This window comes from Anabrus simplex, chromosome 5, assembly GCF_040414725.1.
Source record: "Anabrus simplex isolate iqAnaSimp1 chromosome 5, ASM4041472v1, whole genome shotgun sequence".
Taxonomy (NCBI): Eukaryota; Metazoa; Arthropoda; class Insecta; order Orthoptera; family Tettigoniidae; genus Anabrus; species Anabrus simplex.
The window spans coordinates 181,058,213-181,130,301 of NC_090269.1; positions in this window are offsets into that span (position 1 = coordinate 181,058,213).

Below are 72,089 nucleotides of genomic sequence, written 5' to 3' on the forward strand. Positions count from 1 at the left end.
CGTCAAGTACACTTTATAATCTCCTATCTCTTCCTCATTATCTCCCCTTACCCGAATATCACTTACTCCTAGCTCATCCAGATGCATCCTCTTTGCTGACTCAGCCAGTTCTACCTTTTTTCTTCCATAAGCCCCATTAATATTGATAGCTTCCCATTGAATTCCATTTCGTTCGCCAAGTTGTTTCCAAGGAGTACGGGTGCTCATTCGTTTGTACTAATTGGCGTCGTATATTTTTATATACGTACTTGGCTTCCCGCAGCCGTGACAGGTTCTGGACCTTCGAAACGTTCTCCACTCTACTTTGGTGTTTGGCCGCAGCACGTGACCTTGAGTGTGCCGCGCTGGTCACCGGGAGCTGGCGGCTTTCTACTACAGATCTGTTCGTCTGCGAATTCAAGCCTTTTTGATCTTCGCATGTTGATTGGTAGTGTTGTGACTTTGTGCAGGACAGAATGTGGTGTCGTGTCTAACAGAGTGTGAAACTGACCTCCAACATTCATAAACATTTTACATGTTTTTTATGGCTGATGATGACCTAGACTAAGGTCGAAACCGGTCCCATTTAAATAGAAATGTGATTGCTACGTTTCTTTCTTTTGAGTATTGAATAGGTTGAACCTCCTTTCCAGTTATTTAATTTTTAACATCAATAATTTCAATACAGAACAATGAAATTTTTATCTTTAAATGTCAAATGGGAGTGGGACTCCATTACTCCCATAGGTCCGAGGCTTGCTTAAAGTGTTCTGAGCTCGGTAAATTCATGAAGCAGGATGCTGCCCTACTTGCACATAGTCCAAGTGAGGATCTCTCCTCTAACGGGTTATGGACCACCGGTGAATTGTATAGTCCTAGGCGCCTGAGCACAAGGAGGGCCACGACTCAGAATATGTCCGAGATACCCACTCCCATTCCATAGCAACTGGTATCCCGACTCTCAGGACCACTTACTAGGCCACTCAGCCGTTGCCCATGGTTCACGAACTAGGACGTGACTACAGTAACCCACAAACATGAACCATAATAAAATTTAAAAAAAAAAAATTATAAACAAAATCAAATTTAAAACTGCTACTAACCTAACCCCTGAAAGACCTAAAAAAAATAATTTTGCTGCCTTCATCTTCAGTAATCCGGCTCTTTACCAAATCACCAACCCAATCAAGAAACAGGACATCAGCAACGCATTCAAAACCCGCAATACAAACAGAAATATATTCTGCACATGTAGAATACATCCACGGTATCCCCTGCCTGTCGTAAGGGGCGACCAAGGGCGGACTGAATTAGAACCATGAAACTAATTTTGAATCGTACCATCACGCAGGGAACACCATAGGCTGCCTGTACTTGCGAGTAGTACCACTAAATTCGGTACGAAATAGGTTTGTGATTAGTAGCAGTAAAAGCCTGACCTGGTGGATTCCAGTACCCGTACGTCGTACCCATGTGTGCAACACCGCGGGTCTGGGCGTAGCCTGTGAGTTGTACCATTATATGAGCAGCACCGTGGGTCTGCGTTGCCTGTGATTAGTACCCACTATGTGAGGAACACCACGTGAATACCGGCGCCCGTGTTTAGTACACCTAGGTGGGGAACCTCGGTTTGCGTTGGCTATGAGTTGCGCCATTGTGTGAGACACACCATAGGTCTGCGTTACTTGTAAGTAGTACCATCTTTTGTGGAACACCGTGAGTCTTCGCTACTTCTGATTAATACCCCAACATGACACATACCATGGTTCTATTTTACTCGCGACATGTACCATTCTGTGGGGCCTTAAACGTGGATTTTGCACCCCCTTTAGACACCAAGCATCATTGTGCTTTATAAATGGTTCCTTGGTCGGTAATAATGTTATTTTCGATACGTTTTGAGTCTGATCCACTGGTTTTCTTTTGTGTTTTGTTGAGTTCCTGTCCATCCATTCCTTCTTCATGACATATTTTTATTTTGGTCAGTGGATGCCTTTGAAATTTTTGTTCTTTCATTTCGTACCATTAGGGGCTGATGACCTCGATGTTAAGCCCCTTAAAACAACAAGCATCATCATCATCAGTAAATTCAACACACGACAGATACTCTAATTCAGGAATTTATAGACTCAAATGCACCCAATGTGAATTTTCTTATGTCGGGCAAACTGGACGCAGCTTTCATACAAGATATTTAGAGCTTTACAACGCATCTAAGCACAACAAACACTTCGCTATGAGTATCCATATGAAAGAAACGGGACATAACTTCACCACCATAGACCAGGACCTTCAAATCTTAAAGATCATCAACAAAGGTAGCCTAATGACTGAATTTGAAAGCACCTACATCCTTTTAGACCAACACTTCAATGAAAATAAAAAACTAAATGACACCGTAGAAACAAAGAGCCCAGTCACAGTACAAATTCCTAACTTATTGTCATCTCTAAACATAAACAATAACAATTTTTTTTAAATCTTCAACTATAAATCCAACAATAACCCAACTCACTCCCTGCCAACAATGACACACCCTTACAAAACGAGAAGCAGAAAAAGCAACTGTTCAGACCACCTCACACAAGCAACATAACAGGACCTCCTCGTAACGTCTAAAGGGTAAGTTTCAAGAACATTAAATCTACTAAATAATAAACCATCCTAATATAGCACTCACACACCTTTTTGTTTTATTCCACAGACTTTAATGCACCCACCAGCTACACACTACATCCAAAAACCAGTGAACTGCTCTTCAATCCACACTGAATAACTTCAAAAAGCTCCAACAAAACAACATACAAAAGTTTATATGGTTATGTAATCATCCGTTATCTAACAAAACTTGATCAAACTCTCTAACAGATTTCTTGCCATCCACTTCAAGGCTTCTAGAAGTGAGGTTGACTACAAAATATTTAGACCTTCAAAAAAAAAAAAAAAAAAAAAAAAAAACATATAAGCTGAACGTGTTTAATGTCCTACAAATATAAAAAGAAATATTAAAATGCTATGACTTCAATAGACTACAATACCGTATCAATATCAGCATTATCTCCATTCGACAGGACATGAGTAAGACATCCCATTGAAACTTCAAGACAAGATCGACCAGTTTAGTTCCAAAACGTAACATAAGTTTGTATACATTAGTGTAAATTGTGTAAAAAATAGTTTTTAAGAATAGTTCTAGCACAGGTTAATCTCCAATAAGTTGTAAAAATGTACAGATGGTTTAAACCCATGTATCATGCCGTTCTCATTACTAACTCATGAATGTTGACAGTTAATATTATCTCCATTAAATGTGAACAAGATTTGGACGTCACATTAGTACTTTAAAACATGGATGGCTTGATCACTCCATTGCAATTGTTACGTAAATAATATTTACTATGATTAATCCTAATATAGCATCCACACAGAGCTCTGACTTGGAGATAGAATTCATGGCTTATGATGCCTGCAATGGCAGGTGAAACATGTACCATACTCAAACTTAATGTAATGACATTGTTATAGTCATAAAGACTTAACTAGTATTGAATAGGTGGTTTCAATAAATTAATTGTTTAACATTAATATTCCAACAATTTGTCAGGAAAATTAGTATATGAGGGGTCTAGAAGCAAAACTGGCTATGTCCACCCAATTTTACAGGAGGGACTGATTTATTAGAACTAACTAGAGGAGATACATGTATGATTATTTTACAGAATATAACCCTTCTACTCTTAAACATTTTAAAATGCAGCATAACCTAATGTACACGATAAACTTGGAGCACGGACGTTATCCGAATTGGAGATTGACAGGTTTGCAACTAACAGGTGGAGATTTCCACTTCTTCATCCAACATTCATAGGAGATTGCCATAACTGCAAGTGAAATAACAGAAAATCATGATCAAATAAGAATTCAGTGTATATTTACTGTGTTTAAAGAAATAAATAGAACATCTAAACCATCAAATCATCTGTTTCTATAAAAACTTCCTCTCCCTTTAATGACTTCTTCCTCATTCTTTGCCATATCATACCCCAATGTTTTGAGCAAATTTGTGTAAAACTGGAGGCTGTCCAACATTTTTCACTGATTGCCATAATGTTTAGTCAACAAATTGTCAATGTCTCACAATTTCAAAGCATTCACTTTAACACCCCTTTCAATTACAGTGGGATTAATCATTCTTACATTTTTGCCAGTTCACTTTTAGTCACCCCTACATCACTTCGATAATGAGGCTCTCACTCACACTAGCACATTGTTCATTGGATTTGTTTTAGCTCTTGTTAGAACAAAATGCATGGTAACATTAAATTTCAATCAGTCACATGACATCTAGCTCACTTGTGATTGGCCAACATGGAGACTGCCATCCATGAAACTCAAAGCTACATGGAGATTGCTGATTTTGTAACTAACCGCAATGTTTAACGATATATTTGAGGAAGATTTTTTCGGTTACGCAACTCGATAATTTTGTCATAGATGCCATTTACTTCGCAGAATGCTATCCCTACTTTAATTCATTTCTGCCAAAAAGTGGAGATTGCCAGTTTTGGTTCTAGAGCCCTCAATATTACTTCAAATTATATAGATATGTCAAAAAATATCTCTCGCCTAGAAACTTCTGGTTTAGAATTATATGGGAGTATGGGAATAGTAACCTCCCGATGGTATCACCACCTTGACGAAGGCAAAATACATTTTGCCGGGTGTTTTGGAGGCTTGCGTGTTCAAATGATCCTTAGAGCTATGCCGGTGGGAGCATATGCTCCTGGTAGGGCCACCCAAGCCGGACAGGTCTAAGGTGATGATCCAGACTAAGAGTGATACCCTGGTCCTCCAGGTTGGGGGTTGGTACGTCGGGCTAACAACTCCACTACCACAAAACTACATATTGTTCAGAAACCAAATCAAGATAACCGGACGGTCCCAAACTTACGACGACTAAAGCGCGCTAAAATGGCAACGATATGGATATATTGGAACATGGAATGTGAGAAGTATCTTTCAGGCCAGGGCTAGTAGAAAATTGGAGGAGGAATTACTTAAATATCAGATAGATGTGGCAGCATTACAGGAGATAAGATGGAAGACAATCGAGCTGACAGATCTACAGCACTACATTTTGTTCAATAGTGGGGAGGAAGAAAATAGAATAGGAACAGGGTTTATGGTCAAGAAATCGGTCAGTCATAATGTGATTGAATATGAAGCAATAAGCCCCAGACTATGCCGGTTAAGACTGAGAGGGAGATTTGCCAACATATCACTAATTAGTGTCCATGCACCAACAGAGGATGCCGATGAGGAAGAGAAAGAACATTTCTATGAAAAAATGGAGCAAGTATATGACAAGTTGCCCAAGTATGATGTTAAAGTTGTCCTAGGGGATTATAATGCCAAAGTAGGCAAAGAGAAAAAAAACCACCCAGTGGCAGGATATCATAGCAAACACCAAGAATCAAATGAAAACGGGTGGAAATTGATTGACTTCGCCTTTAGCAAGGAGCTGGTGATTAAGAGCACATGTTTTCCCCATAAGGAGATCCATAAAGAGACATGGATATCACCGGATGGTCTGACAAAGAACCAGATAGACCATGTGCTGATAGATGCGCGACATGCCTCCAATATAATGGATGTGAGAAGCATGCGTGGTGCAGACAGTGATTCAGATCACATACTGGTGAGGATCAAGTTCCGAGAAAGACTGGCAATTAAACCCAGGGACAGAGCTGAGCAGAGCAAGATAATGTAGAACTGTTAAGGGATGAGAAGAAGGAGGAAGAGTATAGAGACCGGCTGCAAAGAAAGCTACAGATGGGCAGAAACGGAGATGTGGACATCAACACAATGTGGGAGGAAACCAAGCTAGCAATAAATACAACGGCACAGGAAGTACTTGGAGAGAGATGGAAACAGAGTAGAAATAAATGGTATGATGAAGAAGTGGATAAGGTTCTGGAAGAGAGAAATCTTGCCCGACAAAGAATGCTACAGAGACCCACTCGAAATAATATTGTAGTTTTTAAAGAGAAACGGAGAATAGCAAAGACATTGATAAGGAACAAGAAAAGAATAGAAGAAAAGGAGAGAGTGGATGAAATGCAGAAGAATTTTGAAAATAAACAAGGCAGAAAATTCTTCCATGGGGTTGGACAAGTAAAGAAGGGATATCAACCCAGAGTGAATATGCTTAAGGATGAGACTGATAGACTCATTGTTGGGAAAGAACGAATTCTGGAAAAATGGGCAAAACATTTTGAAACATTACTTTCTGTCAGACCAATAAATGAAGAAAAAGAAGGATCAGACCATATGGAAACTTCAGAGAGAGATGAGGAGGGTGAATATGGAGATGAGTGTGAGGAGGAAGAGATGGATGAGGGGAATGGAGATGAGGATGCAGACGATATGGGATCACCATCGATTGAAGAAATAAGAGATATTATAAAACAATTGAAGAGCAGTAAAGCCCCAGGGAATGACCTCATAACAGCAGAAATGGTAAAACATGGAGGAGAAGTGTTGGTGAAGAAAATACACGAGATAATAAAAAAGGTATGGGAAACAGGTACAAAGCCGGAGGACTGGACACTAGCAAATATATGTCCTATACATAAGAAGGGGTCACGCATGCAATGCAAGAATTATCGAGGTATATCCTTACTGAGTATAGTATACAAAATCCTCTCTACAGCCATAACAAAGAGAGTTAGTAGTAGAGCGGAAAGTATAGGGGAGTACCAAGCTGGTTTCAGACCTGGAAGATCGACGATGGACCATATTTTCACCATGAGAATGACTCTGGAAAAGACATATGAATACAACGTTCGACTAGAGCATCTTTTTATAGATTTTAAACAAGCCTATGACAAAGTTAAGAGATCGACATTGTGGGAAACAATGAAGGAGTTTAAATTCGCACAGAAGTTAATAAAATCGACTAAGATGACCGTGGAGAACAGCAGAAGTCAGGTAAAAGTGCAGGGAAGTCTGTCAAGATCTTTCAGAACCGAAGAAGGCCTAAGGCAGGGAGACCCCTTATCACCAGTGTTATTTAATCTAGTGTTGGAGAAAGCTGTAAGATCAGTAACTACTAATCCGGGTGGTAATATTTACAATAGACTGATCCAAATTTTGGCTTATGCAGATGATGTGGTGATATCTGCTAGAAGTAACGAGGCATTTACGACTGCCTTGAGGGAGCTGAAAGATGCGGCTAGGTCCTTGGGCTTGGAGATAAGTGAGGCTAAATCTAAATATATGGTAACAGAGAGAAATGGAAGGAACACTGAAAAACTCCAAGTGGATGGTTACACCTTTGAAGCAGTAGATAGCTTCACATATCTTGGCTCAGTAATCACATCAGAAAATAAAGTTGAGACAGATATTGTAAATCGAATTAAGGCTGCCAACAGATCCTTCAGGGCACTGAATCCCCTTCTGAGAAGTAAAAACTTAAGCAGGAAATTAAAACTGACTCTCTACAAAACAATAATTAAACCAGTGCTTATGTATGGGAGTGAGGCATGGGTATTGACTGAGGCCACAGAGAGGAGATTAAATGTGTGGGAAAGGAAAGTACTGAGGAAGATATTTGGACCGGTGAAGGAGGGAGATTTATGGAGAATCAGAACAAAAGAAGAAATAAGATTATTGTATAAGGAGCCGGACTTGGTGACATCAATCAAAATGAAACGAATTGGATGGCTGGGGCATGTACAACGGATGGAGGAGGGAAGACTTCCAAGGAAAGCACTGACAGGACACCCTGGGGGCAGGAGAAGGAGAGGTCGGCCCCGGATGAGATGGCTGGAGGATGTGGAGACTGATCTGAGGACCGTTGAAGTCAGGAGATGGCGTAGGCGTGCTGAAGACCGGGACGACTGGAGAGCTGTGGTCAAGGAGGCCAAGGTCCTTGAAGGACCGTAGAGCCATGGAGTAAGTAAGTAAGTAAGTATGGGAATAGTAAAGGACATGGTATCCAAAGTAGAACAGGCTGGAGGTAGTGTGTCAGTTGCAGTGAAGAACAAACTCTGAAGGATACGCAACAATGTACATAATAATAATTAGTGCCATGTTAGAGGGTAGTGAATCTGGTTTAGACGAAGATGACCTGCAGCTAAGCAGCAGTGAACTATGTTTAAATACGCTCCTGTGATGTTGTGACATAGAAAGGAGCTTCACCCAGTACAAAAAAATACTGAGTGACCTTTGAAGGAGATTTCTCTCCAACAGCCTGAGAATGCACATGGTCGTGATGTGCAATGCTGGCAGAGAAGAAGATTAAGAGGTACCACGTACAATATCAACTCAATAAACTTCCTGTTACATAGTGTCTTCTAATTTGCTAACAGATACCATAAAGCATGCTAATACTTTGTTTGTTTCTTTTTTTTTTAAGGAAAACCGAGCGAGAACTGCACCTCATGGCTTTGATACTAAATTAATGTTGAAAGTTTTAGCGCACTATAGCGCTCTGTCAATTTGTATGATTAAATGTGTCTGGTATATTTTCGCTGAACATGTTTTCTAACTTAAGTTCTTTGTTTAATATTAATAATACTCGAATACTTGCTATATTACATGTTATAATTCTTATGTTAGGTCCGTATTGAAATGTACGTAAATACAAAGTATGTTACAAGTGTTTATTTATATATCCATCTATTCAATACAAAGAGATCTTTTTAGAAATTAAATATTATTATAAAATGTTAAGGGACATGTTTCGCCCATATTAAGGGCATCATCAGCCTCAAATTCAAACCTGTATGGTGAAAAATCAGGATCCTGATTGCTCTTACAAGCCATAAAAAGAGGATATCATTATAGGTGTCAGTCTAAACATACAAAATATTAGAATGTCCTTGGCTAAAATTGCAGTATCAAGCTGCTTGTCATAAGTTCACATGAATATACTTTCCGGAGCGTTGAAAAACTTGTTGGGGTAGGGCAGTAAACAGCTCAGTCTTTATAATGAAACAGAAATGTGCCTCCTTGAAGATGATAAGAAAAAGCAAAGCTGATACACTGTTACAGATGTCAATATCGTATGTTGTGATAAGACAACAGATCTCTTAAATGGCTGTTCAGCTGCCTATAGTCTATTTAACTGGCTGAAGGAGTGAAAGTCGAATGTGTTATGATAAGATAACAGTCTTCCTTACGTAATTGTGGGAGCAAGGAAAAAGCATTCGGTTGTCTATAGATGTATTTATCTTATTTGAAGGACGAAAGTCGAAGGTTTATCGACGTTGATAGAGCTCTTTGGTGTGAAGTCTGTAACAAGAGGAGAGTGAATGCTTAGTGTACCGGGCGGTACACCTCCACGCCGCTAATTTAAAATGTGCGCCAATTGAAACTCCTCTGCTGGAGGAAGTCTGAACTTTATTGATGGTATTAATTTTCAAGTTTCTCAGAAGATGTCACTACCTGGAAATTTTAGAGTTTTTGAACTGTGTCATTTTCGACGTATTTTTGTTTCGCTTGTAGAAAGAAGTGTGAACTTTCTCTTCTAGAGGACACTACTGAAGATCAACAATAGTGCACCCTAGTGCGGAGTGAAAGAATTATTTTTTTTGGAGAAGTTCTTATTTCAAAAGTTTGTTTCTTGTTAAATTTCCTTCTGTTATTGTTTAAGTTGGCTGTATACCCCTCCTTTTCCCCTTGTTTTATATTTATCCAATCCCGTATTTCTTTTAGTAATTTCTGACCAATAGGATGTATCTTCCCCCAACTTGAATATGTTGCTGTATCCTACCCAATAAAGAGTTTGTGGGAGGGTGTTTTCATTCCCCTAACGCCTCGAACCTTCCGCGAGAGAATATAAACTGCTGATTTTAGGGTCTCCGGGCCACTTCTGTTCCATCTTTCAGTGTGTAAAGTACATAGCAGGGGGCGGGAAGCGCCTCTTTCTCCGGCAGCGGTCATCAACCAGGTAATGGCCAATTAATAACTTCTTTCTTTGCTAGCTCAGCAGTTTAACTCTCGGGGCGGGTCCGAAGTTTTTCCATTATGTACCCTTCCTTAAAAATGTAAAGAAACTGGTATCTATTCTATCTTTTAAACTACGTATTGGGATAGAGAGTGCTTAACCCTCTCGAGCTCCCACTCATATTGTTTTGAGGTGAACTTATTTTCTGAACCTATTCTTCCTTAATATTATGTAAATTTGTTTCTTTTCTAAAGTCACCTCCGTAGTATGGGATTAGCCCTTGCATCTGTGGCCTAGAGCCAAATTAGGTTTTGAAACAAATACATTAGGAGTGCAGATCGCCTCCTCTCAAATTGTTTCTTTAGAGGTCATTGTAATTACCCTTTTTCATTTAATTGACCTCAGTAGGTTGGGTATGTTACCCCTGTGTCTATGTCCTGAGAGGACAACTTGAAGGTGGAGTTTGGTGTGGCCTTTGAGAGGCTTAAAGTTGAGAGCGAGTGGCTCTTTTTCAAAAATTGAGTGTTGTATGCCTCGTGCAGGCTTTTCAGTGTAATTTGGAGCAAATGCTCCTGAACATGAATGGGGTTTTCTGCCCCTCTGGTAAAACTTATTTTGAAGTAAGGTTGGGCTGATTGCCCACGAATTGTGAAATAAGGGCGCTGAGCCCAAATCCAGTAATTATTGTACCTACATTTTGTTGACTTGCTACTCTGTACCTGCAATGTTTGTTATTTCTTCATTTTAAAAAGAAAATATAACCTTGTTAAATTTTACATTAACTTTGATTCCGTAGTTTGGGACCTGTTCACGCCCGCACCTTCTTTCACCTCTACCTACCGCTAAAACACGGTAACAAGTGGTAGCAGAGCGTGGTTGAATGGGTCTCATTTTAGCCCCTTTTGACGGCTAAACATTGCTTTGATTACAACTTTAACTATTTTCTCAGTTGCTGGAATTTTTTGATTTTTTCAAAATTGTTCTGTCATCATGCCCGGCCCTCGCGATGTTCTCCATCTTAACTATTTGCGCAAAGAGGAGTTAATCTATGAATTAACTATTAGAAATGTGCAATCTGGAGGCACGGTTGCAGTAGACACAAATAAGCTTAGAGAGTCCCTTGATTTGCCCATTTCCATCCCCACCTTGGGAGAGAAAGAAGTTGACGACTCTCTTTCCACGATCGTCGAGAATATTACTGGGCTAGCTTCTGTAGTTAGTTTTTTTGATGAAAATGATCCTTCTCCTAATCAAATTAAGCGTGTGCAAGCCAGGCTATATCATTTCTCAAATAGAGTTAATGATCTGTTGTCTCTAAAGCTGAATGATGTTCAGAAGAAGGAAGCTAGTACGCTGCTTGCAAATATTTCTGAATTATCTAGCAAGGTCACTCAATTGTTAACTGGGGAAGTTCCTCCCAAAAGCGATCTACCCACCACAGTGAATGTAGGTAGCGAGGAAGAGCCTCCTAAGGGAGAAGTAAATAGGAAAACCATCGCTGCTCAAACAACCTCTGCCCCATTGGACGAGTCTGAACGCCGTGCATCGTTGAATAATATACGTTCGGAATTAACTTCCTTGCCATTGAAACCTTTACCTACTATGTCACCTGGGCTTAGCAGCTTGCCTCATCCATTGGCAATGTTGCTCAGAGGTATCTCTAAGTTTTCCGTTAATACCACCAGTGACGTAATTTCATTTTTAAGATTTTTAGTCGAATTTCAGGATCATGCCCTTGTTTTTTCTCTTTCCCCATGTCAGATTTTGCAAATCATCTATCCCTATGCAATTGGTATTCTCTCCGACAAAATAGTAAGAGCCATAGCTGAACAGTCATCTATTGAAGATTTTCATGCACACTTGCTTGCAAATTTTATTCCCGCCCGCGCGAGGTCATCTCTGATTCAGAAGTACTATTACCGTGTACAACGCTTGGATGAAAACTTGGCTGATTTCATACAGGACACTAAGTTTTATACTAGGGTGTTTGCTCTTCACTTCCCTGAGGATTAGATTGTACAAGCCATTGTGGAAGGTATCTCACCACCCTATAGGTCATATCTGTGTTTCGCGGCGTGCCCGCAAACTTTCTCTGAACTTCAAGCGTTGGCCGTCTCAGCGGAAGGAGTGAGATACGCCGATTCCTTGCGTGTCGCGAAAGAACCCCCGCCTTCTTTTAGTAATACTCGGCCTCCACCTCGCCAATCAGTCACACCTTGTAAATGTTATGCTTGCGGGTCGCCTGACCATCTTCGCAATAAGTGTCCACTGATCAAGTCTAGTAGGGCAAATAATGGAGCTGGTTCATCACAAGGCTGTTTTAAATGTGGGGCTTTCTCACATATCGCCAAGAATTGCCCAAACTCAAATAGCACCCCCTCCTGCTCAACTTCTGGTGCAAATTCCACCAATGCCAATAATAAAATGTGACTAGCGGCTTCGGCTGCGTCGACTAATCCCTCTTCCCGAGGCTCAGCCCTGGTAAAAAGGTCGTGAATTCAGGGAACGATCAGTCTTCAAATTCATCTTTTGAATGCCCTAAAGAATGCCTTAGGATTGCGGCGGATACCCCCGCACCTGTTCCTTTTCTTAAGATTGAGTTAAATAATGAACCTGTAACAGCTCTCTTAGATTCAGGCAGTGTTTGTTCGATTATTTCGGCTGAATGGTTTTCTAAATTGAAATCTGTTTGTAAACTACCTGACTATGTCTCATCTCCTGTTCAATATGTTTCAGCTAATTCATCTCCCTTAGAAATTCTAGGTTCTTTACATGTCAAAATTCGTATTTTTAAATTTACATGGAAAATTAAATTGTTTGTGGCCAAGCACTTGTCTTGCCCCATTATATTGGGAGCTGACTTCATTTCCTACACTGGTCTTGTGCTCGATCTCCAGAGCAGGTCGTGCACATTCAAATTTGCGTCCAATTGTAAAATTCCCTTGTTAAAGTGTAATTCTGTATCATGTTCATCTATTTCGCCTACCCAGGATGAGATGTTGTTAGACCTTAGACATCTACCTGAGGAGCAGGCTGATAGTATTCGTAAGTTGTGTCAGTCGTTTCCAGAGGTGTTCTCTGATACACTTGGTGTTACTGACCTTATTGAATACAAAATTGAGGTCACGGATTCGATTCCTGTCCGTTTTCCACCTTATAGGCTATCTCCACCTAAAATGAAGGCACTGAAAGAAATCATCGATCAGATGTTGAAGGACGGTATTATTAGGCCCTCTAAGTCGGCGTATTCTTCGCCTATTTTTCTAGTCCCGAAACCCCAAGGGGGCTTCAGGCCTGTCATTGATTATAGGGCTCTCAATCGGAAGGTGGTGTTGCAATCCGTGCCCCTCCCTGACCTTCATTCTTGTTTTTCATGGTTTCGTAAGGCCAAGTTCTTTACTATCTTGGACTTGAATCAGGCCTATAATCAAATTCCCCTTGCCGAAGAGTCTAAACATCTTACAGCGTTTGCCACGGACTGGAACTTATACGAATACAACCGCGTGCCTTTCGGGCTCCCCACGGGAGCAGCTGTACTCACTAGGCTCCTAGATAGGGTCTTCTCCGACATCAAATTTGAGTACTTATATCACTACTTGGATGATGTCGTCGTATTTTCAGAGACTTTTGAAGAACATCTAGATCATCTGCGAGAAGTTCTCGATCGCCTTCGTAAGGCTGGGTTAACTGTCAAGTTGTCCAAGGTTGCCTTTGCTAAGCCCTCTATGTCATTTCTAGGGCATATTGTGTCACCTGATGGTGTAGCAGTCGATCATTCTAGAACACAGGCCATCCGTGATTTTAAACCTCCCAAGGACATTAAAGGTATCGCCAGGTTCATTGGTATGGTGAATTTCTTCAGGAAGTTTATTTCTAACTTCGCTAATAGAGCGGCGCCCTTAAACCTTCTTCGTAGGAAAGGCATCAAATTCGAGTGGGGACCTTCTCAACAAGCCGCTTTTGAAGATCTTAAATTAGCTCTCTGTAATGCCCCTGTACTTGCTATGCCTGATTTCTCGAAGAAATTCATCGTCCAAACCGACGTGTCGTCGTCAGCAGTAGCTGCAGTCCTTCTTCAAGAGACTGAACTAGGGAGGCGACCCATCGCCTATGCATCTAGGACTCTATCGGCTCAAGAAGCCAAATATTCTATCTATGAGCTCGAAGGGTTGGCAGTCTTATTTGCCTTAGAGAAGTTCCGTCTCTATCTGGAACATGTCAAATTCGACCTGGAGACAGATAATCAAGCTTTAAGCTGGGTCTTAGGTAGGCCGCGTCGTACTGGTCGTATAGCCCGTTGGGCCATCCGTATTTCTGCCTTCCAATTCGATGTCAGGCATATCAGAGGTACTGAAAATGTTGTTGCTGATGGACTCAGCCGTATGTTTTCCAACGACGTCGAGACCCATGAACCGGTCGACAGTTCATCACCTCCCGAGTCCATACTATCTGATGTTAATGCCATCTTAACTGATGCTCCCATGCTCTTTAGGGATATCGAGAAATACCAACGTGAAGATCCGACGCTGGCTCCGATAATAGAAACCCTTTCTTCTGGGGAACATGTTGTCCCTTATGTTCTGAGGAATGGTGTTTTATGTTGCCCATCGAGGCATGATAAGATGATGAAAGTTGTCGTTCCAGCTGTTCTTGTACCTATGATCTTCAAGTATTATCATGAGACCCCATTAGGAGGGCATCTTGGTATCTTTAAAACTCGTGAAAAGATTCGTGAGATGTTCATCTGGAAAGGTATGGACGGTGAAATCCGTGAACTAGTGAAGGCTTGCAAATCCTGTTTGCTTAGTAAACCAACCATGTCCACCAAGGTAGGCCATTTGTCTTCTCATCAAGCGTCGCGCCCCATGGAACGCCTGTATATTGATTATGTAGGACCCTTCCCCCAGTCAAAGGGAAATGCCAACAAGTTCATCTTTGTATGCGTAGATGGCTTTACAAGATTTTCCTGGTTATTTCCGACTAAGCTGGCTACCGCTCAGTCCACCATTACTTGCCTAAATTCTATTTTTGCTTCTTTCGGTCCATGCCAATATATTGTATCTGATAATGCTAAGGCTTTTACATCTAATCTATTTCGTAAGTTCTGCTTTGACCTGTCTATCTCTCATGTGACAACTTCTGCTTATTACCCTCAACCATCTCTGGCTGAACGGGTTAACCGTAATCTCAGGTCCGCGCTGATTGCCTATCACCATGGAGATCATTCCAGGTGGAACACGTCCCTGCATTGGTTAGCTTTTGCCTTGAATTCGGCGGTTCATGAATCACATAAATTTACTCCTGCCTCTTTGATGTTCAAGTTTGTTCCCAACATGCCGCTCTCTAACCTCTGGTCTCTGAGTGACATTCTACCCGAGACAATAGATCCGAACAACATTAAAGATCTTTGGAAGAAGGCTAAAGCCAATCTTAAAGTGTCTCATGAAAAGGTTAGGGAAAGGTATGATCGTGGACGGAGACCCACCCCTTTGAAGGTAGGTGACCAAGTAATGGTCAAGAATTTTGTTCCCGCGGGCAAGCTTGCCCCCAGATTTCATGGGCCTTGTATCATTCTCGATTTTCTTACGCCAGTTACGTTGTTATTAAGTAATCCAGCCACCGAGAGGATATTTAGGGTTCACCTGTCACAGGTGAAACCAGTGTAAATTTTGTGTCAACTTGCTTCATATAATTTGAAAGGAATATGAAGGTTATATTTTTTTTTTGAGTTTCACTTTTAAGGCTTTCTGCCCCTTCTATAATATTTTGTTTCATATGTAAGTATTTTTGTAAACCCTCCCCGCACCGTTAAACTGCCATTCTGTCCTTACCACGGCCATTACCATGCTCCCGTCTCCTGCTATACACATTGTGGCTTGCTTATATTAAATGCCATGGATATCTGCACGCCGCTGGCTCCTCAACCTCTCCACAAAGCCTGTGCCCTCAAAAAAGATGATGGTCCAACAATTCTGCCGCCTAGTTTTAATGTTTCAGTGCCCCGCAGCCGCGTGGCGCCGTGCCGCGACTGGGCTAGAGGAAGGGCCCCCTCGACCCCAGCGAGGACGACATGTGCACGGCGAGCCGGAGCTCTCCTCCCGGCCAAGGCTGATGTGCGGCGCACGACCTGCTACTTGCCTGCAGCCTGTATATGTTCACCGCGGGCGCGGCGTGCTTCAACACCACTGCTCCCCTCATAGTGCGGGCGAGCGGTATCTCAGGGTACTTGAGGGGTCCGAGCGGCCTCCTTTGGACGCAAGCTGCAACGGCCGGTCTGGCCATCCAACTTAATCAACATCAACTACATGGACAGTTACTATAAGCAATGACTACACTTGGGAATTCAACAACAAAATCTGGTGGACTTAGAAGAAAATTTTTCCTCGACTTTAAAACTAAAGTTTATTCTGAATTCACCTTCTACAAACATTAAAACAGTACTTCCGCTGTTACTACAAATTTTTTGAAACTGAATCAAACCAAATTCAGAAAATCTTATAAATTCTTCGGCAATTAATCTCCATATCTACATCAAAACTTGGACCTTGTTTGCAAACAAATTTCATGTGTCACCCCTGGAGGAACTTTTGGGGGGGGAGGTCTGTACCGGGCGGTACACCTCCACGCCGCTAATTTAAAATGTGCGCCAATTGAAACTCCTCTGCTGGAGGAAGTCTGAACTTTATTGATGGTATTAATTTTCAAGTTTCTCAGAAGATGTCACTACCTGGAAATTTTAGAGTTTTTGAACTGTGTCATTTTCGACGTATTTTTGTTTCGCTTGTAGAAAGAAGTGTGAACTTTCTCTTCTAGAGGACACTACTGAAGATCAACAATAGTGCACCCTAGTGCGGAGTGAAAGAATTATTTTTTTTGGAGAAGTTCTTATTTCAAAAGTTTGTTTCTTGTTAAATTTCCTTCTGTTATTGTTTAAGTTGGCTGTATACCCCTCCTTTTCCCCTTGTTTTATATTTATCCAATCCCGTATTTCTTTTAGTAATTTCTGACCAATAGGATGTATCTTCCCCCAACTTGAATATGTTGCTGTATCCTACCCAATAAAGAGTTTGTGGGAGGGTGTTTTCATTCCCCTAACGCCTCGAACCTTCCGCGAGAGAATATAAACTGCTGATTTTAGGGTCTCCGGGCCACTTCTGTTCCATCTTTCAGTGTGTAAAGTACATAGCAGGGGGCGGGAAGCGCCTCTTTCTCCGGCAGCGGTCATCAACCAGGTAATGGCCAATTAATAACTTCTTTCTTTGCTAGCTCAGCAGTTTAACTCTCGGGGCGGGTCCGAAGTTTTTCCATTATGTACCCTTCCTTAAAAATGTAAAGAAACTGGTATCTATTCTATCTTTTAAACTACGTATTGGGATAGAGAGTGCTTAACCCTCTCGAGCTCCCACTCATATTGTTTTGAGGTGAACTTATTTTCTGAACCTATTCTTCCTTAATATTATGTAAATTTGTTTCTTTTCTAAAGTCACCTCCGTAGTATGGGATTAGCCCTTGCATCTGTGGCCTAGAGCCAAATTAGGTTTTGAAACAAATACATTAGGAGTGCAGATCGCCTCCTCTCAAATTGTTTCTTTAGAGGTCATTGTAATTACCCTTTTTCATTTAATTGACCTCAGTAGGTTGGGTATGTTACCCCTGTGTCTATGTCCTGAGAGGACAACTTGAAGGTGGAGTTTGGTGTGGCCTTTGAGAGGCTTAAAGTTGAGAGCGAGTGGCTCTTTTTCAAAAATTGAGTGTTGTATGCCTCGTGCAGGCTTTTCAGTGTAATTTGGAGCAAATGCTCCTGAACATGAATGGGGTTTTCTGCCCCTCTGGTAAAACTTATTTTGAAGTAAGGTTGGGCTGATTGCCCACGAATTGTGAAATAAGGGCGCTGAGCCCAAATCCAGTAATTATTGTACCTACATTTTGTTGACTTGCTACTCTGTACCTGCAATGTTTGTTATTTCTTCATTTTAAAAAGAAAATATAACCTTGTTAAATTTTACATTAACTTTGATTCCGTAGTTTGGGACCTGTTCATGCCCGCACCTTCTTTCACCTCTACCTACCGCTAAAACACGGTAACACTTAGGAAGGTATTTTTGAAGAGAATGTGTGTTTAAAGAAAGGTAAAACATGGAAAATGTATAAAAACACTTACCCTTTCGTCTGTGAAGATCTAAATCAGTTATGGAAAGGTTAGTTGAAGAAAAATAACGTTATGTGTAGGTTCATTTATTTCTTTGACTGTTAATGCAGTTGCTATGGTAGCGTTGAATGACTAACACTTGTACTTCTGGTATTGTATCGATGTGAGATTGGCGGAGGAGGGTGTGGTTGAGGGGAGGGGGTAAGCGGAGCGTTAAGTTTATGTGTTGTTGGTTGCGAGAGATTTACATGGTCGGACAGGGAGGGAGTCGTGTTGGGTTGCGGGAGAATTGTGGGGGCGGGCATGAAGGGAGTCAAGTTAGTTAAAGTAGTGGAGGTTCTAGAAGATGTTAACTTAAGATTTTTAAGAATGTAGTTATGTTTTGAATTTAGAGTTTGCAATAATTTGGGTAAACTTTCATATAATGGATTCTTGACTTCAATTAAATCATTGAGGTTTAGATTTTTGTTGTAGTGTTGGTCCAAAAATATATAGATGGTTTCAAGTTCATTCATCAACTTTCCTTTGTCTACTCTTTTAATAATTGTGAGGTCTCTTTCTATTGTTGTGAAGTGATGTCCTGTTTCTTTCATATGGGAGCTCATTGCTGAAAATTTATTGTGCTTAATGGCATTATAGTGTTCTAAGTACCTAGTTTGAAAACTCCGGCCTGTTTGACCAATATAAGACGCGTTGCATTGCGTGCATGTGAGCCTGTATATGCCTGATCCTGAGTAAATGTTTTTGCTTGAACTGACTGTGTTGTGATTAAAAAATAATTTTTGGTTACTGTTTGTTGTTCTAAAAGCTATACTGGTATTTTTGTTTTTTATTGGGTTCAAGATCTGGTGAACGTTTGGATTGTTGTAGGTGAAGGTAATGAATTTAGATTTTTTAGGGTTTGTCAGGGATGAGGTTTGTTGTTAATTTGAATTTGACCTTATTTATTAAATGGTTAATCATTTCAGGTTTATATCCATTGATTTTTGCTAAATCCTTTATATAATTTAGTTCTGTTTGAAGGTTCTTGGGTGTTAGAGGGATTTTTAAAGCTCTGTAAATTAAACTGTGAAATGTGGCCAATTTATGGGAGTTAGGATGTAAAGAAGTATTTTTGATTGTTAATGGGGTGTGAGTAGGTTTTCTGTAAATTTTAAAATCGAAGTTGCCATTCTTAAATTGTTGATCTGCTACTTGGTACCTATTACACCTTCGTTATTTGTTGTCATTTGTTGATTTTGGAAAAGAAAATATAACCTTTTTTAAAGTTTTAAATTAACTTTAATTCTGTAGTTGAGACCTATTCCCGCCCGCACCTTCTTTCACCTCTAACTACCACGGATAACTCCGTAACAAGTGGTAGCAGAGCGTGGTTGAATGGGTCTCAATTTAGCCCCTTTTGATGGCTAAACATTGTTTTCGATTCGAACTCGAACAATTTTCTAAGTTGCTGGAATTTTTTTTTATTTTTCTAAAATTTTTCTGTCATCATGTCCGGCCCTCGCGACGTCCTCCATCCCGGGTATTTGCGCAAGGAAGAATTGATCTATGAATTAACGATTAGGAGTGTTCAATCTGGAGGCACAGTTGCGATTTGCCTATTACCATCCCGACTTTGGGAGAAAAAGAGATCGATGACGCTCTCTCCACGATCACTGATAATGCTACTGAGCTAGCATCTGTAGTTAGTTTTTTTGAAGTAAGTGATCCATCCCCTAATCAACTCAAAAGAGTACAGGCCAGATTGTACCACTTTTATAATAGGGTATGTGATCTATTGTCCCTGAAGTTAAATGACCTTCAGGGTAAGGAAGCTAGTGCTGTTGCCAAAAACTTGTCTAAAATGTCTAGTAAAGTTAGCCATTTGTTATCTAGATCTGCTATTCCAAAAACCGACCAGCCTATGGTAGTAAATATCGTAGGTGGGGAGGATTCCTCTAAAGAGGAAGGAGGTAGTACTGCAGAGGCTACCCAACGAACATCTGCCTCATTAGAAACTGAGTCCGATCGTCGCACGTCCATTCCACACTTCGTGTTAAATAATGCACCTTCTGAATCTGCTTCTCCGCCACTTAGGCCCCTTCCTACTACGTCCCCGGGTTTCAGCAGTTTGCCCCATCCTTTAGCAATGTTGCTTAGAGGTATTTCTAAGTTTTCCGTTAACTCTACCAGTGACGTAATTTCATTCTTAAGGTTCTTAGTTGAGTTTCAGGATCATGCCCTGGTTTTTTCTCTTTCTCCATGTCAAATTTTGCAGATCATTTATCCCTATGCAATTGGTGTTCTCTCCGACAAGATAGTTAGGGCAATTGCTGAACAGTCATCCATAGAAGACTTCCATGCCCATCTGTTGGCAAATTTCATCCCCGCTCGAGCTAGGTCATCACTCATTCAAAAGTACTACAACTGATTACAACAGCTGGATGAAAATTTGGCAGACTTCATCCAAGACATTAAGTTCTACACCAGGGTGTTTGCTCTTCATTTTCCAGAAGATCAAATTGTTCATGCTATTGTGGAAGGAATATCACCATCCTATAGGTCATATTTGTGTTTTGTGGCGCGCCCGCAAACATTTTCTGAGCTTGAAGCATTGGCCGTATCAGCCGAAGGGGTTAGATATGCTGATACATTACGTGTCGCGAGGGAGCCACCTCCGTCATCAAGTACCTTTTGGTCTACTCCTCGCCGAACCGTCACAATCCGTAAATGTTATGCTTGCGGGTCGCCTGACCATCTTCGCAATAAATGTCCATTGATCAAATCTAGTAGGACAAATAATGGAGCAGGTTCATCCCAAGGCTGCTTTAAATGCGGCGCGTTTTCACATATTGCCAAGAACTGCCCTAATGCTAGCAGCACTCCCTCCTGCTCAACTTCGGGTGCAACTTCCACCAACAATCAAAAATGACTAGTGGCTCCGGCTGAGTCGGTAGATTCATCCTTTCAAGGCTCAGCACAAATTAAATCTGACGAAAATGCAGGAAAAAGTCAGAACAATTTTACATTACCATTTGAATGTCCCAGAGAATGTCTTAGGATTGTGGCGGATTCACCCGTACCGGTTCCCTTCCTCAAAATTGAATTAAATAATGAACCTCTAACAGCTCTGTTAGATCCTGGTAGTGTGTGTTCCATTATTTCGGATGAATGGTATTCGAAATTGAAATCTGTTTATAAACTTCCTGACTATTGCTCATCTTCGGTTCAATATGTTTCGGCTAATTCTTCTCCATTAAAAATTTTAGGTTCCTTAAATGCCAAAATTCGAATTTCTAAATTTACTTGGAAGGTTAAACTATTGGTGGCAAAGCACTTGTCTTGCCCCATTATATTGGGAGCAGACTTCATGTCATATACTGGTCTAGTGCTCGACCTTCAGAGCAAGTCGTGCACTTTCAAATTTGACAGTAATTCCAAAATCCCTTTGCTAAAATGTAGTTCAGTGTCATGTTCATCTATTTCACCTACCCAGGATGAGATGTTGTTAGATCTTAGACATCGACTTGAGGAGCAGGCTGATAGTATTCGTAAGCTGTGTCAGTCATTTCCAGAGGTTTTCTCAGATACTCTTGGTGTTACTGACCTTATTGAATACAAGATTGAGGTTAGGGATTCCATCCCCGTTAGATTTCCACCTTATAGGCTATCTCCGCCTAAAAGGCTCTGAAGGAGATCATTGATCAGACGCTAAAAGATGGTGTTATTCACCCCTTTAAGTCGGCATATTCTTCGCCTATTTTTCTAGTCCCGAAACCCCAAGGTGGCTTCAGGCCTGTGATTGATTACAGGGCTCTCAATCGGAAGGTGATGTTACAATCTGTGCCCCTTCCCGATCTTCATTCTTGTTTTTCATGGTTTCGTAAAGCTAAGTTCTTCACCATATTAGACCTCAATCAGTCTTATAACCAGATACCGCTAGCAGAGGAATCCAAACACCTGACAGCTTTTGCCACAGATTGGAACTTGTACGAATACAACCGCGTGCCTTTTGGGCTCCCCAAGGGAGCAGCTGTACTCACTAGACTGCTAGATAGGGTCTTCTCTGACATCATGTTTGAGTACTTGTACCACTATCTTGATGATGTCATCGTATTTTCGGAGACCTTCGAAGAACAATTAGATCATCTGAGAGAAGTTCTCAATCGCCTTCGTAAGGCTGGGTTAACTGTGAAGTTGTCCAAGGTCGCCTTCGCTAAGCCTTCCATGTCTTTCCTAGGGCATATTGTGTCGCCCGATGGTGTTGCAGTCGATCACTCTAGAACACAGGCCATCCATGATTTCAAGCCTCCCAAGGACATCAAAGGTATTGCTAGGTTCATTGGTATGGTGAATTTCTTCAGGGAATTTATTCCTAATTTCGATAATAGAGCGGCGCCCTTGAACTTACTTCGTAGGAAAGGCATCAAATTTGAGTGGGGACCTTCTCAACGAGCCGCTTTTGAAGATCTTAAATTAGCTCTGTGTAATGCCCCTGTTCTTGCCATGCCCGATTTCTCGAAGAAATTCATCGTCCAAACCGATGCGTCGTGGCCGGCAGTGGCTGCGGTCCTTCTTCAAGAGACTGAACTAGGGAGGCGACCCATCCCCTATGCATCTAGGACTCTTTCAGCTCAGGAAGCCAAGTATTCCATCTATGAACTTGAGGGTTTGGCTGTCTTGTTTGCGCTAGAAAAGTTCCGCCTTTATCTGGAACATGTCAAGTTCGACTTGGAGACTGATAACCAAGCCTTAAGTTGGGTCTTAGGTAGGCCGCGTCGTACTGGTCGTATAGCCCGGTGTGCCATCCGAATTTCTGCCTTCCAATTTGACGTTAGGCATATCAGAGGTACTGAAAATGTTGTGGCAGACGGACTAAGCCGCATGTTTTCCTATGATGTAGAGACCCATGAACTGGTCGATAGTTCCTCACCTCCCAAGTCCATACGACCTTGAGGTTAATGCCATCTTAACAGATGCTCCTATGTTGTTTAGGGATCTTGAGAAATATCAACGTGAAGATCCGACGCTGGCCCCTATCATGGAAACCCTTTCTTCTGGGGAACATGTTGTCCCTTATGTGCTGAGGAATGGTGTTTTATGTTGCCCGTCGAGGCATGATAATAAGATGAAGGTAGTGGTTCCAGCTGTTCTTGTGCCCATGATCTTCAGGTACTATCATGAGACCCCATTAGGGGGGCATTTAGGTATCTTCAAAACTAGAGAAAAGATCCTGGAGATGTTCATTTGGAAAGGTATGGACGGTGAAATTCATGAACTAGTTAAAGCTTGTAAATCTTGTTGGCTTAGTAAACCCACCATGTCCATTAAGCAAGGGCTTTTGTCTTCTCATCAAGCGTCGCGCCCCATGGAATGTCTTTACATCGACTACGTAGGACCCTTCCCCCAGTCAAAGGGGAATGCCAACAAGTTCATCCTTGTGTGTGTAGATGGCTTCACTAGATTTTCTTGGTTATTTCCAACTAAGCTGGCTACCGCTCAGTCCACTATTACTTGTTTAAATTCTATTTTTGCTTCTTTTGGTCCGTGTCAATATATTGTGTCCGATAATGCTAAAGCTTTCACATCCAATCTCTTTCGTAAATTTTGTTTTGATTTGTCCATCTCTCATGTGACGACTTCTGCTTATTATCCTCAACCATCTTTAGCTGAACGGGTCAATCGTAATCTGAGGTCGGCTCTTATTGCCTATCATCACGACGATCATTCTAGGTGGGACACATCCCTGCATTGGTTAGCTTTCGCCTTGAATTCGGCGGTTCATGAATCTCATAAATTTACTCCAGCTTCTTTGATGTTCAAGTTTGTTCCCAACACGCCGCTCTCTAACCTTTGGTCTCTTAGTGATATTCTACCCGAGACAATAGATCCTGATAACATTAATGATCTTTGGAAGAAGGCTAAGGCCAATCTTAAAGTGTCTGATGAAAAGGTTAGGGAAAGATATGATCGTGGACAGAGACCCACCCATTTGAAGGTAGGCGACCAGGTTATGGTCAAGAATTTTGTTCCGCGGGCAAGCTTGCCCCCAGATTTCATGGGCCATGCGTCATTTTAGGTTTCCTTACCCCGGTGACGTTGTTACTAAGCAATCCAGCCACTGAGAGGATGTTTAGGGTTCACCTGTCGCAGGTGAAACCTGTGTAATTTCCATGCTAACTTGGTCCTTATAATTTTGTAAGAATCCTGAAGGTTATATTTTTAATTTCATTTTAAGGCCTTCTGCCCCTTATTGTTTTACATTTGGTTGAATCTGCCTTGTATAAATTGTGTGAAACCTTCCCTCAGGTTACTCTGCTGTCCTCTCCGTAAGGCCATTACCAAGCTCCCGTCTCCTGCTAAACCACACCAGTGGCTAATTACAATGAAATAAAAACTTCCACGCCGCTGGCCCCTCAGCCTCACCACAAAGACTGTACCCTAAAACCATTATGGTCCAACAAAATTCTGCCACCGAGATCTTAATGTTTCAGTGCCCCCGCAGCCGTGCGGCGCCGTACCACCACTGAGGTGGGGTACGGGCCCGCTCCACTCCAGTGAGGTCAACCAGTGTACGGCGAGTCGGAGTCCTCCTTCCGGCCAAGGCTGATGTGCGGCGCACCACCTGCAAACTGCCCGCGGACTGTAAACAATCGTCGCGTGTGCGGCGTGCTTCACCACCATTACCCTTCTCATAGTAGCGGGAGAGGTGTATCTCAGAGTACTTGAGGGGTCCGAGCGGCCTCCTCTGAACACAAGCAGCGGCGGCTGGTCTGGCCGTCAAACTTAATCAACAGCTAAAGTTCTTCTTCAGCTACATGGACACCTTATTGCTACAATTAATAATTTTTTGCTTCAAATCAACCTTTGGTGGACTTAAAAAAGTTTTTTTTTTTCTTTCAAGAATTAAAGTGTTTTTTGAATTCAACTCCTACAAACATTGAGACCTTTCATCAAAATCTACTACAAAAGTTTAAAAACTGGACTTATTCTAGTAGCACCCACCAATATCAAATCTACTAAGAGATCTCTGACTACTGAAAAATTTGTATTTTCTCTGCTAAATTTCTCTTCATCCAATCTGCAAAAGACTTGGACTTTGTTTTAAAACAAATATTTTTGTTTTCTTCGGTGTCACCCCTTGGAAGGACTTTTGGGGGGGAAGGCCTGTACCGGGCGGTACACCTCCACGCCGTTAGTTCAAATATTGTGCCAATTTAAACTCCTCTACAGGAGAAGTTTGGAACCTTGAAAACTGAACTAATTCTACTATTTCTTAAAAGATGTCTCTATGGTAAATGGTGTGATTTTGAAATTTTCTGAACTGTGTCTATTCCGACATGTTTTTGTTTACTATCTAGCAAGAAGTGTGGACGTCCTCTTCTAGATGTCACTGCCTAAGAACTATAATTATGCACCCTAGTCCGAAGTGAAGGAACTGTTTTTTGAAGAAATTTGGTATTCATAAGTTTGTTCTTTGTTAAATTTCTTTCATTCATATTTTGGGTTGGCAGTATAACCCTTCTCTTTCCGCCAGTTTTGAATTTAACCAATCAGTAATTTCTGTAAATAATTTTTCTCCAATCATAGCTTTCTTCCTCAGGTTTCCTTGTGTAATTCCTAGTCTACCAATAAAGTTGAAGGGGTGTGTCTATTCATTCTTGAAAGGTCTCGAATTTTCCATGAGGGTATAAAAACTGCTGATTTTCTTGTCTCCGGGCCACTTCATCGACATCTTGCTTAGTGTGTGATTATGTTGTAGGGGGCGGGAAGCGCCACTTTCTTCGGGCAGCAGTTCATCAACAAGGTAATGGCCTGTTAACATCTTTATTTCTTGCTAGCTCAGCAGTTTTAACCCGCGGGGGAAGGTTCGAATCCTTTTTAATGTAAACCTTACTATATTCATGTAAATTAACCGCAATTTGGGATAGAGAGTGCTTAACCCTCTCGAGCTACCACTCATGTTGTTTTGAGGTGACTACTTTTTCATACCCGATTTTCTTCTCTTCTTAGTGTAATAAATTATTCTTCTACGAGTCCCCTCCCTAGTATGGGATTAGCCCCTGTATAACTGGCCGAGTGCCACCTAGGTTTTAAGAAGTTTCATGTAGGAGTGCTAGCTACGCCTCCAGTCAATTTGGTTTTTTGGGCCGTTTAATTAACCCAGACTTTGTTTTCTTCATGTGAAGGCCCTGTAGGTTGGGTACAAGATACCCCTGTTTCACTGTATGTGTGCCTTAAGGGCAGTTAGGAATGAAGTTTGTTGTAGCCTTTGATAAGCTTGTAAAATTGAGAGCGGGTCTGCTCTTTTCCTCTTAGCATTGTAATTAGGAGCAAGTGCTCCTCGTACTTAGGGGTTTTTGCCCTTCAGCTATGGTGGTTGTGAGCTGAGAGCTCAGGAATTAAACTTGGGGCTCGAAGCCCAAATCTTGTAACGACTGTAATCTGTAAATTCTTAAATTGTTGATCTGCTACTTGGTACCTGTTACACCTTTGTTATTTGTTGTCATTTGTTGATTTTGGAAAAGAAAATATAACCTTTGTTAAAGTTTTAAATTGACTTTAATTCTGTAGTTGAGACCTATTCCCGCCCGCACCTTCTTTCACCTCTAACTACCACGGATAACTCCGTAACAGTAAGTATGGAAGTAAGTAATTCATCTTTATACGTGTCCGACTCGTTGGCTGAATGGTCAGTGTACTGGCCTTCGGTTCAGAGAGTCCCGGGTTCGATTCCCGGCCGGGTCGGGGATTTTAACCTTAATTGGTTAATTCCAATGGCACGGGGGCTGGGTGTATGTGTTGTCTTCATCATCATTTCATCCTCATCACGACGCGCAGGTCGCCTACGGGAGTCAAATAGAAAGACCTGCACCTGGCGAGCCGAACCCGTCCTGGGATATCCCGGCACTAAAAGCCATACGACATTTCATTTCATTTCATCTTTATGCATGGAGAAGTTAGGGCTCAAGGCCCTACTTAACCACAACATTTAAAATAATTAACAGACATTTTTTTTTAATACAACAAATCATTTTGAAAATAATAGTACTAATATCAAATATGGAGATAGTAATAAAAGAAATAATTATGGAATGTACAACATGACAATATAAATGAACATGATAATTATACCGGGAGGTACACCTCAACCCCGCACGTTTAAAAGAAGTGCCTTAAGGAACTCTATCTATCGAACAAAATGTGGAACAGCTAATACATAAAAAATGGGACATTAAACAGAAGATGTCACTACTGAATAACTGAGAAGTTTGTTATTTTAAAGTTTCCTAAACTGACTGGATTTCTTTGTTTTGGTGTACATCAAGAAGACTGAACCTTTTTTCCATAGATGTCTCTACAAAAACTGAGGTGCAAACTCTGGTGCAAGATGGAAGAATGAGTGATTTAAAGAAGTTTTGTTTTTATATGTTTTCTCAACTAGATTAACTTTCATTTATTTTAATATTTCAAGGTTTGCAACACTTCCTTCTCATCCCACCAGCTTTTGAGTCGGACCAATCAGAAATTTTCTGTATTTATTTTATTTGGCCAATAAAAATGAGAGGGTGTGTCTGGATTTAGTGCAGAGCCTTCTCAAACCCTATCCTCGGCTATATAAGCTGCGGCTTTTTCAACCTCTCTTGTCTTATTGATCGTTGGATTTCTGAGTGTGTGTGTTAAGACCGGGGGCGGGGTGCCCCATTCTTCGGCAGGCAGAACATCAGCCCAGGTAATGGCCACAAGTTTTCTATCTCTGTAGCTATCTCCGCAAACTTACCTGAGGGGAAAGTTCTGATCTTTAACTATGTAACCACCTTTTTAAAAAAATGTAAACTATCTTCCTGCTAATGTAAAATTTCATAAAGACTTAAATTGTAAATCGGGGATAGAGAGTGCGTTGCCCTCTCGAGTTCCCCTTTAATCTACCTTGAGGTGACTACGATTTTGTAACTGTTTCCATTCCTGTAAAATAATAATTAACCTCCCTTCTAGTCACCTAAGTAGCTTGGGATTAGCCTCTGCATCATCGGGCCGCGAGCCCAAGTAGGGTTTTATACTTGATTTTCTTGGAGCGCAAGTGTACGCCTCCATACACTTTGAGTTTGGGTCAGTAATTTAACCTGTTCTTCTTTTCTATGAAGGCCCAGTAGTTTGGGTAATATATACCCTGTGTACAAAAATTGTAAATTGTTGGTTGGGCCTAGAGAGGCCAGAAGTGTAAGGTTTTTGTGTAATGTTGCCTTGAGTAGGCTGTAAGAAATTGGGAGCACAGCCTCCTAGGTTGAAGTGGGAGAGCATGTAAGCTCTTTTTTGAGATTGCTTGTAACATTGAGGGGTGCCTCTGGAAGGCTGTAAATTGTAACGGTGCTCTGTCTGGGGAGATTTATCTCCTTGTCTATCTAAACACTACATTTGCAGTGTTGTAAACTTGTAATTTGGAGCTTGAAGCTCAGAAATTGTACCTGTAACCTTGTTATTTCACTAAGTGAAAAATTTCGTTAAGTGTAAGATTTGAAAAGAAATATAACCTTTATTTTAAAGTTTTAATTTAATTTTTGATATCGTGAAGTAAAGTAAACTCGTGTCCTCATCCCGAGGTGGTGCAGCTCTTTTCAGGTACACCGCCATTGGAGGTGAGCTGCATGTACCATTTCAACCACATACCAGCCCTCCTGCCATTCTTAAATTTCTGGCAGTACCGGGAATCGAACCCGGGCCCCCGAGGACGGCAGCTAATAACACTAACCGTTACGCTACGGGGGCGGACTTCGATATCGTAGATAGACCCATTCAAGCCCACACCTTCTTTCACCTCTCTTTGTTCCACGGAAACTCTGTAACAATAATAATTATAAAACTAACACTAGTAATAATAAAAGAAGGAAACACAGAAAAAACCTATAACTAGCAAATACAATGTACAATAGGGCACGACAGTATTATTTAAAATAATTGGGAGTAAATGTCTACTTTTTAACAAGTTAAGGTTTCTTTTGGCACCAAATATAATAGTCTGAGTTTTGTTAGGATTTATTAACAAGCTGTTATTTTTGGCATAGTCATCCAGTCGTCGTAAGTCAAAATTTACTCTGTCAATGACTACATCTATGTCTTGTAGATATGAGTGATAATAAATCTGAAGATCATCTGCATAGATTTGGTACTTACTATATTTCATTGCGTCCCCTATGTTGTTCACACTAACAACAAATAAAAGTGGGCCCAAAACCGACCCCTGTGGAACACCTATTGACTTGTTATGCCATACTGAGTACATTGTTCCCACTGATACGCATTGCCGACGGTGAGTGAGGTAGGTGCTAAAAAATTTAAGATATGTCCCATTAAAGTTGAGACTGTGGAGTTTCAGCAGTAGTAACCCAGGGCTAACTGTATCAAAGGCACTGCTTAGGTCTAGTAGTGTTGCTACAGTCGCATATCATCGGTCTATTGCATGTCTGATATCGTCCGTAACTCGCAGTATTGCTGTCACGGTACTATGCCGGATTGAAAAGGGTCAAGGAGGGAATTCTGGGTCAGGTACACAGTGATTTGTACATGAATCAGATGTTCAAGTGCTTTTGCGAGGGGTGGTAGGATAGACACAGGGTGGTAATCTGATGGAGAATTCAAGGTAGTGTATTTTGGGATTGGCCTTATTAGTGCGTCTTTCCAAACGTTAGGGAATACTCCATTGGTCAGGCAGTAGTTGAATATGTGAGTAAGTATTGGCAGTACAGCCCCAATGATATTTTTAATTAATAGAGATACCGTCATTACCTGTCACATCGGAAGTGATAGAGTACAGAACACATTTAATATAATTTGTGCTAAGGATGCAGAAAGAGAACTGGTCACCCTCGGAACGGCATGCAGAGTTTGTGGGATTAGCTGGTAATGGAACTGGTCTGTTTAGGCTGAGAAAAGTACGTTATCATATAACATATCTAGAGGTATGGTGGGAATGTGCTCTTCTACGTCTTTGCCTATGCCCAAAGATTGTAGCTTCTTCCAGGTTTGGTTTAAATTATTATTACCTGCTAACTGTTGAAAGTAGTGGCATTTACTGTTTTTAATTAGTTGTTTAACTTTGTTTCTCAGTTTCCTGTATTGCTCAAAGTCATCTTTGTCACGTGTTCATCTGAATTGTCTGTACCAACGGTCATGACTGGCCATAGCAGATCTTATCTTGGTCGTCAGGCAGAGAGAAGTGAGGGGGGGGGTAAATCTTACCTGCTTCTCCGGAGCATGTTTGTCATACAAGTTCAGCACGAATGAGTTGAATCCGTTAACTTCTGAGTCAATGTCATGAAGATTACATATGTCATCCCATGGTAAGTTATATGCGTTATTGGGTTGGTCATCTAATTCAATATGCTTTATGTCTCTTAAAATAACGTAGCATGCTTTATACTTCGGTCCTCGGATAGAGTAACACAAGTACAGTAAGTCGAGAGTTGAAATCCCAGGAGCTGGGATCTGTCCATGCTTAATGACTTTCTGGGGTTGATTTGCCATTATAAGGTCAATTAATGTTTGGGTAGAGTGGTCAGGGTAGTAGACGTGGTTCGTAGCGTTAAGTGGTATGATTTCCATGCTCAGAGTATGGAATATGTGACACAGTTTAACCAATTCACTGGTTTGTTTTAACAAGTCAGTATTAAAGTCACCCATGACTATGACATCTTCATAGAACGAGACAAGATCTGTTAAAGTTGTTTCGAAGTCCTCAATTTGTCTAATAATAGGTGGCTTATATTCAATTGCTACTAAATAGCAACTAAATTAACCTTTTTCTTGCCATGACGATATTAAAAAAGCTTCTCGAAAGTACCACTGTCCTTATGACAGAGATTGTCCTGGATTTTCAATATATTATAGCTACTAAATTAACCTTTTTCTTGCCACGGCGATATTAAAAAAGCCTCTCGAAAAGACCACTGTCCTTATGAGAGAGATTGGCCTGGATTTATAAAGATATGTTGATGACGATCAGGTGCCAACAAGTTGACGTCGACTCCTGATGACTGCATAGCTGGACTGCCTCCAAATGCTTCGGTCTTCAACCATATTGATGTACTTCAGACCTTTCAGTGACACTTTCATGTTGGATTTGGTGGAGTTTATCCATCTCCAAGCTGGCTGTCCTCATCTACAAGACCCCTCCACCTTCCCAAACATAATAGTTTTTTCCAAAGAATCAGAGCGTCTCTTAATGTGTCCAAAATATGACAGCTGTGATCTTGTAATGAATGCCTCAAGAGACAGATCTGGTTTGATCTTTTGAATGACCCATGCATTTGTCTTTTTGGCTGTTCAAGGGATACGCAGAATCCTTCTCTAACACCAGAGCTCAAATGCATCAATGTGCTTCCTATCTCACTTCCTTATGGTCCAGTGCCATAATCATTCTAACTTTCAGTATGCAAAGATACATCTGAACACTTGAAGATTTTATTTAGGCCTTTGAATTCTGCTCTTTCACCTCTTTGATCAACTCATTATATCACAATGTTTGTTGATAAACTTGTAATGATTTTGGTCTTGATATTTAGGTACAGATCCATGTTCTCACTCTGTTCTCTAACTGTCATTATGTTGTCCTTGAACTCTTCTGTACTTTCAGCAACCAAAGTGGTGTCATCTGAATACCTCAAGTTGTTTACATTCAATCCACCAATATTAAAACCATGAGGTGACTCACCCAATCCAGATTTCCTAATGATGTACTCAGTATAGATTGAACAAGTAAGGTGAAAGTATACAGCCTTGTCTTACGCCTTTGCTAATGGTGAACCATTCCGTTTCATAATGCTCAGTCTTAATGTTGGTGTTACTTTATATTGCTTATGCTACCTGCGTGTCTACAGGTTCTAAAAGAGTGAATAAACATCACTTAAGGAACACATGACAATTTATTAAAATGAATAACATCACGTCCACGCACTATCAATACATAGGAAGCCATGTCTTCTTTCTCACCTGATAACCAAGGATTATACAGAAAAAGAAAAGAAACCAAAGAATATTGTGTATCAATAACCTCACCTCCTCCCACCTTGATTTGGTGGTAGACAAATCAAAAATAACACAACCAAAAAATACATTAAATGCAGCTAAATTACAGGAAAAGGAAGAATCACAACAAAATTGACAAACATTTTGGACAATATCCTGAATATTTACAAATTCAATTTTTCAGGCACTTTGATTCACTTGCCACTCCTAGTGCTCCGTGATACTCCTTCTCTCGAGGAAGGACCAGGTGATTCAGCAACCTTATCAATACCTTAACCTCTTCCATCCATTCAGCGGAGACTTCTAATCGTCAGTCTCAGAAATATAGGTTGATCGTCTGGAATTTATAAACTATTCTGTGTTGCAGAGGACAGTGCTCATTTCTTTGTAGGAAAGCAAAGCTTTATCCAGAACCTTACATAAAATTTGTTTCTTAACTCCAATTAACCTTTCCCAAAATCCACCCCGCCGTGGAGCTGCATGGAGGATAACCTTCCATTCAATTTTCCTAATGCTACTGTACCGCAATATGATCCCAGTCAACGATTTGAGTTCATTTGAACATACCTGCCAACTTTCCTGATTTAGGCAGGAGACTCCCAATTTTCGACAGTTCTTCCTGTCTCCCGATTACACTAGCCTGCAAAAAAAAAAAGAACTTTTTTTGTGCGGTAAAAACTAAAATAGGTGGGTTTGATTAATTTCTTAATGCAGAATTCGAGAAACAAATTAGTTTTGGCGTATCACGTCTGGTTTAGTGTCAATTTTACAAAATTTTACAAAATGTTATTTTGTTCTTACATAAAATTGTTGATACTTAGTATTGATTAAATTTGATGTATTAATGTAAATTTCAAGTAGCAAAACGTAATCATATTTTGCATGCATTAAATACACATAAATGCTGCTTTGTAAGCAAGTAGATGGTTTGTATTATATTTTTAATGTATATTGAAATTGGTGAAACTGAAGCATAAAGCGCTTATTTAGTTTCGGATGTACAGTTGCTTTTAAATTAATATAACCGTACCTTGAATAAAAATTACATGGTTAAGCATACATAGTTTTGTTACTTACATTATGTGCAGGTTAGATTCACACCTCCGTCTTTTCCCGTTTTTCGTGGAATTTCCGGATTTTTCAAGTTCTTGAATGATCTCTAGAAAGGTCGTCTCGTGCAATCAACCAACAGTAATCGGCCATCATATTCACATCCCAACGTCCCTGATAGCGTCGTTCTGCATCTTTGAGATCCTGAAACCTTTCACCTTGTTCTTCACAGATAGCTCCTAAATTTGGAGGGAAATAACCCAGATGTGAAGCTAAGAAATGAAGCTGAAGGCTCATATTGCAACTGAGTTCCTTAAACTTTACCAACATTTTTCCTTACAATTTATTAGTATTGAGGGTCCTTAATGTTGCCAAGGAATTTAGTCACTACACCTTTGAATGTGTTCCATGCCTCTTTCTCAATTTTGGTCATGGTGTCTGTGAAATTTTTATCCTTCATCAGTTTACGAGTCTGTGGTCCATCAAATACGCCTTCTTTGATTTTTGCATCTGATAATGAGGGAAATTTAGTGGATAAATATTGGAAGCATCAGCTACTTTTATCTAATGCTTTGGCATACTGTTTCATCAATCCTAATACAATATGCAAGAGTGGAAGTAGAATTTTTTCATGGTCAATAAGACTTACATTCAAGACATTTTTGGATCCTGGTTATAGTTGTTTCCTTTCTGGCCAATTCACTGTATCCCAATGTTTATCCCGTGCCCTGCTATCCCATTCGCATAGGAAACGGGGAAATTTTATATAGCCTTTTTGTTGTCCCAGCAACAATCCAATGATCTTCAAATCACCGAAAATTTGCTACCCACGCTGGTGATATTTAATTTTTTCAAGCACCAACTTTAAGGTCTCATATGTTTCAGACATTTTTGTGGAGTTTGCAAGTGGTACGGATGCCAGAGCATTTGTATTGTGAAGCAAAACAGCCTTTAAACTTCTTTTGGAAGAGTCAATAAAAACACGCCAGTTACTAGGATCATACTCTTTCTCTCCCAATTGACGTAGAAGATTTGAAACATCCGTACAAAATACAAATTCATCTTTTTGAGTATAATACTTTTAGACTGTTATCTTTGAAAGGAAACTGCTTTATCAGTCCATCATAAACATTGCTTTTAACACGTCTGATTATTCAAGTGGTCTAAGATGAAAGACAAATGCTCAGCTGTCTTATCTTCAATCCTACATTCCTCGCGGTCTATTGCGTATCTGAGGGAGTTTGTTATGAATTTACCAGGAAACCCCCAAATACAAAATGAAAATTTAGACAGCAATAAACCTATAATAAAATGCAAACAATAACAAATCAAATCGCATAATTGTATTCTAAAAAATGTTGTGTGAGAATATTTCTCAACATTACATCTTACGAATTCATGCAGATACTAAAACACCAAATTGCGTTAAAACTAGATGTGATAGGAAAAAAATAGCATAATTTTCGGAATCAGGGCAGCGATTTCCATAAGAATTACATATTTTCTATTTTACCGCAAAATCATGTTGGCTAGTATTATTCTATTATTTCTCCCGATTTTAGCTTATTTTTTGGTGAACTTCAAACATTTATTTTCAAATCCCACCATTTCAGCTTTTTTACGCCAATGGCCAGAAGTCCTTCATTCATTGGCCGCTTTCAAACGAAATATCGACTTTTATTAATGCGAAAAATGTGCGCGAATGTGCGATGTTTATTGAAACCTGTATATCGCGACGCGTATATTGATTAATCTCTCGTTCTCGCGTACTATGTTCATGTTCGTTCACATCAGTCTAGTCGATTCTAGAGACTAGTCGCTAGATATGGAGTCTTTCTTGGTAATTTAGTGAAAGAATTTCAATGATAACGACTAGTGATTTTTCTAGAGATTTTAGGAGACATTTGGAGACAATTCTAACTAATTTTAATTTATCTCAATATAAATAAAAGAGTTTTGTCTGTATATTGCTCAGAATTTAAAAAGAATAATATTTCCATACTGGTCGTGACCACAGTAACAAGGAAAAATGCACGTTTCAGTTTTCCGTAATTTCTGTCTGTCTGTCTGTCTGTCTGTCTGTATGTATGCTCATCACGAGAAAGCGGCTGAAGAGAATGTAATGAAAATTGGTATATAACGTCGGGGAATAAGTCGCTATAATCTAGGTCATGAATAATTTTACTCACCCTGAGTGAAATAGTAGTTTAGGGGATGCCTAAAATTTAATTCTCAAATATTAATGCTATTATTGGCCCTATCGATATATATTATAGTTATATATTATGAAATTTCCTATCATCTATGTTTTATACATTTTTACCGTACCGATGATGGTAACAGAGATATTCGTGAATTTTGATTTTTGTTGCTAAGGCCACAGTGCCGAGGTACGAGAAAATGGGTGAACAGAATTTTATGTAGAGTCGGGAATAAGGAACTACAGTCTATGCTATAAATAATTTTATTCACCCTGTTTGAAATGGTAGTTTAGGGGAAGGTGCCAAAAATGTAATTTTTAATTAGAGCCTACCTATCTTATTGGTCATATCGAAAAGTACTACATAACAAAAGTTATAGAGAATACAATTTCCAATTATTTATGACTTATTCAGTTTTACCGTACCGACTATAATAATATTGATGGTGATGGTGATTAAATTGTGAAGATGATTATAAGAATGAGAAAAAAGTCATGAAGGAACGATGGCTTGAATAATAACACAAAAGAGAGTCATGAAAGAAAGGAGGACTCGCTTTACATTAGATGCTCTAATATCACAGAGTCGGAAGAAAACTAAATGTGAAGGCCTGCAATATAGAAAGCTCATAAAATTGATCAACAATAACATTACATTGACCATTGTTTGTTGTGACGTGCTTTGTGTATTCTGCTGCCATTTATCTCCAATAGATGGGAATATTGCTCCGCATCGATTATAACCAAATACAGTGGAGTTTCTACTGTATTTGGTATAACAGCCTGCCTGAATATCGGCGGGAAGTAGCTGGGGAGTTAGATCTCTCTCTTCTTTAGCATGCCAGTTCCGTGGTTCATAAATTTTCTGATACTACTGGTAAGTAACACACTGGATCATCATAGTATTCTAACTATTCGATCCCTACTCTGAGGCAGTGATTGGAATGAGCAGTGTGCACACTTAAACGGAATAATTACACAGGAGTGTTCACGGCTGTCTGCAGCCTGGTCATTCTAGTTCTGGAACTTTGAACTGTTAGATCGACACCGTAGTATTTTTTGTTAAAAGTGAGAAAATGTGCAGTTTTCATTTTATCGAATATTTCATATGACAGCATTGCTTTTAATCGCGACATTCGTTCTGATGTCATTGTAATGACCTATGTTGACTTTGGTTGGGAAAACTACAAAGACAGTCGTTCTGAGAATTCTGTAGCGAAGCACGGGTACGTCAGCTAGTTATTTGATACAAATAGCATTGCGCTTCGCATAATCGCGCGGATGCTTGATGCAGTATATTAATCTATGCATTTGCGAAGTAATGGCATCTAAGTGTATGACTGATTCACACATGTGGAGCATGAGTTCATACTATTTTCGGTAGCCTTATCAGAGACTGATCATCTCACTCATATACTTCCTGTGAGGGAATAGAGATGTGTAATATTTAGCCTTGTAGCCTCGTATAGCAACAGTTGGGCTTTGAGACAAGACGTGTTATAAATATAATATAGTACTGTATAGTGCAAGACATGTACAATAAGCAGTTTTGACCAATTGTATCTCCTGATTTCTCTTGATTTTCATATCAAAATTTCCTGATTTTTGGTTTTGTAAAGTTGGCAGGTATAATTTGAAGCTCCAGTAAAATTTCTCCCATTATCTGAATAAATCATTACAGGTCTCCCACAGTGAGCAACGAATCATCTAAGGCCCTGCAGAAAGTTTTCCAAAGACAATGAAGACAACACTTCGAGATGTACAGACCTATAAACAGCACAAGTAAACCTTTCAGATAAAGGGGTCCAGTTAAGTAAATACCAACAACTTCAAACAGAGATGAGTCTTTGATTCGGTCTTTAGAAAGAGGCACTGCTGGGTGTTTAAATTATGTCCTATTTGCCTCAAACAAACTACACATTTTGATAGTAATTTCCAGAGAGTTTTCCTGGCTTTCAAAATCCAATATCATTCCCTCAAAATATTAAGCAGGGTCTGGATGCCCACATGTGAATTATTTTTGTGTTCATTTATAAGAAGTCGGTACACTACAGGATGAGAGGAAGGCAGAATGCCTTTGCACAAAAATACTCATTATCTTCCCTGTTGACTAATTTTGTTTTCAACCTAAGAATGTCTTCTTCATCCTTGTATACCTTTAGGCTACTGGTACTTAAACATGCCATCCTCTGAAATTAAAGTTTCCTCTTGTAAAAGCTGGATTACTAATTTTTCAGCTGAGCAGATCTCTTCAAAAGATAATTTCCTACTTCTTCTCACCAACTTTGTGTTCTGGGAATTATGAATGAACCTCTTCATCCACGCAATCATTCAAATAATTTTGTCATAGCTGGAGAAGTATCTGCAGTACCAACTAAGGCCACGGTATTTACACTGTTCATTATGCTTTTCCTTAGGACTGTTGTACCAGTAACAGGTAAGTGGCTCCTTCACAAGACAACTCATCGAATGTGAAGATTTGTTCACCTCTAGGGATTTCAGCTGTTCATCCACTACTACCTCTCCTGAGAGCCACTTTGTTCAGGTCTTTTTAAGCCGGTCTGGTCCCTCCTACCATTTCAGTATCAATAGTTTATCTGCCTGGTATCCTCTTGAAGCAAGATCTGCGGGGTTTTGGTGACCAAACATGTGCTTCCACAATTCAGCCTGAGTCAGACTGTGGATTTCTTTTACCCGATTGTTTACAAATGCATCCAGTTGTCTTGCTTCTGTATCCAAGTCAAAACGGTGGTAGAGTCTGTCCAGAAATGCAAGTCATTATCTTTCAAATCAAGTGCGTCCAGCACAGACTTACACAACCTAGCTCCTACAAGTGCAACAAGCAACTCAAGTCAGGGTATGGTGACTGCCTGAATAGGAGCTACTCTTGCTTTAGCTGCTACAAGACTTATCTTAACCAAACCATTGACCTCCAATCTTATAAACACAGTTGCAGCATATGCTAGTCCACTGGCATCGCAGAAGGTATGAACACTTACTCCAGAGTTGTTGGTAACACAGTGGAACCAACGTGAGACCTGCAACTCTTTAAGAAGGAAAAGGCCTTTGTACCATGTCAAAAATTCCATCCTAGTATCTGTATCAACCCACTCTTCCAAAGTTTTTGTAGTAACAGTCTGAGAATTAACAATACAGGGCTGGCTATCCCTATAGAATCAAATATCTTCTGGGGTACTGAAAGAACTTCACCTAGCACAAAACAGTCCAGCCACTATAATTTCAATGCCAATGTATCTGAAACTGTATCCCACAAGAAACCTATTATCACAACCTTTGTAATCCTATTAAAGCCATTGTGGTTGGACTGCCATCCCCTTAAATTGAATTTACCATCTTTCATTACCTTAACAGCCTCACTGATGAATTGTTTGAATTCAGATACTAACTCAGTACAAGTTACCACATCATCGACATAGAGGCTTCGTGTCAGTTCCAGCATAATATCCTTGTTGTATAGTGGGCAACGCATTGCTTGACTAACATGATAGTCCAGAACTGCTCCCAGGATGAAAGGATTACATTTCAACCCAAACACAACCCGCTGGTGCTGAAACACTCTAACCTTCGACCTGTCATCCTTATCCCACCAGAGAAAACGAACACTGTCTCTGTCTTCTTGGTGAATACTCATTTGCAGGAAGGCCTTTTCAATATCTGCTATTACCGCAAACTTCCCTTTTCTAAATTTGAGTAATACAGATGGGATGAGCTCAATGAGGTTAGGCCCACATTCCAAATACAGATTGAGAGAGGGTGAGCTTCTCTTTCTCTCTCTTGTAGAAACATCAAATATCGGATGCACTCTTGTAGGGCTATTCTCCTTAACAGCAGCTCGATGAGGTAAATAGTGCCCACAATAATCTCCCAATGCCTGAGGTGGCACCTTTTCAATTATCCCCAGTTATTCCCACTCGATCAAAACAGCATCTTATGAACTAAAAAAATTTTGTTCATGCAATTTTCTGCTTGTGGACTGTAGTCTCTTAAGTTCCAAATCCTGGTTACTTGGAAGAGATGAATGGTCCTCCTTCCACAACAAGGGTACCTTGTACCGCCCATCATCATTTCTGACAATACACATGTGAAAATTTGTTTGAATCTCCGGATCTCTTCTTTGCTCTTCTGAATGGCTGAGCCCGCTATGTCAATGACGTCTAATCTCCAGAAGTTACTAAATTCATTAATTAGTGAAGTAACCTCTACTGCCAAGAGTGAAATGGAAGCTTCCCCATCAGAGTCCTACCTAATTTAGTTTCAATAGCTACTAAGCCCAAATCCAGTAATTTCAGTCTCTTTGCTATTAGCTTACCAGCTACATCTGCCCCAATCAGCAAGTCTACAGGACCACCCCTTCCACCTACATCTGTTAAAAACATATTCTCCTCTGCAAGTTACTCTAACAAAGGTCATTTCTTGACAGAAGGAATACCACCACAGGTAACTGTTTGATCCAGTGCTTCCAACTTACAGTGAAATTTACCATCTAGGCTTTGTACTTCTACATTGTAACACAAATATTCCTTCAAATTAGTTTTACATCATCAAAGAGATCATGTTTAATTATCTAAGTTGTCCATAATTTCTTGTTAGATATATGACCTCTGAAAGCCTGAGTCAATTAATGCTTGTGCAGAGATGTGAGTCCTAGTACCCTTGATGTTCACAATAAATTAGTGTTTGTAACAGAACATGGTAATGTGTGGTGCTACTAAAGGAGGTGGTTTTCTGCTCACCCTTGTCTTGCTTGTGATCTGAATTCGTTTTTAAAACCTTCTTTTGATTACTTAGCACATCAGAGCACATTAACACATTATGATTCTTACCACAAACAAGACATCTCACAGCTATTTTACATTTATTTGAACAATGGACCTTCTTGAAGCATCGAAAACAACCACCCTTATCTTTTAATACCTTCTGTTTCTCAATCAAACTGATTTTATGAGCCTTAAAACAACTGTAACCATCATGTCGTCCACTACAAAAAGTACAATTGTATTTCCTATACTCTACACCACTTGTACTTAATAACTAGCAGCAGTGGCTGTTGCAGGCTCACAACATGCTAGTGTATCTGACTAATACCAAAACCTGCTACAGCCAAACTAATTCTTTCTTCTGTTTCTACTTCTAACTTTAGAAATTGCATGATGTTTTAGAACATGTCTTTAGGATGTAGAGAAGTTCCTCTGGCAAACACGATTCAAGACTTATCAGAAGAAACACCTAGTGTTTCCAAAGACCTTATCTGGGATTCTAAACTGTCGTAGAAGCTACACAATGAACTGGTATCACTGAGGGAAGGAAGCATTTGTCAACACTAAAGTCAACAGTTCTCTAACATAAACTTCAACAAGCAGATCTTCTCTGCCAAATCTGCTTTTCACCTGTAGGTGGAAGACATTCCACTACTTCCGTAGCACATGAACATTTTACAGTAGCTTGCACCAGATACTGAAATTTATCTTCTGGTACAATATCTGGGTCTTTATCAATTTTTTCGAACTGACCCCAGAATTGTAACCACTGTCTAATATCTTCGTCAGATTTTCTAAGTTCCAACTTTGGGAGCTTGAACTTCCACTTACTTGCCATATCAACACTACCACTGATGGTACTCTCCGTATCAGGTAATTTCGTTCAGGAGGTTAATACTTCACTTGCTCTTACCTCCACATCCAGGAACTGCCTTTAATATTCGTTGGCAATCCAGTATTCATCTTCCAAGTTCTCCTACCCGACATCTATTTTCAAACTTAAGATCTTTCCTTCTAACGAAAATAAATCATTTTTCTTTTGTAGTAAGGAGAATGAAACCTGAACTTTTCTTCTTCTCTCCTCTTGATTTAAATCTTCAAGATCTCCTCATAGAATGCTCAATTGTCTTGTAAACACCGTGATTATAACTTTTCTTAACTTCAATGAACGTTCCAATTCCTGCTCCATGATGTAAACAGAATTCCTTCCAGATACAATATTACATCAGAACATATGTCCTGCCACGGTCGTCACAATGTTACTTTATACTGCTTACGCTACCTGCATATCAACAGGATATAAAAGAGTGAATAAACATCACTTCAGGAACAAATTACAATTTATTAAAACAATTAACATCATGTCTACAAACTATCAATACATAGGAGGTCATATCTTCTTCTTTCTCATCTGTTAACCAAGGAGTACACAGAAAAAGAAAAAAAAAAGAAAAGAATATCATGTATCGATAACCTTACAGTTGGCTTCTTGTCCCAAATAGAAGTTACGCATCTAAACAATGGGGTTTTCTGGTATGCCCATCATCTGAGTACATTCCACATCTTCTCATGACTTACACTATCAAAGGCCTTTCTGTGATCTATAAAGCATATGTACAGCTCCTTCTGGTATTCCTTTGCTGTTTCCATCATCCAACGTACACCACTAATGATGTCTCTGGTTCCTCTACCTCTTCCAAAACCAACCTGAATAGCGGACATTTGTCACAATCGCGACGCGCCCCCCTTAATGTCTCAGTGCCGAGCGAATGGACTTGCTCGCGAGTCTCGAATCCGTGACCTCCGAGACTAAGGATATTGAGTATTGATCTAGAGTTTTCATGATCATGTAACAGTGGCAAGAAGTTATAGTGTTTCAAAATGCTGAGTAATCATTTTATTACGTGGAAGAGAGTTATAAGTATTCAAAGCATAAGACTTCATACAAGTTTTACTTGAACCAAGCTGGTACAACATAAAGTGGGTTCATGTGTAATGTTCAGCTACACGGCATCAGTGTAAATCACAAAACGCAAAAGAAGCTTCTGTAAGTGTTTCTAGAAGCAAATCAAAACAAATATCGTGTAGATTCTTGACGCAGCAAGAAGCAAATTGTTTGCGTGAATTCTATGTTACTCCCCTCAGTTAGTGGGAGTAACTCATGAACCAATCAGACTTAAAAATGTCTTACTTGTACAGGAGTAGAGGGGAAAAGCTTCGAGAGGCTTCGAACAGGAGATATAGGGAATGATGCTTCGATAGATCGAGGGAGAATCTGACCGACTGCCATGCTAACAACATGTGTATGGCTGTACGTCACAAAGGGAGAGAAACTGTCCAGCTTCCGTGCTAGTAATGTGTGGGTGGCTGTGAGCCATAATAGTGCAGATCTTGTGGGTTATGTACGTAGCGGTGAGCCGCAGAACCAGTTAAATGTGGCTTAGCAAACGGTCTAGAAATTGTAAAGGGTTACGCGAGGCTGAGAAGGAATCACTGTGTACAGCATAGTTAGCGGATTGCTATTACAAGGACTTACACCGACAATAACACGAATGATGATATAGATGTTGATTCCCACAGGGAACCTGAAATATTTGTCTGAATGAATAAATTTATAATACCAACATAAATGATCCATTATTGGACATTATAAATTTTCCAGCTAACTCATTCCTGGTTGCCAGCATTTTCCCACCATGTGCTATGTTGGGCTCATCAGTTGGTACATAGCACACCCACCAAGACCCACAGCTAGTGCATACCATGGAGGCCACTGCGTAGGCTACTTGGAGCCACCGGCAGTGCCAATGCACTATGAGAGACTTTGTCTCATTACCAAAAAATTGATGCCTGCTTGGCCATCAGATGATATAGATGTTGATTCCCATAGGGAACCTGAAATATTTGTCCGAATGAGTAAATGTATAATACCAACATAAATGGTCCATTATTGGACATTATAAATTTTCCGGCTAACTCATTCCTGGTTACCATCTGATGAGCCCAACATAGCACACAGTGGCAAAATGCTGGCAACCAGGAGTGAGTTAGCTGGAAAATTTATAATGTCCAATAACGGACCATTTATGTTTGTAGAATAACATGAACTTTGAACTGTTTGTCAGGAGATCCAAGTGTTATAGCGAGCCTATCCTATCAGTAAACCAAACCTGGTAGTCAGAACTGTTGGGAGAAAGACTATTCTGATCGATGACGGAGTTGAAGGTGTTGTGTTTGAATCCTGGAGCTACAGATCCACGTGAACTAAACATCGCATCACCCAACGCTACTACAGTATCGTGGGCGCAAAGAAGAAGTCAAGAGCGAAAGAAGACTGAAGACTGAAGACTGAAGAAATCTTCTATCAAAAGCTAACTACCAAGTTTGTATGGTACAATCTTACTGTATTATAGAATGACAATTGAACTGGATAGTCAAAGACTTTGAGAGGGACTATCTAACCAAGAGCTAAAAGTGTATCTGAACAAAGATTTTCAGGTTTCTTAATTGTATAATGTGTAAATATGTAATGTGTGCCTATCTATTCAATACAGGTGAAGGGAAAAGTGTGAGTGTGTAAAGGTGATCTTATTAAGTTCCCGAAAATCCGAACCCAAGTCCCCAGCCTGCCGAATCCTTAGGATCACGACACATTTCACGCTCCATGTAAGGTTCTAATCTTCGTTGTATGATTTTCAGCATCACCTTTTGCCATGGGGTATCAATAGTGATGGGTTGCGACAGGAATCGCAACGTGTCAATTCCATATGCCTGGGGAATTGGGTACCCGATTCTGAAATCGATTCTGAGAGACTAGTAGCACCATCTAAAATGTAGATATATAAACACGTGCAGCACAAATGTGTTCTGTAATGTGAGATTGTTTTGTTTTATAACCAGGTCACTCTACAAGTCATGCCTGCGTTCTGCAGAACCCACAAGAAGGGGGCAAGATATACATAAGAAAGGAGTCATGAGGAAACATTTTTTTGTGACAAATTTTCTTTAGTTGCCCATTGTGAACTCTTTTTACCAGGAGATTGCAATAAAGCATTAATTGATGTAGGCAATGTGATGATATGAAAAGGGCCTAATCAACGACATGCCAGTTTAGCAGAGAGTTGGTCAATGGCAGAACTTTGTGGGTGGTTAGTCAGTAATACCAAATCACCAACTTTAAATGTAGATGTTATGTGATGAGAATTGTGGGATTTCTTGTGAATGTTTGAGCTTTCATCAAGTTAGAAACAGCATAAGTCCAGAGAGATTCAGATTCCAAGAGACTCTGAAGATCCCAATTTAAAGTTAGGGGAGAAAAATGTTTGGCAGGTGTCGGGTGGGTGGAACAGTTAAGGCTAGAGTTGAAAGCTAAGGCTAATGCAGAGAGATTTGAATTCCATGCCTTATGATACAAATGATGAAAAATCGATAAAGCAGTTTTAAGATTACAGTGATACCTTTCAACATTATTAGCCTGGGGGTAATACGGAGAAGTAGCAATTCTTTTAATGCCTAATTCAAAACACAAATTGAAAAAGGATGTAGAAGTCAATATTGATGCATTATCAGACACTAAGTTAGTGCATTATCAGACACTAAGTTAGTGGGTAAACCGGTAAGAGGTGATTAGAAAGTAAACTGATAACAATGCCAGAAGAAATATTTTGTAAGGGACAGAGGACCAAAGAATTTAGAGTTGCTATCTAATAAGGTAAGAATATGTGTATTACCCCTAGATGAACGAATAATGGGGCCTACAAGATCAATAAGAAAGGTTTGAGCAGGGTAAGTAGGGGAAAGAGCAGAGTGCAAACTAGATGACTTTAAATTCGAAGGCTTTGCTTTCTGGCAGGGCTCACAAGATGAGACATACTGATGTATATTACGCATCTGAGGCCAAAAGTAAAGCGAGGCAATACAAGCATAGGTCATGGCAATCTCTAAGTGTCTCCCAGTAGGGGAAGAATGGTAATAGGAGAGTATCATAGGTTGAAGAGCTGTAGGGATTACTACTTTAGCAATAGATTTAGGTGTAGACTAAGAGAACTTTGGATAAGGTAAAGGGACCATGGTAAGAGGGACCTGATAACAAAAGTTTAGTTTGGTTGTCCTGATAACAAAAGTTTAGTTTGGTTGCAATAATCATCAAGTAATTGATGAGACTTTTTTTTTTTTTTTTGCTAGGGGCTTTACGTCGCACCGACACAGATAGGTCTTATGGCGACGATGGGATAGGAAAGGCCTAGGAGTTGGAAGGAAGCGGCCGTGGCCTTAATTAAGGTACAGCCCCAGCATTTGCCTGGTGTGAAAATGGGAAACCACGGAAAACCATTTTCAGGGCTGCCGATAGTGGGATTCGAACCTACTATCTCCCGGATGCAAGCTCACAGCCGCGCGCCTCTACACGCACGGCCAACTCGCCCGGTAATTGATGAGACTGGCAGGATTGGAAAGATAATGGAAAGTCAATTAAGGAAGGTTAACCAAAGAAGAAGAAGAAGGGAGCTTGTCACTTTCCGGAGAAGAGATATCAAAAGCGGGCACATCAAATAAATGAGAAAGGGCATGAGCAACACAGTTATCAGCACTAGAAATGAATTTAAGGGAAAATTTAAATCGAGAAAGATATAATAACCATCTGCCAGTTTTCCCAATTTTGGAAACATTCTTCAGCAGGCAAGAAAGGGCCTGATTATTGGTTTTTACAACAAATTCTTTGTGGTCTAAATATTCAGAAAAGTGTTCCGAAGTAGTCAAGAAAGCAAGAGCTTCATGCTTATAGACAGAGTAACTGCGCTCAGTAGCAGAAAGAAGTCTGCTAAAATAAGCATACCTGCCAACTTTCTAGATTTAGGCAGAAGACTTCCAATTTTCGACAGTTTTTCCCGTCTCCCGATTATTCTATTATTTCTCCCAATTTTAGCTTATTTTTTGGTGGACTTAAAACATTTGTTTTCAAATCCCACCATTTCAGCTTTTTTACGCGAGTGGCCGGAAGTCCTTCGCTCATTGGCTGCTTTCAAATGAAATATCTACGTTTATTAATGTGAGAAATGTGAGCGAATGTGCAATGTTTATTGAAACCTGTACATCGCGATGCGTATATCGATCGTCAATCTCTTGTTCTCGCATGCTATGTTCATGTTCGTTCACATCAGTAGTCGATTCTACAGACCAGTCGCTAGATATGGAGTCTTTTTTAGTAATTTAGTGACAGAATTTCAATGATAATGACTAGTGACTTTTCTAGAGATTTTAGGAGCCATTTAGAGACAATTCTGACTAATTTCAATTTATCTCAATATAAATAAAATAAGAGTGTCTGTACATTGCTCAAATTTATAAAGAATGATATTTCTGTACCAGTAGTGATCACAGTAACAAGGAGCAATGCACGTTTTAATTTTCTATAATATCTGTATGTATGTATGTATGTATGTATGTATGTATGTATGTATGTATGTATGTATGTATGTATGTATGTATGTATGTATGTATGTATGTATGTACGCTCATCATGAAAAAACGGCTGAAGAGAATTTCATGAAAATCAATATATAAAGTCAGGGAATAAGTCGCTACAATCTAGGCCATAAATAATTGTGTTCACGCTGAGTGAAATGGTAGTTTAGGGGAAGGCCTAAAATTTAATTCTCACATATTTATGTTATTATTGGCCCTATCGATAAATACTACATAATTAAAGTTATATATTATTAAATTTCCTATCATTTATGTCTTAAACATTTTTACCGTACTGGCTATGATAACAGAGCTATTCATGAATTTGGATTTTTGTTGGTAAGTCCATATCAGCGCCAAGGTATGAGAAAATGGGTGAACAGAATTTAATGAAAATCGGTATGTAAAGGAACTACAGTCAAGGCTATAAATAATTTTATTCACTCTGTTTGAAATGGTTAGGGGAAGGTGCCAAAATTTAATTTTTAATTGCCTATCTAATTGATCATATCAAAAAGTAGGCCTACTACATAACAAAAGTTATAGAGAGTACAATTTCTGATTATTTAGATCTTGTTCAGTTTTACCGTACCGACTATAATATTGTGAAGATGATTATAAGAATGAGAAAAAGTCATGAAGGAACGGTCGTTTGAATAATAACACAAGAGGGAGTCACTTTACATTAGATGCTCTAATATCACAGAGTCGGAAGAAAATTAAATGTGAAGGCCTGCAATATAGACAGCTCATAAAACTGATCAACATTAACATTACATTGACCATTGTTTGTTGTGATATGCTTTGTGTATTCTGCTGCCATTTATCTCCGATAGATGGGATTACTGCTGCGTACCTAATATAATAGCCTGCCTGAATATTGGTGGGAAGTAGCTGGGGAGTAGATCTCTGTCTTCTTTAGCATGCCATTCCTCTGGTTCATAAATTTTCTGATACTACTGGTACGTAACACACTGGATCATCATAGTATTCCAGCTATTCGATCCCTACTCTGAGGCAGTGATTGGAATGAACAGTGTACACACTTAAACGGAATAGCCACGAACCTACTATGATGGCGCAGCAGGGGGAGATGTAATATTATCACGTGGTGCACTCCAGGTGGCGGATAGCGGTTCCTAACCGGCTTGCCGAAGGACTTGAGCGAAATAAAATAGCTCTCATGGACCAAACACCCCCACCCCCTCTGTGGGTATGCACACAGTGGACTTCGCACCTACGATAGACGCAGTTACTCCTTCAACCAGCCGTGATCAATCTTGAAGCAGAGGACTATCTCTTAGGCAGCAGGCATCCTGTTCGAAGTGGAATGGGACGAGGTGGGAGAGGTCATAAACTGGTAAGGTCTTCTTCATTTGCACCAGGGGATCAGTTATGTGGTAATGATGGAACAACTATTTGGACTGTTGTCAACAGTAGTGGGAACCCCCCTGGAAGGATGGCTGCTCAGAATGTACTGAAAGAGGCAGCAGGGCCTACTTCTCACGCTAAGCGTAACGTAGAGACTAACAGCAAGGTTAGTGCCTGGCGTTTATTCATTGACGCATCCATGTTGAAGCATATAAAGATGTGCACACTTACAGCTGTCGTCAAACCGCCGAAATATGACCAAAATATGATGTTTCTACTAAAATAGCTCAAAATATGACCTTATGGCAAAAAATAGCCAAAATATGCATTTATATGACAAATTAAAATCACTTAATTGTGATGATAATCACCTGATTTGCACCAAAATCCAATCAGACACGAAAATAGAGACAAAGAAAAAATATGATCTCCTAAACATCCGAGCCCTAGTAATGACCTTAACACAATGCCGAAACTTAGGACAATGATGGTGACACACACATCAATAAATTACCATAAAATAAAAAGCACTCAACCTGTGGAAATAAAAAGAAATGCACGTAATAACTCTCCCATTACCATCATCTACCAAGGAAAGAAATACAACCAACTATGACATGAAATACTATTTTACAAATATTACAACACGTGTCCACACGTTTCTCATCCATTTTAATGGAGATGAAATAATTCCATAAATGATGGCCTGAAATAACAGTAATCAATCTGATAGAAATGGTCTGGGTAATGGTGACTGATAAGGGCGTCAATACCTACATCGAGCGCAAGTCGTTACGAAAATCAAATGAATATTGAGGAATTGGGTGGTATCGTACAGCTACGATTTAATATCATTGTGATGACGCTCATCCAGTATGACAAGAGGCTCTAATAATCCCATACGCTCAATTTGATTTTATAAGAAGACATGCGGTTTACCTCGTGGTTCGATAATACTTTGTGAAGACGCTACTATCTATGGTTCTCTCATAAAAAAAACAGCTACTCGTAGATATATCAAATGACGATAAATTATCTCTATTCATCATAATACACAACACTGCAGAAAATAGACTACATGTGCTTCTGATCATAGTGACGTGAAGATTTGTCCCCAAATAGTATATAAAATTATCATAATCCAATAAAACATCTCTCCACATGGCACAACGTTAGAGGGAAATATCAATATAATTTGCAACATCTGTCCAAAATATAACGGATAAAATTACATAAATGACTTGAACCACACATGAATTTAATAATCAAACAATGCCCTCCCTTAAAAGTATGAAATCGGATTCAAAATAAATCTATCCTTATCACTAACGTAGCATTTGGACGTCAGATGAGCTTACTTCCTTATGAAAATGTAACAAACACTTTTGAGAAAAATATAGGAGAAATAAACTCCAAAAGGTAAAAATATTACATGTACACATTCTTCAATATTGTAATAATTGAATGGGAAAATAATATTCACTAAAGTTTAGCCGATGGCTGATATTTAAACCATATACTCGTCCAATGATACAACTTACTCAAGCCCGCACAATTCATGATGTTGACATTCAGACATCACGCACATTAAAAATCGTATAATTGAAGAAAATCCAGACTCAACGTCGTATAAAACAAGAAAATGACATGGTGAAGTTGCTAAAAATCTACTCAAACTATTGTTCAACCAATCACGAATAAAGTTAACTACTTATTACAGCTATATAGAACACATAATACCCAGTATAAATGAATTGTCGACTTAACTTGGATGTCTTGATGACCCTGGTTTCCTTCTAGGCTGGATTCATGGCATTAGGACGCTGTTGACAACGGTCCTCCTTTTCAGTGCTGCATGATGCGATGGGTGATGTCTTCGAGGTAAATAAATTTCCTAATGCTGGTTTTCATTGCCTCGTCCAGTTACGAACTGGTACCTCTTGACGTTCACTGAAACTTGAACGAAAATATTAGTATGGATTCTCAACTCGTGGTTTCACAACTGACACGTAATTATACGTACTTTCTTCATAAACACTATTGACGTCTGCTATGAATCTACAGGGTCTGTTAAACGAACGAGAAATGAGACTGTTCTCCTTTTGGTGGCGAGCAACAGCTGTCCAGGTCTACAAGACCTCACTGCGTATTCAATCTAACAGCAAGTGAGCAAATGAACGACGCATAGCAAGTGAGAGTGTCCTTCACTGTGTACACCACATACATATTCTGAGCTCTGACATCTAGCGTACCTCGTGGTTCAATTGACGTCCTAAATTCCTCAATGTTGTAAATAACATGTCCCACGGTTTCTTATTAATTAATTAGTTAGTTAATTAATTCCATAATTAATTTTATTTCATAATATTATTATTTATATCTTCCTAAAATATGTTATCAAATCTTTTATACACACTCGTTGGAGAATGTTTGTTAAGATGCCAAATCTGAAGTTTTGAGATTACGGGAAGTTTTAAATGTAATGTTTCTCGTGGATGGAGAGTCCAACAGTATTAATAAATTTATCCGTATCTTCTTTTGCCTCCTCTGCGAACCATGTGACCTTGCCGCGGTGGGGAGGCTTGCATGTCCCAATGATGCAGATAGCCGAGCTGCAGGTGCAACCATATCGGATGGGTATCTGTTGAGAGACCAGACTAACGAATGGTTCATCGAAAGGGGGGTAGCAGCCTTTCGGTAGTTGCAAGGGCAGCAGTCTAGATGATTGACTGATACGGCCTTGTAATAATACTCAACATGACTTATGCTACATGATACTGCTACACAGCTGAAAGCAACGGGAAACTACAGCCATAACTACCTCCCGAGGACATGCAGCTCTCTCTGTATGAATGATGTACAGATGATGGCTTCCTCCCGGGTAAAATATTCCGGAGGTAAACTAGTCCCCCATTCAGATCTCCGGGTGGGGACTACACGAGAGGGGGCGATCATCGGGAAGATGGATACTGACATTTTGCGAGTTGGAGCGTGGAATGTTAGAAGTTTGAATCGTTGTGGCAGGTTAGAGAATCTAAAAAGGGAGATGGATAGGCTAAAGTTAGATGTAGTTGGTATAAGTGAAGTACGTTGGCAGGAAGAACAAGATTTTTGGTCGGGCGATTACCGAATTATCAACACAAAATCAAATAGGGGAAATGCAGGAGTTGGTTTAATAATGAATAAGAAAATAGGGCAGCGGGTAAGCTACTACGATCAGCATAGTGAAAGAATTATTGTCATCAAGATAGACACCAAACCAATGCCCACCAAAATAGTGCAAGTCTATATGCCTACTAGTTCAGCGGATGATGAAGAAATCGAAAGAATATATGAGGAGATAGAAGATTTAATACAATATGTGAAAGGTGACGAGAATCTAATTGTGATGGGAGACTGGAATGCAGTGGTAGGTCAAGGAAGAGAAGGTAGTACAGTAGGAGAATTTGGATTGGGACAAAGGAACGAAAGAGGAAGTCGGCTGGTTGAATTCTGCACTGATCATAATTTAGTCCTTGCCAATACTTGGTTCAAACACCACAAATGTCGGCTCTATACGTGGACGAGACCTGGAGACACTGGAAGGTATCAAATAGACTTCATTATGATTAGGCAGAGATTCAGAAATCAGGTGTTGGATTGCAAAACTTTCCCAGGAGCAGACGTGGACTCTGACCACAACTTGTTGGTCATGAAATGCCATCTGAAGTTGAAGAAATTGAAGAAAGGAAAGAATGCAAAAAGATGGGATCTAGACAAGTTGAAAGAAAAGAGTGTGAGGAATTGTTTCAAGGAACATGTTGCACAAGGACTAAAAGAAAAGGCTGAAGGAAACATTATAGAAGAAGAGTGGAGAGTCATTAAAAATGAAGTCAGTAGGGCTGCTGAAGAAATGTTTGGAAGGAAGAAAATCTCAACTAAGAATCAGTGGATAACTCAGGAAATACTAGACCTGATTGATGAATGACAAAAATACAAGAATGCTAGAAATGAAGAGGGCAGAAAAGAATACAGGCGATTAAAGAATCAAGTGGATAGACAGTGCAAGATAGCTAAGGAAGAATGGCTGAAGGAGAAGTGCAAGGATTCGAAGGCTGTATGGTCCTGGGAAAGGTAGATGCTGCATACAGGAAAATCAAGGAAACCCTTGGAGAAAGGAAATCCAGGTGTATGAATATTAAGAGCTCAGATGGAAAGCCACTTCTAGGGAAAGAAGACAAAGCAGAAAGATGGCAGGAACATATCCAACAGTTGTATCAAGGTAAAGATGTAAATAATTTGGTTCTGGAACATGAAGAGGCTGTTGATGCTGACGAAATGGGAGACCCAATTTTGAGGTCAATTAAAGAAAGTGCTATGGAATCAGTACCTAAGTAAGTAGATGACTCTCTTTACAAGACTTTGTGTAATGATAACGTAAAGGAAATATTTAGAGTAACGTTCACTGTAACAACTTATATATTTATGTGCAGCCAATGTATATGTATCATATTAATTTTAGACGCTAAACAAATCGCATTGTACAATTCCTGTATATGAGCCGTTGGCTCGTTGGAATTAATTAATAAAGTAATAATATAATAATATATATGACAGAGCTGTGAGTGACCTAAATAGGAACAAGGCACCTGGAATTGATGACATTCCCTCTGAATTACTGACTTCCTTAGGAGAAACCAGCATGGCAAGGTTATTTCATTTAGTGTGCAAGATGTATGAGACAGGAGAAGTCCCATCCAATTTTCGGCAGAATGTTGTTATACCTATTCCCAAGAAAGTCAGTGCTGACAAGAGTGAAAACTACTGCACCATTAGTTTAGTATCTCATGCCTGCAAAATTTTAACACGTATTATTTACAGAAGAATGGAAAAACAATTTGAAGCTAAGTTGGGAGAAGATCAATTTGGCTTCAGAAGAAATGTAGGAACACGTGAAGCAATTCTGACTTTACGTCTGATCTTAGAGGGTCAAATCAAGAAGGACAAGCCCACGTACATGGCATTCGTAGATCTAGAAAAGGCATTCGATAATGTTGATTGGACCAAGCTATTTATGATTCTGAAGATGATAGGGATCAGATACCGAGAACGAAGAATCATCTACAATCTGTATAAAAATCAGTCTGCAGTGATAAGAATCGAGGGCTGTGAAAAAGAAGCAGCAATCCAGAAAGGGGTGAGGCAAGGCTGCAGTTTGTCCCCTCTCCTTTTTAATGTTTACATAGAACATGCAGTAAAGGAAATCAAAGAGAAATTTGGAAAGGGAATCACAGTCCAAGGAGAGGAAATCAAAACCTTGAGATTTGCCGATGATATTGTTATTTTATTTGACTGCAGAAGATCTCGAGAAGTTGCTGAATGGTATGGATGAAGTCTTGGGTAAAGAGTACAAGATGAAAATAAATAAGTCCAAAACAAAAGTAATGGACTGCAGTCGAACGAAGGCAGGTGATGTAGGAAATATTAGAATAGGAAATTAAGTCTTAAAGGAAGTAGATGAATATTGTTACTTGGGTAGTAAAATAACTAATGATGGCAGAAGTAAGGAGGACATAAAATACAGACTAGCACAAGCAAGGAAGAGCTTTCTTGAGAAAAGAAATTTGCTCACTTCAAACATTGATATTGGAATTAGAAAGATGTTTTTGAAGACTTTCGTGTGGAGTGTGGCATTGTATGGAAGTGAAACATGGATGATAACTATCTCAGAAAGAAAGAGAATAGAAGCTTTTGAAATGTGGTGTTACAGAAGAATGCTGAAGGTGAGATGGATAGATCGAATCACAAATGAAGAGATACTGAATCGAATTGGTGAGAGGAGATCGATTTGGCTAAATTTGACGAGAAGAAGAGATAGAATGATAGGACACATCTTGAGACTCCCAGGACTTGTTCAGTTGGTTTTTGAACGAAGTGTAGGTGGTAAGAATGGTAGGGGTAGACCAAGGTATGAATATGACAAGCAGATTAGAGCAGATGTAGGATGCAATAGTTACGTAGAAATGAAAAGGTTAGCACAGGATAGGGTAGCATGGAGGGCTGCATTCAACCAGTCTATGGACTGATGACTCAAACCACATCTTCTTGAGGTGATATTGTTGGTCTACATCCCTCAGCAGGTTATATAAAAAGAAAAAAGAAAGTTACCCCTTTGATTTTGCCGGCGAACGCTTAGCATGGAACATGTGGCGTACAGTCCCGTCACATAAAATTCACTGCCAATTACAACAGACCTGAAATGTCACATCATGTACTGTCATGTTTGCTACCTTATTTCTCAATTCTGTTGTGATATAAGAAACAATATTTATGCATGCGTTAGTTGAATAAAAAATGTGGCCCATATTAACGCCATTCAACTCCTGCACGCCAATTTCAGTTTTGAAATCATGAAAGGCTTCATTTTCCTTAACTACTTTATATGCTTATATGTATTGAACTGAGATTCACAATTAGAATTATGATATGTACTTTGCCCATTTGTGATTTTTGTAGCTGATGATGACGCAATAAGCGCCGAAACCAGTTCTAATAATATAATAAATAATATGTTGTGAACATCTTATACAACATGTTTTGTATTGAAAAGGTTGAACCTTCCTTAATTCTAATTGTGTACTTTATATGCTGTTCAAAATACATTGATAGTTATTTCCTTTCCTTTTTTGAAAGCTTTACTACATACAGTTTCCAAAGTTTTCAGTTTTGCTGTTTTTAGTATTTTAACTGCAGCCTGATGAGCTGAACTCTCTTTATGTTTAAATATTTTCATATGGAAAGAAAGCATTTACTGACATTTATTTTCAGTTCTACCAGTTGCACAAATAGAAACTGAAATCCATTGCTCTGAAATGTTTATCTCTCGTGATGTGCTTTCAGTTCGCAAATCGCCAACTTCTTTACAAATTTTTCAGAGAAGTTTCTTATTTTTTACCTCCAACCATTCCTATTTACTGCAAAATTCCAGATTTTTCTCCAAATCCCAGCATTTGGGAATGTATTCCGTCCCTATGTTACATACGGCTGAAAGCTCTTTGTTGTGATCTTCTTTTGCATCACCACACAACGCTATTGGCGTTTTCCCACCACTGTTTACATTTGAATCATTAACTTCCAGCTTTTTCAATGCCTGGCTGGATGTAAAATGTTTGTTATTTTCTTTATCCTTCAAAACTAATCACACCCAAAATAACAACCTAACTCGCCACCAAACACTAGCTTACATACTTATAAGAACAAAACTTCCTCTTTCATGATTATGTACCATCAAATTGTTTCTGTTCAGGTGTTCAAATTACCAGCACAGTCTCACACTTTCTTTGCCTTCTTTAAACTTATGCATGCTGTAAGAAATTCAAAATCTAATCACGGAAGACATGCCACTTTCCAATGTAAACCAATGTTCATTCCTAGTGGTGTGCTTTCAGTTTGCAAATCACCAACTTCTTTATAAATTTTGCAAACCACACAACAAATCACATACTCAAAATTTTTGAAAGGCACCGGTATTACATAAAAAAAAAAGTCAGCGATCGTAAGTATCTACATTAACAGTATAGCCAACGTGTGTCACTAAAATACTTATTTTTGCCTAATCAAGGACAATTTCTTCCAATAAGGGAGCAATTACAAATCTTTAGCAGATAATATGGCCTAATGTTTCGATTCTGCTGCTTAGTGCCGAGTTGCCGACCAAGAAAAATTTATTCGACAGGACGATTTAATTTAAAGTTAAGAACTTCATTTTGGTCCGTATTGAATCCAGATTTACACTATAAATTGAGGATAAATATGTCCACCTTTTCAATACAAAAACAATGTGACGTCATTAACACATCACATATTTATTACCTTTCAAACATTGGGACCGGTTTTGGCATTATTTGTATGCCATCATCAGCCATAGGAAACTTTGTGACAAGGCCTAAGTACAATATTAACATAACTTACAACATATATATATAAATGTGAACATATTCTTACATGACTATTAAAATTTGGTGTACACCATAAAACCTTAGATTAAAATTGATAGCATATTTTATGCGACATATTATAACTTATTTCCTTTATACAATTATTTGACTTAAGTTAAAGCTTTTGTCAGTTTTTATAAATATTACAAAATGCTAATTGAGCATCCAGATAACAATTTTTCAATCTTTAAAAACTTTTATAACTACTAGCCGTTAAAGATAATAGTGCATTTGTTTGGTCAAAAATACTAAATTGACATGCATTAAAATGAAATCGCCTACTGTCAGATTGGAAACAGTGACCTATTTGTACTAGGTATGGGGATAAGTTACATTATAAGCCTTTAGTAATTCTATATCTTGCGTTAATATAGTTTGGTTATTTAATAACAAGTCGAATAAAATGATAAATTCGGCTGATATTTTAAACTTTAAAACATTATTTGTCCATTATAGAGGTCCCTTTTTCAGTGAAGATATATAGTGAGCAAAACAGTTCCTCTTAGAATTGATTACAGGTTCACTCTGTTTTTGGTGGATTTTGGATTGAATAAATTTCTTATTTCGTAATATAATGTCGTTGAGCAATGTTCGTATATGTAATATTCCGTCTTTTATGCTAATGTTCTTAAAATGTAGATCGACTTGATAGAAGTGGACTAGTGAACCGGAATTTCTTGGACCATTACATTCGAAGTCTTTGAGGTTCTAGAAATATCTCGATCCAAGACGGACCTAAGAAGGGAGATATATATATATATATATATATATATATATACTATGTATTAGCGTAAGAATAAAAAAGTTTAATAGGCATTATTTTCGTTTAAGTAGAAACTCACCTTAAGCACTATGTTGTCGAGAATGAAGCTAGTGAGGAACTGTCTACCAGAAAGGCAGAAAGCAGACTACGGGTATTAGAAGAGGGGTGGAGCATGTTATGTAGGGGAAGGGGGATCGCAGTAATGCAAGGTTATTGGTCGGGAGGGTGTGGATTACGGAGGGGATGGTAGATGAACATATTGCGCACCATTTTGTGTACTGGTTGATTTATTGGTCTTTTTAGATTGTTGATCACTGAAATGAGCATATCAAACAATATCGTGGGCTTTTCGGATACCTCATTCAGATTATAATTCGGGTTAAAATACTGATCTAATGATATGAAACATTGTTCTGTTATGTCAAGTAAGGGCCCTTTTTCCATTATTTCTACGACGTCAATATCATGGTTGATGGCATGAAAACTATGTTTATAGTCATTTATGTGTTGTCCTATAGCTGAAAATCTCCTGTATTTAATGGCGTTGACGTGCTCATTATACCTAACCTTAAGGGATCTCCCTGTTTGTCCAATGTATGTACTATTACAGCTGTTACAGTGAAATCTGTATACGCCTGATTTATCATATGGGTTTGGTGCGTTGACTAGTTTAGCGTTATAAAATATGTCAAGATTTCTGTTGTTGGTTTTAAAAGAGATATTGATCTTTTTCTTGAAAATTTTTGTGATTCTATAGACATTAGAATTAAATGTAAATGTTGAGTAGACTTTTGGTCTAGTTATTTCTTTTTGTAGGTTTGATTTCGGTCTGTGCTTGAACTTATAAATTATTCGTTCTATGAAACTACGATTATAGCCGTTATGGGCTGCAATGCTACATATTGTTTTTAGTTGTCTATTTCTGATTTTGACATGGGAATGCTAAAAGCCCGGTGTATCATACTATTATAGGTTGCTCGCTTTTGGCTGGGTGGGTGTATGGAGTCCTTATGAATGGTTGTAGCGGTGTGCGTTTGTTTTCTATAGATCTTATATTTAAAGGAATGCGGGAGCTGAGTGATTGTTAAATCTAAGAAGTTAAGGGCTCTGTTGTCCTCGGATTCTATTGTAAACTTAATATCTGGATCAATATTATTAAGGTGTGCCAGGGTGGTAGGTGCGTCTGAAATGTGCTGGTCCATAACTATAAACGTATCATCAACGAATCTGGCCCACAAGAGAATGTTATCAAAATTTCTCTTCATCTTCTATTCTAGTATGTTCAAGGAAATCTAGATATATATCAGCCAAAATGCCAGACGCTGGTGACCCCATGGCCAGTCCATCTTGTTTGTATATCACTTTGTCGAATGTAAAGTAATTGCTATTAATTAACAGTTTAAGGATGGTCATAAAATCTGCTATTTCTAATTGACTGAGTTTGCTATGAGTACGTTAGTTTTTTGAAATTATTGGTAGTACTTTTTCTGGTTTTATGTTTGCATACATGTTGATGATATCAAATGAATGCATCGTATAATGGGGTTGCATTTTAAAGTTGTCTAGTTTTTTAACTAATTCTAGAGTGTTCATCACGGATTTGTTTGCTTGAAAAGTATAGTGTTTTCTTAGGAACTGTTGTATAAATTGCGCTGTCTTATAAAGAGGGCTCGGTCTAAAATTTACTATGGGACGTATAGGTACTCCTTCCTTATGGATTTTTGGTTGGGCTTTGACCGTGGGGAGATCAGGGTTCATGTTGATCAGCTTGTTTTTTTCGCTATCAGTCAACAGGAATGTTATGTTTTTTAGTGTCTGTTTTAACTGTTTTTGAATAGATTTGGTTGGATCTTTTTCTATTATTGTAAAAGAACTGTCAGTAAAAAGTTTTTTGTTTTGGTTATATAATCAGTTTTCTCCATTATAACAGTGGTGTTTCCTTTGTCTGCTTTGGTGATGATGGTTTTTGTGTCTTTAATCTTATTCTTAAGCTGTAGGATCTTTTTCCAGTCCTCGTGTTGCGTTGAATTAGTAGTGTAAATTGGTGCATTTAGAATACTGTTTAATTGTTTCTTCGCTTCATATCTAACCTCATTCTGAGTATCAGTAGGTATTTTGTTGATAGCCGCTTCTGTTTCTATTACTAGTTGTTTAGTCATGTTCGCTAAGTTATAGTTAGGCCAATTATACTTGGGGCCTTTGGAGAGAATAGCAATTTCTTCGTCAAAGTTAGTGTTGGAGAGATTAATAAGGGGCGGGTGAAATTGAGCTAAAATTTGGCTATGCGTGTTATTAGGGGTAGCGTTCCTGGACGGTCTGTTTTCTGCATTTGATTTATTGACTAGGATTTGGAATTTATGGTCTATTGTATACAGTTTCTGAGATATAGTGGTTAGCTTGCTGTGCACTTTTTCTTGAAAAATATTCCATTGTACATTAGTCAACAACGCAGTGACTTCAAGGTGGGTTTTTTCTTGTATAGAAACTTTAGTTCGTTTTGCAGCCAAAGTTTGTTAGTTTTTTGGTGTACTCTTTTCTGATGTGGTAAAATATGTCGTTTGTTATTCTTCAGAAAATTTGGCGTCAGGTTATTTACGATACACTTTTTAATAAAATTTATATCCTTGCCTAACTTTCCTATTTTTATTTTTAAGCTCATATATTGTTGAGCTTTAATCTTTGCTTGGTAAGCTGTTCTATTTAAAGGAAATAAGTTATAATAGGTCGCATAAAATATGCTACCACCAATTTTAATCTAAGGTTTTATGGTGTACACCAAATTTTAATAGTCATGTAAGAATATGTTCAAATTTTATATATATATTTATTTATTTATTTAATACATGTGACACCAACAGAGACACGCTCCAATTATAGGTGGCTTTTACAAATTATTTGAACAAATAACATAGAAATACCAAAAAGAAGAAAATGTGAAAACGCTATGTAAATGAGATGATAATGCTCTGTATGAAATGGATGAAACAATATATCGTATACAGAAGCCTGTTAATAAATCAAACAAAAAATTGTAACAAAATCATGTAAATATTATACATATAAACAAATCACTTCGACGAGAAAAATTCTTTTAATATATTTACATATGTGTCATATTCATAAGCAAAGTCAAGATCTATATGATACTTATTAACTAAGTTATTGTATGTTTCACACATATTGATAAACGGAGAGTTCTTAAAAAATACAGTTTTGGAGACTGGAGTAATAAACAATTGCCGAAATCTTACATTTCCTTTTCTAACATTAAAACATAACTCGTGAAGCGAACTATTATTGTCAATTAATGCATTAACCATCTTATAGAGATAAATTTGTTGGGCTATTACACGCCTACTGGCTAGCGATACATATTTAAATTCATTCAACAAAAATTCATATGAAACATAATTTCTAAAGGGGAATATCTTATATTTTTATAATAAATATATCTTAAAAAGCGTTTCTGCCCCCTTTCAATTTGATTTTGGTAAGATTTATAACATGGAGACCAAATTATACATGAATACTCAAGTTTTGATCGGACAATACTATTGAATAATAAGGCGAGTGCATACGTGTTAGAAAAATCTCTTGAATTTCTAATTATAAAACCCAATTTCTTATAGGAATCATTAACCATTGTATTAATATGCTCCTTGAAAGATAAATTTCTTGTAACAATTACCCCTAAGTCATTAACAGAGTGGACAACTTTGAGTTCTTCATTATTAATTTTATATTTATAATTCAATGTATTTTTCTTATTTGAAATCTGAAGGAAACAGCATTTATTTATATTAAGTTGCAAACAGTTTTCAATACTCCATGCGTATAAGTAATCCAAATCATATTGTAATTTCAACATATCATCAACATTTTTTATCTCTTTATAAAGTTTGACATCATCAGCATATAATAAACAGTGAGAAAACCTAATTCTAGTGGGCAAATCATTAATATATAAAATAAAGAATAAAGGGCCAAGGTTAGACCCTTGTGGTACACCAGAAGTAACATTGTATGTGAAAGACTCATGTTGATGATAGTAAACATATTGTTTCCGTGCACTAAGATAAGATGCAAGCAGTTTTAACCAAGGAGGGGTCAGACCAAAGCATGACAATTTTTTCATTAAAATGCCGTGATCTAATTTGTCGAAGGCTTTGGAAAAATCTGTGTATATTACGTCGACCTGTCCTTGATTATTCAAAACGGTATAAGCATATTGTATAAATTTTAATAAATTAGTCGTAGTTGATCTACCTGGCATAAAACCATGCTGATTGATATGTATACCGACCCTCACATGATTAAATATACGCGTGTACATTATTTGCTCAAATACTTTAGCCGGTGCACACAAAATACAAACAGGGCGATAGTTTTCAATATTTTTACTGTCCCCACATTTAAAAACTGGACACACTTTCGCTATCTTCCATACTTTTGGAAAGGTTTGCGTTTTTACCACAATGTTATATAAGGCTCGTAAGGGAAAATCCAACAAATTCGAACATGCTTTCAGTACGTACGGCGGTATTCCATCAACACCACATGACCTTTTAGGTTTTAATTTTTTAATAGGTAACTTATATTCCTTTTCGTCCACCAATTCTAAAGATAACGGATAATTAACATATACATCAGATGAATCAGGAATATCATAGGTTGGTGGAGGTTTCAAATATACTGATCCAAAAAAGGTTGCAAAGCCATCAGCTATACTTTTATTATTATTAAGTAAGATATTGTTAAATTTCATGCCCTGTTGCAGACCCTCCTTGGTATTTCTTTTGCATTTTATATAGCTCCAGAACTGATTAACATCACTTTTGATAATCTCTTCAAGTTTAGAAATATAATTCTTATACGCTTTACTGATCATATGTTTCGTTTCTCTCCTTAACTGGTTAAATATTACCCTACTATACTCTTGAATGTTTCCTTCGCTTTCTGTGGATTTCCTTCAGTTTCAAGTTATTTATTATGTCTTTAGTAAACCATGGAGGATACTTTTTCTTTGTGTGAAAATTCTTCATAGGTACCGTTTCACAAAATACAGAGTGTACCTGAGCATAAAAATACTCAACAGCCTGGTCAGCGTCTGTAAATTCTACAATCCTAGACCAATCCATTTGCTCAAACCTTTTATACATTTGAAAGAAATTAGCCCTTCTAAAGTCAAATAACTGCTTAGGTTGTTCAGGTTGTTGTGAAACATGGCTACGCTCTCTGTTTAATAGTAGCGTGACTGCAATTGCAGGATGATAACTATCCTCCTTAATTAAGGGGCACTCATCTCTATATACTGTTAATGTGTTAACATTCATAATAATAAGATCAAGTGTATTTCCATTTGCATTAAGAATATTATTGACCAAGTGCAACTGATAGAGTGACATAAACTCAGCTAAGGTTCTATATGCAGGTCCAAAATTTACAATATTACTTTGCTCACCAGTAATTAATGGCAAATTAAAGTCACCAGCTATAATAAGATCTAAATTGGAAAAGTCCTTATTAACTTCAAACAATCTATAGAAGTCCAAATATGCTTCCAATTTGGTTGCAGGTGGAAAATACACTGACATTATTACATAACTGTGACCATTAACTATAATTTTTACACAAACTGCTTCAGTATCACCAAAATCTAACGTTATTTGTCTTGATACTATAGAACCTTTAACAGCTATCAATGCGCCTCCTCCTTTTCTTGTACCTCCACAATCGTTTCTATACACATTAAAATCCCTACTAAACAGTTCACTGTTAGCAACATGAGATTGTAACCATGTTTCCGTAATCAACAGAATATCGTATTCTGATTCACTATTGTTAACATAAAACTCCGAAATTTTAGTGTTTAACCCTCTTACATTCTGGTAGTAAATATTAATTGCATTAAAAATCATTTTTCTCAAAACAAAAAAGTTACACAGTCTCATTTAATCCATACACATCGTCCAGGGTTTTTAGATTAAACACCTGCCGATCACCCTCTCTTTTTCGGAGTTTCATGTTACCTCCATGATCTACCCATAGAAAAGCATAATTTCTCTCCTTCTTAATTTTTAGAGCTTGGCCAAGAACCTTTCTTCGTAGGGACGTCAAACTGTGGTTTATATACACCGTCTCATACTCAGAAAATCCGAGATGAGACGCATTTAAATCCCTTTTAACCTTGCGTTTTTGAATGAGTTCATTCTTGACACTACGGTGTACAAACTTCACTACAATGGCACCTGAAGCTTGATGCAATTGCCTCTTCAACCTATGACATGCATCAATCGATTCATTCTTGATCTCCACATGTAATACTTGACCAACATGCTTAACAATTTCATAAACATCCTCATTAACTCGTTCAGGTACGCCTAAAATTTCAACCGTGTTACGACGACCATACTGATCAAGTTCATCTAACTGTATTTGTGTCTTTTAGTTGCTTCTTAAGATATAAATTTTCTTCTCTCAATTTTTCCATTTTCTCCATGCACTGATTTATTACTTCCGACTGCTTTTTAATGAATGTTGCATTCTCATCCAATTTTACGTGAGCTAACTCCAAACTTTTGCCTAACTCTCGCTCCGCCTCTATACTTGATTTCTTAACCTCTGCAATTTCTTTCTTCAACTCAAGTAAGAGCTGATAGACGTCGCCAATAGATGGTGCTGTTGCTAGTTCCAAGCCATGTACACTATTTCGTCTTTCCTTTTCACAACGAGCACACCTCCAAACTTGATTTTCAGATTTTAAGAAATTTAATTCAACATCTCCTATATTAACACATTTGCAATGGAACCAGCCTTGACAGTTACTGCACTGAATCTTAGAATTTATATCCTGCCTAGAAACAGCCTTCTGACATGCTACACAAGAGCTCATGGTGGCGAAGAATGGTATCACGATCGATATAAGAATCGATTGTGTAAGTTGACGGTAACTGCTCTTCACTACTCTTTGGAAATATGTTCAAGTTGGTAGCACTTCACCTCAATGTTTACATTAACAGATTCTTCCTCAAATAACTTAAACTTGGCTCGTAATACATCACTAATTAAGATCTAATAAAAATGCAATACGTACATCAATTCTTCAAACCTTAATAATCCAGAGGCACACGGTTTCACTTCGTTATTCAAACTACGTACAACCAAAATCACAAGATATTGAGGAGCACTACCGTCACACACCCACTACTCAGCCATGTTAAGTAAATATATATATATATGTTGTAAGTTATGTTAATATTGTACTTAGGCCTTGTCACAAAGTTTCCTATGGCTGATGATGGCATACAAATAATGCCGAAACCGGTCCCAATGTTTGAAAGGTAATAAATATGTGATGTGTTAATGATGTCACACTGTTTTTGTATTGAAAAGGTGGACATAATTATCCTCAATTTATAGTGTGAGGACGATCTAAATCGAAGATCTCCAGCTGCTGTGAACAGTGTGTTGACGCTAGCTGATCGATGAACTTTCAAGTTGGAAGTTATATTTGTCGGACTAGATAGAAATGTACCAATGTTTTTTCTTAAACAGTCTTTGAATGTTTACGGGGTAGGCATACCCCCACATTCCCCCTGAAAAAAAAAAAAAAAGCCCTGATAATAGTTACAGATTGGTTTATAATTGTACTGTGTATATTTTATTCATTAATTTTATGTTTTATGTTGTTTTATTTGCAAATACTCCTGTTGTATTATATTAGTGTTAAGCATAAGTAAACATGGATGACGTATAGATATCTAGGTATCCATGAAAAAGATATTTTTTGGTTTGGAGGATAATTGTAAAAACTAGTGGTCTGTCACAGCAATAGCTGCGAAATTATTTCTTGTCTCATTGCTTTACTAGCAGTATGATATGATGTGATGCTGATGATGATGCTTGTTGTTTTAAAGGGCCTAACATCGAAGGTCATCGGCCCCATGATGTGATGTAGCATATGGGTTATTTAGCAAACTGTTGGAGAGTTTCAATTGTTTCTGGATTAAGAGAGGAATTTATAGAATTTTCACAATGAATTCTGTTTGCAAGACTTGAATCTATGACAGAAAGCTGGCCGTACAATGCTCAGCAATTTTCAGCAAGCAGTAAATCTGAAATTATTATTATTATTATTGATGTCTTTATTTGTGGCGAAGTTAGGGTTCTTAGCCCTCTCTTACACTTAACCACATTATGCGGCTTCATAATGAATACAAACTTAATATTCAAACTCAACACACTGTATAATATAGTAATATAACTTAATATAGACTAAATCTAAAAGATCTACATCCTAAGTCTAAAATGAACAAAATTAATTCAATATTAACTACTCTACATGGAATTCATATAATATAACAGTAATTTATGTAAATTTTTGGGAACTATTTACTCAAGACATTCACACATAACTACATAATATAGCCTACGTATTCAAGAGGAAGTCTTTAGACTGTCTTTTGAAGGTAATGAGGAACAATTTCTAATTTCAGGGGGTAAAGCATTCCATATTCTAGCGCCCGATCTATGAATCATCTCCTGAATCTTAAAACAGTAAGGACCTAATCCTGGAATGTGGCTATGGTTAACGGAGAAGGATGCAAAGGACATTGTACTATTATACTGCCTTATATAGTTCATGAAATCTTTATCATGTAGCAGTATAACTGGAAGTACATTGTTTACTTGAGGTTGTGGAAAATAAATCAAACCATTGTGGAAACATGAATTAAAATGGCCATTTACCATTTCTGCAGTGAAATGTTGTGCTTGGCAGTGCATACAGATTTCATTTAATAACACTTCCATGTACACTGACTGACAGAGCAAATGCAACACCAAGAAGGAGTGGTTCGAAAGGGATGAAAGTTGGGGAAAAAACAGAGACGGTACGGACAAATAATTGATGTTTATTTCAAACCGATATGCAGGTTACACAATGCGCACGGCATCGACTCAGTAGGATGTAGGACCACCGCGAGCGGCGATGCACGCAGAAACACGTCGAGGTACAGAGTCAATAAGAGTGCGGATGGTGTCCTGAGGGATGGTTCTCCATTCTCTGTCAACCATTTGCCACAGTTGGTCGTCCGTACGAGGCTGGGGCAGAGTTTGCAAACGGCGTCCAATGAGATCCCACACGTGTTCGATTGGTGAGAGATCCGGAGAGTACGCTGGCCATGGAAGCATCTGTACACCTCGTAGAGCCTGTTGGGAGATGCGAGCAGTGTGTGGGCGGGCATTATCCTGCTGAAACAGAGCATTGGGCAGCTCCTGAAGGTACGGGAGTGCCACCGGCCGCAGCACATGCTGCACGTAGCGGTGGGCATTTAACGTACCTTGAATACGCACTAGAGGTGACGTGGAATCATACGCAATAGCGCCCCAAACCATGATGCCGCGTTGTCTAGCGGTAGGGCGCTCCACACTTACGGCCGGATTTGACCTTTCTCCACGCCGACGCCACACGCGTCTGCGGTGACTATCACTGACACAACAGAAGCGTGACTCATCGGAGAACACGACGTTCCGCCATTCCCTCATCCAAGTCGCTCTAGCCCGGCACCATGCCAGGCGTGCATGTCTATGCTGTGGAGTCAATGGTAGTCTTCTGAGCGGACGCCGGGAGTGCAGGCCTCCTTCAACCAATCGACGGGAAATTGTTCTGGTCGATATTGGAACAGCCAGGGTGTCTTGCACATGCTGAAGAATGGCGGTTGACGTGGCGTGCGGGGCTGCCACCGCTTGGCGGCGGATGCGCCGATCCTCGCGTGCTGACGTCACTCGGGCTGCGCCTGGACCCCTCGCACGTGCCACATGTCCCTGCGCCAACCATCTTCGCCACAGGCGCTGCACCGTGGACACATCCCTATGGGTATCGGCTGCGATTTGACGAAGCGACCAACCTGCCCTTCTCAGCCCGATCACCATACCCCTCGTAAAGTCGTCTGTCTGCTGGAAATGCCTCCGTTGACGGTGGCCTGGCATTCTTAGCTATACACGTGTCCTGTGGCACACGACAACACGTTCTACAATGACTGTCGGCTGAGAAATCACGGTACGAAGGGGGCCATTCGCCAACGCCGTGTCCCATTTATCGTTCGCTACGTGCGCAGCACAGCGGCGCATTTCACATCATGAGCATACCTCAGTGACGTCAGTCTACCCTGCAATTGGCATAAAGTTCTGACCACTCCTTCTTGGTGTTGCATTTGCTCTGTCAGTCAGTGTAATTTTGTGTGTTAAGGTTTCCTTAACTGAATTGTTTATAGTTTGTTTTTGGTGTTCTAGGGTTGCAAACACTTCTATCTCTTCCCGCCAACTTAAAATTGTAGCCAATAGGAAATTTAGTACATTTATTTAAGTAACCAATGAGGAGTTTCTGATATTTATTTGATTGTCCAATGGAAATTTTGGGTGTGTCAGGGCTTCGGCTGAGAGAAATCAGGAAACTTCCTCTCTGCTCTAAAAGTTAGGACATTTCGGGCCATGTTGTCTTTTCGATCATTCCAGTCACGAGGTTTAGGGTGTGTTCATAGTGGAGGCAGGGGGAAGGGCTGCCTCGCCCATCGCAGGGAGGTCCACCAGCTCAAGGTAATGACAGACTCCATGTAATCATGTAATAGTCTCTGAAAGATAGTTCGAAGGGAAGGTTTCAAATCCTTTTGTAATGTAACTTATATTTCTCAATGTAAATTCTCAAACTAGTCTAAAGAACTTAACCAAACTTAGGGAATAAAGAGTGAGAACCCTATTATTTAATTAATTTCGTGTGGCTATTTCTAGCCGAGTGCAGCCCTTGTAAGGCAGACCCTCCGATGAGGGTGGGCGGCATCTGCCATTTGTAGGTAACTGCGTGTTATTGTGGTGGAGGATAGTGTTATGTGTGGTGTGCGAGTTGCAGGGATGTTGGGGACAGCACAAACACCCAGTCCCCGGGCCATTGGAATTAACCAATGAAGGTCAAAATCCCCGACCCGGCCGGGAATCGAACCCGGGACCCTCTGAACCGAAGGCCAATACACTGACCATTCAGCAAACGAGTTGGACAGAACCCTTTTGTATTCCCTCTCAACTTGATATTGAGGAGACTATGATTTTGTTATCTTTAAAAACTACCACTTAATTTTGAAAATTAAAACTTTCTCTCCACCTAGTCACCTCCATAGTATGGACTTAGCTTCTTTAACTTTGGACCATAAGCCCACATAGGGTTTAATGATGTTCTGGTGAATTCCAAAGGAGTGCAAGAGTTCGCCTCCTAACATTTTGATTTTCGGCCAGTAACTTTAACCTTTTGTTTTTAAATAAGGCCACGCAGAATGGGTGCTTGTAACCCCTGTTAAAGTCAACTTCTGTCATTCATTTTCTTTCTAGGTAAATCAGACTGTTGAGCAAATAAGACCATGTCTACTATTTGTTTTGGTGAAATGCAGATTGTGCCTTTAGAGGCCTGAACTTGAAAATTTTAGAGAATAGTCCCCTAGTGAGTAATTGTGTGGAGGAAGTCGCTCCTTCTGCCGATGTAAAATTTGGAGCACCGACTCCTTGAGTATGTATTGAAGGGAGCAATGGTGCTCTTATTAAATTTGTAACAGGGGAACTTCAACCTCATGTTGTTAAATTGTTATCTCATTATTGTAGATTTTTCTTATACTGTTTCTCAAGTTCATGAGCTAGACCTTGTACCTGATTATTTGTTATTTGCTTAGCAAAGTGTAAAGTTAAAAAAAAATTCAGGAAAGAAATATATTCCTAATTTTAAAATTTTAAATTGCAAGTTAAAATTTTTTTTCTATCCACCCATTCATGCCCACACCTTCTTTAACCTCTGTCGATCACGTTATCTCCATAACAAGTGGTAGCAAAGTATAGTTGAATGGGTCTGGATAAAACCCCTTTTGATGGTTACTCATTGAATTCAAAACCAAACTCTAAAAATTTTTTCCGTTTCTGGAATTTCTTAATTTTGTCAGTTTACCACTCACTATGTCTGATTCTCGAGAAGTTCTTGCACTGGGGTATCTGCACCAGGAGGAGTTAATTTATGAACTAATTAGGAAGGTCCAGTCTGGCGGTATGGTTGCTACAGATATTGTGAAACTTAAAGAATCTTTAGAGCTTCCCATCTGTATTCCAGTATTTGGGGAGAAGGATATTGATGAGGCTCTGTCCACCATCACTCACAATACCACTGAGCTAGCATCTGTTGCAAGTTCCTTTGAAGTAATTGACCCATCTACAAATCAGCTCAAGCATGTTCAAGTGAGATTGTTCCATTTTTAAAATAGGGCTAGGGACCTATTGTCTCTTAAATTGAAGGATGAGCATGCTAAGGAAGTCAGTAATTTAGTGGAACACCTTTCTGACATGTCAAATAGGGTTAGTCAATTGTTGTCAGGAGCTGCTAGTACTAAATGCAATTATATTCAAACTGTATACTTAACAATGGAAGAGGACCCTAGTAAGTCTGCTGAGAGTAGGAAATCGATGGTTCCACAACAAACGTCTGCCCCATCGGAACAAGTACCTGATCATCTACAACTTCCACCTTTCCTTATCAGTAACGCAGCTTTTGAACCCCATCAATCCTCAATGCCGTCCCCTATTATTTCATGAGGCTTTAGCAGCTTGCCCCACCCCTTAACCATGTTGCTAAGGGGCATCTAAAAGTTTTCGGTAAATTCAACTAACGATGTGACTTCTTTTCTGAGATTTCTAGCATAATTCCAGGATCATGCTTTGGTGTTTGCTCTGTCTCATTCTCAAATTCTCCAAATAATTTACCCATAATCTGTTGGTGTCCTGTTAGATAAAACCGTAAAGGCAATAGCTGATAGAAGCTCTATAGAAGACTTTCATGCCCATCTCTTAGCCAATTTAATTCCAACTAGAGCAATGTCATCCTTAATACAGAAGTACTATTTCCGAGTCCAAAGGTTGGACGAGAATTTAGCTAATTTTATTGAAGACATTAAGTTTTACACTGGGGTATTCGCCCTTCATTTCCCCGAAGATCAAATTGTACAGACTACTGTCGAAGGGATTTCTCCATCCTACAGGTTGTATTTATGTTTCTATTCTAGACCTCAGACATTTTCTGAACTTGAGGCTATGGCAGTGTCAGCAGAGGGAGTGAGGCACGCTGACACCTTACGAGTCGCTAGGGAACCCCCTCCATCTTCTAACAGTTCTCAGCCACTACCTCGCTGAACCTTCACTTCATGCAAGTGTTATGCATGCAGATCGGCAGAACATCTTTGCAATAAGTGTCCCTTTGTAAAACCTAGTGGAACTAGGAACGGAGCAGGCCCGTCCCAGGGTTGTTTTAAGTGTGGTTCGTTCTCCCACCTGGCCAAAGATGTACTTTACTTAACAGCACACCTTCCTCTTCTACCTCTGGTGCAACCTCTACCATCTTAGGCAATAGAATGTGACTAGTACCGTCAGCTGAGTCAGGCATCGAACCCTTCGAGGAAGAAACCCTCTCTAATTTATATTTTGAAGGCCCAAGGGAATGCCTTAAAATTGCTTCTGAGATCCCAGGATTCATGCCATTTCACAAAATCGAGATAAATAATGAACCTATCACTGCCCTATTAGACTCTGGAAGTATGAGCTTTATTATTTCTGAGGAGTGGTACTCTAAATTGAAACCTTGCTGTAAATTTCTGGATTATTGTATGTTTTCTATCAAATGCATTTCAGCAAATTCTTCACCTGTAGAAATTTTAGGCATTATTTTTGCTAAAGTTCACATTTCTTAATTTACCGGTACTTGGAAAATTAAGTTGTTCATCTCTTAAAGAGTTGTCTTGCCCGGTAATATTGGGGAAGACTTTATGTCACATTCTGGTCTTGTGCTTGATCTTCAGAGCACGTCGTGCACATTAAAAAATAATAGTAACTTAAAAATTCATCTTTTAAAATGTAATTCCACTTCGTCTTCATCTATTTCGCCTACCCAGAGTGAGATGTCGTTAGATCTTAGACATCTACCCGAGGACCAGGCTGAGAGTATTCTAAGGTTATGTCAGTCTTTTCCCGATGCATTTTCGGAAACCCGTGGTGTTACTGATCTAACTGAATACAAGACTGAAGTAACTGATTCAGTCCCGGTAAGATTTTCCCCATATAGGCTATCTTCACCTAAAATGCAGGCCCTTAAGGAGATTATCGACCAGATGTTGAAGGATGGAATTATTCGACCTTCAAAGTCAGCGTATTCATCGCCCATTTTCTCATACCAAAACCCTAAGGTGGTTTCAGGGTTGCCATTGACTGCTGGGCTTTAAACTGTAAGGTCGTATTACAATCAGTGCCCCTTCCCGATCTTCATTCATGTTTTTCATGGATTTGTAAGGCTAAGTTCTTCACTATCCTAGATCTTAACCAAGTGTATAATCAGATTCCTCTGGCAGAAGAATCCAAACATCTCACAGATTTGGCTACTGACTGGAACTTGTATGAATACAACCATGTGCCTTTCGGGCTCCCCCTGGGCATGGCGGTTTTTACTAGATTGCTGGATAGGATCTTCTCTGATATCGAGTTTGAATATCTTTACCATTATGTTGACGATGTTGTGGTGTTTTCTGAAAACTTTGAACAACACTTAGATCATCTTAAGGAAGTTCTAAATCGCCTTCGCAAGGCAGGGTTGACAGTTAAATTATCTAAAGTCGCTTTTGCTAAGACTTCTATATCTTTTTTAGGGCATATTGTGTCACCCGAGGGAGTTTCAATAGACCATTCTACAACGCAGGCCATTCGTGAATTCAAGCCTCCTAAGGACATTAAAGGAATTGCTACATTCATTGGCATGGTGAGTTTCTTTAGGAAATTTCTTCCCAACTTAGCTAATAGGGCTGTGCCCCTAAACCTACTTCGAAGGAAAAGTGTCAAGTTCAAATGGGGGCCACTGCAGCAAGCTGTGTTCAAAGGTATTAAGTTAGCCTTCTGTAACGCCCCAGTTTTAGCTATGCCAGATTTCTCTAAGAAATTCATAGTTCAAACTGATGCCTCATCATCCGCTGCTGCCGTTGTCCTCTTTCAAGAAACCAAACATGGAAGGAGACCTATTGCTTATGCATCTAGGATCTTTTTGGCTCAAGAAGCCAAGAACTCCGTCTATGAATTAGAAGGACTCGCAATCCTGATTGCCTTCGAGAAATTCCGCCTGTATCTGGAGCATGTAAAAATTTGAGTTGGGAACAATCAGGCTATAAGTTGGGCTGTGCCGTACATGACGTATCTGTAACCGTAATCAGGACAATTACGCTTACACATAATAATAATAATGATAATAATAATAATAATAATAATAATGCGGTTGTAAATAACGCTGTGTCGGTGAATTCACATCAAAACAAGGAAACGTGACGAGTATCTTTCGATATGCAAACT